General features: G+C 31.5%; 2 protein-coding genes across 2 annotated transcripts in view; both read right to left on the bottom strand.

Moving 5' to 3' along the window:
• The window catches only part of LOC143062716 (3-hydroxyisobutyrate dehydrogenase, mitochondrial-like), a 25,800-nt gene extending 24,311 nt beyond the window's left edge, over nt 1–1,489 (bottom strand). The window contains exon 1 of the mRNA XM_076234477.1: nt 1,359–1,489. Within this exon, the coding sequence (XP_076090592.1) occupies nt 1,359–1,428 (70 nt within the window). The 5' untranslated portion in view covers nt 1,429–1,489. The remainder of the gene's footprint in view (nt 1–1,358) is intronic.
• Nucleotides 1,490–17,785: 16,296 nt separating this feature from the next.
• Nucleotides 17,786–45,728, bottom strand: LOC143062715 (homeobox protein Hox-A1-like). The gene is made up of 2 exons (XM_076234475.1): nt 45,067–45,728; nt 17,786–18,378 (listed from the first exon to the last, which is right to left on the bottom strand). Exons 1-2 carry the CDS (start codon nt 45,635–45,637, stop codon nt 18,035–18,037), a joined length of 915 nt encoding a protein of 304 aa, XP_076090590.1. The 5' UTR covers nt 45,638–45,728; the 3' UTR covers nt 17,786–18,034.
• Nucleotides 45,729–72,089: the final 26,361 nt, after the last annotated feature.

Raw genomic sequence — 72,089 nt, 5'->3', positions numbered from 1 at the left:
GTCATGTGTACTATTGTTTGTCTGTTTGTCTTTTTTTCATTTTTAGTCATGGCGTTGTCAGTTTATTTTAGATTTCTGAGTTTGACTTTCCTTTGGTATCTTTCGTCCCTCTTTTATAAATCTGTTTCTACGAAAAGTGGAAAGACATAATATGGGAAGCGAACATTGTCTTCCTTTACTAGATAAACATGTGTAGCAAAATATTACAAAACGGACATTCATATAGTAACTCCCGATGTTTATCCCTTGATAGTTCAAAGTATTGGAATTTGTCGTCGATGTTAACGGTAAATTCGGAAGTATAATTACCAATTCTTCGTCAGTCGTCCATCTTTAGTTGTTTTCAATTTTTATGCATAACATGTAAGGAATTGACAAAAGCAGGCTCATTAATACTGAATAGCTTAGCGTCTGGCGTACTAAATAATAATCCTGGTACCTTTGATAACTATTTACACCACTGGGTCGATGCCACTGCTGGTGGACGTTTCGTCCCCGAGGGTATCACCAGCCCAGTAATCAACACTTCGGTGTTAACATGAATATCAATAATGTGGTAATTTTAATAGATTTCCTGTTACAAAACTTTGAATTTTTCGAAAAACAGAGGATTTTCTTATTCCAGGCATAGATTACCTTAGCCGTATTTGGCACAACTTTTTGGAATTTTGGATCCTCAATGCTCTTCAACTTTGTACTTGTTTGGCTTTATAAATATTTTGATACGAGCGTCACTGATGAGTCTTATGAAAACGAAACGCACGTCTGACGTACTTAAAGAGGGACGAAAGATACCAAAGGGACAGTCAAACTCATAAATCTAAAACAAACTGACAACGCCATGGCTAAAAATTAAAAAGACAAACAACAGCACACACGACACAACATAGAAAACTAAAGAATAAACAACACGAACCCCACCAAAAAACTAGGGGTGATCTCAGGTGCTCCGGAAGGGTAAGCAGATCCTGCTCCACATGCGGCACCCGTCGTGTTGCTTATGTGATAACAAATCCGGTAAATAGTCTAATTCGGTAGGTCACATTCAGGAAAGGGAAGGGGATTGTAGTTACGACATAAGGAACATATCCGATATCATTTGTGATACGGTTATTCCATAACGGTCAACCAACTCGTGATGGCGTCCGTAAAATTTACGAAGGGATGATTTCAACTTCACCATTTGGAACTCTTGGTTTAATAGCTTCCTTGTGAGTAGCAACCCTCTATCAAGAAAATCATGATAGGAAATGCAAGCACGGGAATATCGTATCAATAAATTATATTCCTGGTACCTTTGATAACTATTATCAATACCAGAGAGAATAACAAAAATACAACTATAAACTTGTACTTACTTGAACATCTATATCCATACATATGATTCATATTAATATAACCAGCTCTTGCACAAGAATAAAAATACATGTTTTCATATCAATTTCTCTCACAAAATATTATAAACTGTACTACAAAACACATATAAACCCATTATTTTCTCTTCAAAATACTATATCCTAATTTTTTTGTCAATTTAGAACCCATTTCAAGACATGTTATTTAATGCATAATAACAATATTGCACAAAGAAGTCTCGGAATCTACAAAGAGCGATACCATTATAAATCGTATACCGTTGACATAATAGTTTTATCAGATTGTACTTTGTTAGTACTGAACCAAATCGATATTGCTGATTATGCATAGTTAGTATATAAACCATTATAAATATACTAGTTCATTAAACTAAAGTAATAATCATTACGTCATAACTAAGTTATTATTTAACACCTATATAAACACACGTAATAAACTCCAAATACTAGTATTTAATAATACTCTTTCAATGATCACCATATATATATGAAAATAATTTATGAATTGAAAACTATTGAAAAGACTCATTTAATAAGTAATACAGATACAATGATATCTCATAGGGTGAATGAAATCTATTGAATTTTATTTTATTGATTTATTTTTTTAAGATTTTATTTAAACATTTATCTCCTCATCACAGCACTTTCGGAAGACAAAATATTGGACTTTGATGTCTCTATTTTCTTCTCGTTGCGTCCATCCTCACTTTTTTTCGGTACATGTTTCTCTCGAGAATAATAAAATAATATCTGTAGATCCGCCATCATTTCAATTGACTACTTATTGTTTGGTTCCTATGTTGCTTCTAGTGGAAATTATGAGGAATATGCCTTAAATATTAGAAAAGCTCTGACACATCACAACTTACCACTGCTTAGCTGCTGACTAACTATAAAGTCTTTCTGTTAAGAAGCATTTGAGAAAAATGTGACAACATTTTTAAAGTTCATTCAACATATTGAAAAATGCAAAAGAGAATGAATATAAAGTCACTCAGATCCGAAAAGTGCTCTCACTTAAAACTCATTACTGGTCAACTGCTAGCAAAAATAAAGTAATTGTGTTCAAAGTACCTTTGCAAAAAAAAAGATGACGATCAGACGGATTGATGAAAGTACGCAAACGTAAATGAAATAAAGTTCTACTCAGTTTTGTATTTATTCCGTTTGATATAGTTGCGTTAACACACCCCGTAATTATATGCTGCACACCATTAGTACCCAATTGAACAATGGCTGTTTGTTGATATATCAATCCACCAAACCCGAAAAAAAGGATAGCAGTTTAACTATAAGATTATGGTTGAAATCGATGTTGTTCATCGGGATGTAATAGTTTTGATCATTAATATCATGTTAATATTGATAAATTAACTGTTTACAAAACTTTTACTTCTCCGAAATACTACAGATTTTTTTTTATTTCAGGAAGAGATTAACTTATCTGTGTTTGGCAAATTCGTTAGAGCTTTTGGTCATCTTTTTATTTTAATTGGACTTTATCATAATTTCTATTATTCGAGTGTCACTGATAAATATTTGGTAAAAACAACATGCAACTATGACAGAGATTGAAAAGTGGAAGTTGCAACTTAAAAGTAAATTCTAACCTTACCTTATATTTATATACCAATCCCAAGTCAGAATCCTCAACCGTGATTGTCTTTTTCATATCTTTGCATTTTTGATAATTAGTCATGATTACAAATCATCGGGTTTGTACTAACATGACCAACACTAACGATGACACGTGTAAAGCAGGATCTGCTTACCCTTCCAGTGTCATCTGATGTCATCCAGTTTTTGGTGGGGTTTCTGTTGCTCAGGCTTTAGTTTTCCATGTTATGTTGGTGGGACTGTTGTTTGTCTTTTGATCGTTATTCGCTTTTTACATGTATGACTAAGTTCGTTTTTGACTCATGAGTTTGACAATCTTTGGTCGCTTTGATAATACTTGTTAAATTTAATCACAACTTTTTTATGTATGTACCTCTAAGACGTCTTTTGCTGTTTGTGTCTTTAGTTTGTGTACTCATTGAAGCATAACCCGCCTCCTCTTTTCAGATTAGTGTGTTGATGACGATTCAATCTTTTAAAGTAAGTACGAATATTCATCTGCTGAGGGAAACCTTTGCTGATCAATTACAATGGATGTCATGTAAGCTTTGATAACAGGACGTTTATATATTGTACATTGTCACACTTTAAAACCAGAATAAGACGACCACTTGGGATAACACCTCCTTCCCTCGGATCCATGAGCTCGTATCCAAGTTTTATTTCCTTTCTTCAACAGAACAACCGCACTTTGAGATGACGCTTTATGATCAGTAGAACTGTTAGCCTCGTCGTGAGTATAGGCTATGATATTGCCATCTACAACAAACTCGGTGTTGCACCAATTACCGGCTAGTGTTATTAATGTCCAAGAGAAACTATAAGTTCCATCTTGAGGACAGGTAAATACACCTGTGACGGGACTATAGGCTTGACCTTCGTTTGTCACTATGGTCTCAAACTTCACTGTGGCGAATGAAGCCAGATGTGTCTTATCTGTTGACATTCTGGCATGAAAAGCAATACGTCTTTCTGCGAAAAAAACAAACATTTCACTGAACTGATGAGAATCAATCAATAGTACAATGTGGTTGATGTGTATGATATGATATGGTAGATTTTATGAATTATCACAGCTGATCAAAATTAAGAAAAATAGATATCTATATACGTCAGGCATGGTTTTATTTACTTTTCGTGAAGTTGCATATCTCTTTTATCATATATATTAAGTAAGATGTAATAATAAATGCAATAGCACATTTGATGGTTTTGATAGGGGTCCTATATTTCTATATTCTTTGATTTTCAGGTAATTTGTTCTTTTTCTTTTCTTTATGATTTTTGCCAATTATTCTCTATTCTTCATACTTTATCTATTATCTTATTTATTAGTCAGTTCATTCAATTTGGTGCTTGCAATTGACAGTCAAAGAGGGGTATCATAACACTGCTTTCGTTTTGTATATAGTTTTATAGTTTTCTTAGTGGTTACATTCCATATGCCTTAAGATTGTATTGAAAAAATGCAAAATGGTCTCATTTTTAGACATATTTATGCATATAAACCAATGAGCACAAGAATTGGTTTCCCGAAGTAATTCCTAATTCATATGAATATTTATGTGTGATTGTTGTCGAAAGGCTATTTATTCAAAGTTCAATGGCTATGATATCAACATGGGCAATACAGTTCTTCATTAATTCATTCATTAAATGTAAAGATAGGCCGATATGCAGAAAATATCTCATACGTTCTTACAAAAATGTACTGATATCCAAAAGTTCAAATGGATGACGTACACTTCATGCGCGTCATCAAAGTATCGTGTAATGACTGTATTAACCATCAAACGATTCTAAAGTTAAATCCAGTTCGTACTACAACTTTCGACCAATCAATAGTGCCTTCTGTATGTTGTGATGAGTAAGTGGTTTTTTTTTCTTATAACATTCCTAGATTTCGATAGTTTGTGGCATGTCTTTGTTATCAGAACTTTGTATCCCAGAGACCTTTTTCTGCAGTGTTTTGTATATTATATCCCCTTTTATAAGCATAGTGATTTTGATTGGTTGATAACAAGTGTATTTTTTATGTTTTCTTTCTTTTCTTTTGTTTAACCTAATGAGTATAGTTTACATGTCTGCTGCTGCTTATGTGCACAAAGATATGTCGAACTTCGTTGAGTTTGAATGTCCCTGTGTTATCTTTCGCCCCTCTTTTTAAACTCTCTGTCGATGTATTTGCTCTTAAAGTGTATGACTTGTTTTGACCCTTAACGGCGACGTTTGATCATTTGTGGGCTTTGTTTTTAAAAGCTGTTTTGCATAAAACCGAAGAGAAGGCATAATAACACTAATTCGAATGATAAACTTCACCAATTCTATCGATTTTCTATGACATTTAAACAGATATAGCATGTTCATAAGGATTATTTGCAAAAACGCTTACCGAACATGAATTAACTTTTGATTTTGTTTGTAGGTCAGACTAAATGTTTGTGCTTGTCAATTTGGTGCAGTTCCCGATTTCTCTGTTTCATAAATACAATTTAAGTATGGAACTCCTACAAAATGGTGTCCTTACCTTCAAACTGTAGTGCAGTTACATTACTAGACAACTGCAGAATAAGTTTATCTTTCTGTGCATTCGTTTCTGTCAGTATATGTGTTATGTTTTGAAGAGCTAATACCTGTTTCAAAAATGAACTTAAAATGAAAACACTGTATGAACTCAAAGGATGCACTGATAAAACTTGAACATGTATATCGATAAAAGTTTTGAAGACGAAAGAAAACGAAACAATATAATCCCTAGTTTACAGTTTGCTGATCATAACTGCATGGAGCAGTACTACCATATATGTTTTGTGTGAATGCAGAGTATTATTTGTTTATATGAATTGCCCAATGCTTAATTTTGAAAGCATGCTTTATTCATTGGTTCAAATTGTGGCGTGAATAAGCTTCCATGAATTGCAAAAAATAGTTTTGTTATTTTATGTTGTGCTAAATACCAATCTTATTAGTCAATTTCAGCATATAACATTCTTTAACACAATATATCATGTACTGTGTTATACACTGTAGAGTAATGTAAACAGTCTAGGAGGTGTAGTAATATTGTCACATAATTCAACAAAAATTAAATACGTATGATTATATATATATATATATATATATATATATATATATATATATATATATATATATATATATATATATATATATATATATATATATATATATATATATATATATATATATATGTTATAAAATGTAAAGTTGGCAGCTGTAGTTACCTCTTTATCCTTTTCAGCCAGTCTGGTAGAAAGGCCATGTATAGTGTTTTCCATTTGTATCATCTGGTTATCATTTTGTGCTAGCTGGGATGCCAAACTTTGTATTTTCTGTTCCAACTGATTCAATCTCGTTTCAACATGATCTGGGTCATTTGTTAGGATTCGTTTATTATAGCAAACTACATTTTGGATAAAATTAATACATAGCAAAATGTTAATGAAACAATTCATAACCATGTCTTACGATATTCCAATCGCTTACTAGATTCACAACTGATAAAAGATCAAACAAATGCAAACTACACGAACTTTCCCGATGATAAGCCGCGTATAATTGTTTTCAAAATAGGTAATTCTAATTTCAAACCCACATATCATTTGATGATATATGAAGTACGCAATATTAAAAACAATCTACTTACTAATATGGTTCTTGCTTCCACTAAGGCAGTTGTGAATCTCCTTGGCATTAATTTGATTGAATTTTGTATTTTGATCTGTTGTATCCCTTTTTTACCAATTATGTTGCAACTCATAACTGAGAAAATTGGTCCAATGATTGTTGGACATGCATTTCAAGTTTTCCAAAATATATTCTTTTTAGGTTCAAATCGGCGACGTTGAGAGCCATGTACGTGAATGAATACATTGAGGTCTTCCTGAGTTAGGGAATTTAGTGTGTCGCTTTTTGTATTGGCCTTGGCATTCACCTGCTTAAACAACTCCCTCTGTTGGCAATTAACAATCCGCATATATGTGGCTGCAAAATATCGTTTCTCTAACGTTGGGATGTTATATTTCTCCGCGATTGTAGAATGTAGCCGCCCACATCAAAGCTGTCGTCGCTAAATCTTTTGGATTCCTGTGCGAAGACAAGGGGTAAATGTCCATTTCGACGCCTGTGTATATTAATAAACTCATCATAGATACACGTGTTCGTCCTTCAAATCTTTGAATATAACTAAACTGATTGATGAAGCAAATGCGACACCAGATCCTCAATATATGACAGCAACGAACACGTGCAAAACTAGTCCAATATAAGGGCAGCTTGTCCCTATTTCACTGGCGAAGCCTGTCCGGGATAAACTTGAGATACAAATAGCAGTGGCTGTAGTGGTGATAATAAAAGAGGGACAGTCAAACTCATAAATCGAAAATAAACTGACAACGCCATGGCCAAAAACGAAAAAGACAGACAAACAACAGCACACACGACACAACATAGAAACCTGAAAAAAAGGCAATACGAATCCCACCAAAAATTAGGGGTGATCTCATGTGGTCCGGAACGTATACGATAACGTACATGGAACACTAGTTTAAGTTGATCTCGAGTTGGAGTACTGATTTGTACTCTCCCACTTTTAGTGTGACGATAAGCTGACCCGCTTTTACCTGATATCACCAAAGGCGTTGTACTAGGCTCTGGTGATCGGTGTATTATTGATAATAATGTAGTTTGAGAGTTTCTAGATGGCTTTGTTACGTATAGTAGAATCTACTCGTGTCATGGGAGTATTTTAATTGAAGATATAACTATTGTCTGTTTTACATAAGAGTTTTAACGACAGTATTTTCAAGGCAGAAAATTCTTAAGGAATACCAAAACAGTGTATTTGAACGGTAGTTTAAACATTCATTTTTCAGGTCATAGAAAATATACTTGACTGGTTGCAATATATTCGTCTCTCTCTTCGACAGTCATTTTAGTATATTTAGACAAATACTCAAAACAAATAGAAACATAAATATCAGTAAGCTAGGTGTGTGAAAAGCTAGATCATTTACCATTATCAATAAAAAAAAGTGTACTTTTAGGTTAAACAAAAGTATCTGAAAGAGGGACGAAAGATTCCAGAGGGACAGTCAAACTCATAAATCGACAATAAACTGACAACGCCATGGCTAAAAATGAAAAGGGCAATCAGACAAACAATCTTACACATAACACAACATAGAAAACTAAAGAATAAACAACACGAACCCCACCAAAAAACTAGTGATCTCAGGTGCTCCGGAAGGGTAAGCATATCCTGCTCCACATGTGACACCCGTCGTGTTGCTTATGAGATAACAAATCCGGTAAAAAGTCTTATTCGGTAGGTCACATTTATGAAAGGGAAGGGGACTGTAGTTACGACGTAAGGAATATATCCGATATCATTTGTGAAACGGTTATTCCATAAAGTCAATCAACTCGTGATGGCGTCAGTAAAATTTTCGAAGAGATGAGTTGAACTTCACCATTTGGAACTCTTGATTTAATAGCTTCCTTGTGAGCAACAGCCCTCTATCAAGAAAATCATGATAGGAAATGCAAGAACGGGAATATCGTATCAACTGGGAGATATATACACCGTATGCAGGTGCTGCTGGAATGTTGCTACTTGATATGCACATATCCACTGAAGTTTGGATTTCAATGAAGGTAAACAATGTATTACTGGAAAATGATTGAAACTTGGGATTTCGTAACCACAAATGACTTTATAAGATTTCAAAGTAACCCATTTTAATACTTTTCATATTCTTAAAATTATTCCTAAAAAATGTCAAACTTTCTTATTTATGAATATACATTCGAATCGGCTATACAGGGTAAATGCAACAACAACAACAAAAAACACTACCCGCGTGCAAAAACTAAATCCTAGAACATGTCATCTAAAGGCTGCATGACATTGCTTCATGTGTTTATTAATTACTTTTAATCATCTGTAAACAAATTCAACACTTTATAAACAGTTGACCATAATTTTAAGACAAAGATTGAAATAATTGTTTCAGAATATATTGATAAGCTAGGTGTGCCACCATCAGAATCATAAAATTGAACAATGACAAGAAAACGAGTTACCTTAAGGAAATACTAAACTGTTAGTAAAGGGAATACAAACAGAAAAAAACTGTAGTAACAAGGAAAGTCAATACATTTACTTAGACAATTTTCGACATAAACTTGATAATATGTAGTCAAAATATGAACAAGACAAAACGGACGATATTTCGTTCCCTATTGTTAATTTCATTCTCTCTGTTTTGATCATGTTCCTTGTCCCAATCCTTCGCTGTTTATATATTTCAACTCGTAATATCCGTGTCTAGTGCCGTTTTTGGATTTGTTTGAACATAATCTATGTATAACTGGTAAATAATTGTAGTCTATAATTCTATACCACACATTGCTTTACCAGGGTGTCATCAGCTCAGTAATCAATACTCCGGTACTAACATGATTTCTGAAATTGTTCGTTGATAATTTTTCAAATAATAAGAAACTGCGATTTCAACTCCCTCAAAACAGACTGACCTTCGATAGATTTGGCCAAGTTTAGGTACTTTTTTTGTCATATAGCTCTTCGACTGTCTTGATTATTATGCATTCTTGGCTTTTAAATATTGGGCTTTCAGTGTTCCTGGTGGTAAATCCAGAATAGCGATCCGGACACATGACATTTATAACGTGTTGTTTTCATTTCTGCTTAATTCCTTCAAAGCTACTAATGTTTTGTTTGGAATTATGGTTGTATACCTGCATACCTCTCTTAATATTACAGCGATGTTTATCAAGCCCGTAAATTTGGATACGATTTTGGTAAATTTGTCCATCATTTAAATAAACTTATTCTGTGGTTTCTAAACGAATAACATCAATAAAAGCGCTGTTTTTTTTTACTTTATGTGTGTGTTGCTATGGATATACTGATTTTGTGTCATGGATGTATACTCTATATCCTTTTTGTTTTATTATTCTAAAGGATCACAAATTTAACACTACAATAATATCTTTGCATATTTAATGTCTACTGATTGAAATTTTGTTTTTCGATATTTACTAAGTATAAGATTATTTGTTAATTGTTACTGGTTTTGTTATATTTTACTTTAATTACGTAAAAATATAGTACACGATACAAGAGGGTAAAATACAATATTTTTTTGCGATTTTCAGTAGTCGATATATCCAGTTTTTCATAAAGTAGTCAAACCTAGGCTGTAAAAAAGTTCTCGCCCGTGTTGTTTATACATCAGGTATCTAGCTAGTAATTTTTTGTTCTCCATCATTTCGAATTAAAATTGCAACCTTCATGTTCGCTTATATATGAGAATTTGTATGTACCAATGCTTTCGAAAATGTAATGTCTCGAGTGTATAAAAGAGACTTCACCAATCCAGTATCGTGCCACACGTAACACATTTACGACTTTTGACTTGCGAGGAACATAACAGATGTCATTTACAAACTGCAAGACAAATACAGACAGACAACACTATAGCCAAAAGAATGACTAGATGTCTAAGCAAAGAACAGAAAACCACATAGAAAAGAATAAAAATATCTTAACAAACATAAGAAAACTACACAGGAAACCAAAAGTTGTGTAACGCAAACCCAAGCTATAAATATGGGCTGGAATTTTTAGTTTATATCTAATTGTTCATTATCCAGTCTCCTTCAAAGATGTAACAAAAATGGTAGAAGAAGGGGCGGATTTGGTCATGGGGATATTAAAAACTAACCAGTCTAAGTTATTTGATTAAATCAGAAGAGAAAACAAAAGGCGACAAAAAGAAAAACAAGTTCAAAAACATAACATAGAAAGTTTATGACTGAAAAACACGAAGAAAGGAGGATAAGACTTTCTGTAAGCAAAATATACACGTGGTCATCTGTGACAAAGATACGTTATTATAGTCGACAACACATTGTGGTTTATACTATTGGCTTCAACGTACCAATTAAGCACCCTTGAGGCAATAGCTACACCACATCTTTTTCAACAATATTATGATAGGAAAAACATCATTTAACTCTGAAATATACGTTATTTTGCAGTTGCTCTTGGAATGATACAATTTCACAGTAGGAACATTTTAAAGTTCTCAATTTTCTTTTGTCGCTAAGGGCACTGTTTATTTTTAGATTGACATCAACCTATTTTTGGTGTCCACTTGTCTCTAAAAATAAATTATCATCATATGTGTTATATTGAGGTTGATATATATGATGTCAGAGAAAATTGCCTATAGTGGTATCTTATATTTCGAGTTCAATGAGAGCAGATACGATCAACAAAGTCACCAACGCATTGATTATTTTGGTAGAGAACATCATCTTGATGAACGAACGTTAAGTCACCGGAAAGTGCTAAATATTTTTTATTTATTTATTAAAGTCTTTGTGTTGCTCATGCATCTTTGTCAATTGTATGACGTCTGATTGCCATACAAGTGCGAGGTCGAGCTAGCCTTAAAACCAGGTTTAATCCACCATTTTCTACATGAGGAAATGCCTGTACCGTACAGGAATATTACAGGTTTTCTATTCATTTGATGTGTTTGAGCTTTACATGTTACCATTTGGTAAAACACTTATCGTTTGGACCTTTTTTGACATTCTGTATTTTTACCAATTTACTTTTTACAGCAAGTCCGGATGACAATTGTTTTCAATCAGTGGTCGTTACAGACAAACGTTCAGATAATCTGTCCCAGTCAATGGGATAATTTAGGTCGTCAATCAATGGCCACAGCCACACTGTTTTGAATATGATTCTATAACATTAAAATGACAACATTACATGACAGGACTACAATACAAATAAATTGGAGAAAATAAAGGACAGATAAACAAACGAATAATAGCCAACAAAACATGCTTCGTTCGAAACTACTTTAGATTTAATATCAAACAATTGTCTCTCTTTGAACATAAGAATGAAATCGTGACATTGTACTTATTGGTGTGATTTAGTATATATGTAACAATAAGAGAGAAAATCTGCTTACAGGTCAAAAAAAAAAATGCCAAATACGAAATCTGCATGAAAGGACTTAAAGCGAGAAAAAAAATATTTCGGCACTGACAAACCTATTACGCGTAAAATGCACAGAGTCTAAACCACAAATAATAAGACAACACAATATCTAACCGAACCTACAACATAAACATCTTAACTAGATACATGAATATTGGATGTATTAATACCAAGACTGAATTACAAAGCGAAGCATCAGTATTTAGTTATGTTCTATGCCACAACCGTGTAAAATATTTTATAAACAAAAATGGCTATTACGTAATGAACATACGGCTAGCGTAAACAGCATAAGAGGTTCAAAATAACAACATTTTGAATTTTAAAAAATCGATGTATCTCGTCTTGCAAAAAGTGGTTTTCTTATAATGAGGGTGTTTGTTTTTTCAATGTCTATGAGGGAAAGGCTGAAGATACCATGGGACATTCATAAGTCATAAATCTAAGTATAATGGCAAAACAAAAAACCCGAAAGACGGCTTAAGGACACACAAGTTCACAAAATAGAAAATAGAAAATTAAAGACGCGATGAAAGGAGGACAAGATTGTTATTAAAAGTGAAACATATACGTGGTCATCTATGACACAGATAAGATATGATGATCGACCATATCATAATGGTTTATAAGAGATGACTTCATTTTAATCGTTCAACACCGTTGATTCGATAGCTTATTTGTAAACACCAACAACCTTTAAGAACATCATTATAGAAAAAAGTACAATCACAAAAACACTGAACTCAGAGGAAAATCAAATCGGAAAGTCTCTAATCATGGCAAAATTCAATTAACAAAACACATAAAAAACGAATGGACAACATCTGTCATATTCCTGACTTGGTACAAGCATTTTCGAATGTAGAAAATGGTGGATTAAACCTGGTTTTATAGCGCTAAACCTCTCACTTTGTATGACAGTCTCATCAAATTCCGTTATATTTACATTGATGCGTGAACTAAACGAGATAATAAATAAAATAGTCAAAATAGGGGTACAGCAGTCATCATCGTGTAACAATTTTAAAAAGAAAACACATTTGATGTATCAATTATTTTGCAATTGCTGTTGGAATGATGCAAATTCACAATAGGACCTTTATAATTAAAAATAATTGTTGCAAAGTGCAACCGTATGTGTTTTTCGTCGTCATTTATTTTCAAACTGTCATCAGGATATGGAGTAGACCTATTTTTGGTATCCACAGGCACTTGTCTGAAAAAGATCACCTATATATTTTTTAATATGTGCTATATCAAAGTAGATAGAATATTTTTTTGAGAAACAGTCTGTAGTGGTATTTTATATATCAATAACAAAGTAACCAAAGCATGAATCATTCAGTGATAGAAGATCTTCTAAAATGAATGAATGCAAGCTAACTGAAAGTGTTAATTTTTATGTATTCTTGAGAAGCCCTACTTTTCTCTCACATTGGTGTCAATGTAATGGAATTATATGTGACTGTCATACATAAAGGCAACAGTAGTATACCTCTGATCAAAAGTTATAAATTCATTAAGAGTAAGCAAATCCGGGTTACAATTTATAACCGAATGAAACACATCAAATACAAGATGACAAAAATGGAAGTACAAAAACACTGAAGTACAACAAATACAAACGCCAATGGAATATATCTAGATTTTTTATAACAACTTCCATATTCCTGACTTGGTACATGACATTTTACGAGTGAGAGTTAAACGTCACTGATCAGTCTTTTGTAGACGAAACGCGCGTCTGGCGCAAATATAAAATTGCAATCCTAGAATATATGATGAATTTAGTTAGCTAGCTGTAAAATTAGGTTTTATCTTGTACGGTGACCGTACAGTGACCTATAGATGTTAATTTCTGTGTCATTTTGGTCTGTTGTGGAGAGATGTCTCATTGGCAATCATACCACATCTTCTTTTTTTTATAATTGATCCTACTTATTCTACACAAGGAAAAATAATGCCTGTAACAAATCAGGAATATACGGTTGTTTTCCAGTCGTTTAATGTGTTTGTTCTTTGATTTTGCCCTTGGATAAAGGACTTTCCGGTTTCAATTTTCCTTGGAGGTTGTAATTTTGTATTTTACCTCTTGCAGAATGTCTGGATGACAATTGTATGCATGTGAATGCCGTCTGTCTGTTGAAACTTACATCCATCAAACGTATTACAAGTACTTTGTCAATCAAACTAATTGTATGAATGAGGTCAGTTTCAGAAAACGTTTTGTTTTGATAAAGATGTTTAAATAAGGTTTGATGTGTCATTTACTGAATCAAGAATGAAGACGAGAATGTTGTGGGTTTTTGTAAAACACTGAACTTGTACATGTATTAATTGGGGTTGATCGATTGATTCAGTCATTTTGGCATTCAGTTAATGTTAAACTACGCTAAAATTGGTAAATAATCATTATCAATGGGTAAATTCTCAGAAGAGAAGTCCTCTGATGATTTAGATTTAAAAATGAAAGTGTAAATGTTTGCATCTTGAAATTCCAGACATGTTTTTTCACTGCCAGATTAACGCTGTCTTTTACACTTAATAAAATATTAGACAATAATTTCTCTTTCTCAACAAGTTCAATTTTTAATCATGATATTCATTTTTATTGTCTTTCGAAGACAAAACGTAATCTTTTCACCCTAAGGATGATGCAGTGGCATTTTATAAATGTTAATAGAAGCGCTATTTATAAATGCGTTGGTGGCTGATAAATCTAGATCCGACTGTCTGACCCAAATCGTATTTGGATATCGAAACAAAATTTCATATAAGGGAGCTACCATTTGTTTTTTTATGGGGGAGCTAGGAGGAAAAATTTTGTCCTGCATTTTTTTTTAGCTGTAATCTCTGTCCTCCCTTTTTATTTTTCACTCTGTTCGGTCCTGCCTTTTTTTTTTTAGTTTAACCTGCCTTTTTTTTACTTTAATTGTCGTCCTGACTTTTTTTTTTGCAACTGTCTCATCCTGCCTTTTTTTTTTACTCAAAACTCCTGTCCTGCCTATTTTTTTCAAATTTCATCCTAGCCCCCCCCCCCATAAAAATTAAATGGTAGCTCCCTAACTGAAAAACGTTTACAACTGGAATACAGACATTTTCTTAAGTTTATGATTACTATTGTTTTGCTGAATGGTCGTATTATTTCCACTGATGATAGCATATTACATATTTTATATTACTGTAATTGTGAATTTCGGAAGGTTCCTTTATACTTATTATGTAATCGAGTTTAATATATCATTTATCTTCATAATAATCTAAACGACTTAAACCTCACGATTGAGTAAAAGTATAATAACAAAAATACTGAACTCCAAGGAAAATTCACAATTGAAGTCTTTTATCAAATGGAAAATTCAAGAGCCCAAACACCAAACGAATGGAAAACAACTGTTATATTTCTGACTTGGTGCAGGCATTTCCTTATGTAGAAATGACAGATTAAACCTGGGAGTAAATAATGAAATGTTATCCCTTTCCTTATAACTAATATACACAAATCATTTGTATAAGATTGTCCAGTAAACATGAAAGACCTAATGTGAACTTTTCTTCAAGTCAGTGTCACATTATCGCAGCAAACTTGCTATAAAAAAATCATTTATTTGTACTTTTTTTACTGATGAATTTTGATACTGCAGCTGGACATATTATATATATATACAGATATTGAATTTTAAAACCCTGTAGCGTAATTCTGTTTCCAAAATTTGTAAAAGTAAAAAATACTGTATTATAATTATATAAATTCAGATAGTGTTTGCTTCATGAACGAAGACTAATGGTCACAGCAACAGGCATTATAATGTAACATGAACTGCTGGTCATTCCGAAGCAACATAGTATATTCCCGCTTTTTGTTCTGTCCGTGTTTTCTGTATTTTGTCAGTCTTTCGTCGACTGATAGTTTTGGTTATAATTTCTTCCAGTTGTTACTTGTTCACATAACTAGTGATGCATGCTCAGCAATATACGGTTTCCTCGGAGACGCACCTGGTATTGACCCTTTTTGAGTTGAGTGTAATTCCCTCGATTTATATTGTGAATCTTCCTTGATTTTTTGCGACTAGATCATAGGTAAACTAGTGTTGCGTCTAGTTAAATCTGGAGGGCTTTGTACTGTACGAGTAATCTACCGAATTAGACTATTTATCGGCTTTGTTAACAAGTATCAACACGACGGGTGCCACATGTGGATCAGGATCTGCTTACCCTTCCGGAGCACCTGAGATCACCCCTAGTTTTTGGTGGGGTTAGTGTTGCTTATTCTTTAGTTTTCTATGTTGTGTCATGTGTACTATTGTTTGTCTGTTTGTCTTTTCTTTTTTAGCCATGGCGTTGTCAGTTTATTTTCGATTTATGGGTTTGACTGTCCCTCTGGTATCTTTCGTCCCTCTTTTATATGAAGACATATGTTTCAATGCATATTTCATTCCACATAAGATTTAGATGTAATGCCTTTTTAAATAGATGTTTCATTTGTGTACGACTCAGTGCTTTAAATGTCGGATCGGGAACTGCATTGGTATTCCTAAATTATATATTCATGTAACAGTACTTTGTATATTATTGTTAAACCTTTGTTAGAAAGTTGTTCAGTATTGATATGGTACTTTTTTTTGTCTGTGTTTGTCAGTCTTTTGTCGATTTGTCGATTTGTCCTTTTTACTTTTTGTAATTATCAAATATTGCTACGGTACTCTAATTGTTTTTCTTGTACATCACATATACGTCAGTCTTTTGTCGATTTGTCGATTTGTCATTTTTGCTTTTTGTAATTATCAAATATTGCTACGGTACGCTAATCGTTTTACTTGTACATCACATATACAATGCGAAGTACATTTAGAAACTTGCCACATTTATATTATAATGTTTGTAAGCTTTGTATGTACCATAAGATTAATAAAAGTATTTGTTGGTTCGTTGTTTCGCTCCTTCGACTTGTAAATCTTAAAATGTCCTGAACCAAGTCAAGAATATGACAGTTGTTATCAAATTGACCGTTTCTATATACATTTGTAGTTGCTAAATTCAGTGTTTCTTTTGTTTCAGGCTTTGTTTTCCTCTTATAGTTGATGTGGTTTCTCTCGGTTTTAATGCCTTTATTTAAATATATACCAAAAAAAAACATAATTGCTTTTAATGTCTGCTGTTTTTCGGAATGTATGTATTTTACAACTGGTATTTAGTTGAAGATCAAAAGATATTTCTGTAATAAGATTTGCCAAATTCTTAATAAATTTAAAGTAAAACATACAAATACATATTGCACCATAATATTTAATATTTTATAACGCCAAATATGACGTGACACATTTTATCATACACAATGACATTTCATGTTCAACTGTTTTATAAATTTTCAATGTTATAAATAACTATTTAAAGATTGAGCATCATTTGTACAGTACGAACACAATCACGAGCATACAAACATTTAACATAGTAATAGAAAACAAAACAAAATCGCAAAGTCACACTGAAACGAGCACCAACTTGCCAAGTAATTATTACGCCGTACGAAATAGTTCACGAAAATGGATTCCTTCATTTATGGAATGTTGACAATAGTATAACTACTGCCATTTAATCATTTACGTTTATGAGACAAAAATAAATATGGTTGCTTGAAGACTTAAATATAAAACGAATTATCTCCCTTTGACAATAAAAAGCACTAATTGTTACCGTCCAGATGGTCGTTATTTGCTAGGTTATTTGTAGGCATTGTCGCTATGCAGATACGAAAAAGAAAACAATCCACGCAATTTATTCTTTTGGAAATATTTTCGATTTGAACTCTTTATCCTGGAACGCCTTTTTCATTGTACTTTTGCTGAAACAACGTGTACATCCGATAGTGACTTAGTCACGAACCAATCCGATTTGAAATAAACTGGGTGAATAAACCCGCCATTAAGACAGATATCAGGAAAAAAGTAAAGTTTTTACCATGCAATTAATCACTTTATCGACTGTCCTGACATAAACCCATCGCTGTCATTGAAAGTCCATCTAAACTAATTTGACAGCCATCTTTAATAGAACTTTCGAATGCTGCCTCTTTCATGCGTTTCTTTTGTTTCATCCTCCTGTTTTGAAACCAAATTTTCACTTGTGTTTCATTTAGTCCTAACGAAGCCGCAATCTCTATCCGTCTTGCTCTAGTAAGATATTTGTTAAAGTGGAATTCTTTTTCTAATTCTGTTAATTGTTTGTTTGTAAAGTTTGTCCTTCCCATGTTTGGTTGCGAGGCTGCTGATGACGTAGTTGTAGGGGAATATCCAAAATCAGTTGCTGCTTTTGTTGTACCTGAAAAGAGACAAAATAAAACTTTAGAAAACACTCTTAAGTATTGATGCAATTAAACAACATTTTCAGTTCCTGGTGTATCTAAAAGAGGGACGAAGGATACCAAAGGGACAGTCAAACTCATAAATCGAAAACAAACTGACAACGCCATGGCTAAAAATGAAAAAGACAAACAGACAAACAATAGTACACATGACACAACATAGAAAACTAAAGAATAAACCACACGAACCCCACCAAAAACTAGGGGTGATCTCATTTGCTCCAAAAGGGTAAGCAGATGCTGCTCCACGTGTATGTTTTCCTTTAAAGTATAGATAATGAAAAAGAGGAAAAAGATCCCAAATGGATATTTAAACGAAAAATTCTGAAAACAAACAGGCAATGTCATGACAAAATTGAAAACCGACGACAAGACATACAACGGTACACAAAACACAATATAGAAAACTAAAAAATATATAGATAATGGGTGCTGAACGCAATTCGTATATTTTGAAGAAAGAAAATACGTTATGATTATAGGTACTTTCTTTATGGATGGTTTGTCCCGTTTTTGTTTTTTCAATTAACTTAACATTTTTTCTTTATCAGTAATGTTAAAAAAATAGCTGTATCTTTCGGAATAGAATCAGGACTCTTTGTAAAATAAATGGTTATAAAATAAATGAATAGTCTGCTGACCTGTTATCGATTTAGTTTTGTAAACTTATAACAGTTATTGAGGTAAAATGTTTAAAGTGTCATACTTTAAATTCATGTAAAAGAGAGGAAAGATACCTAAGGAATCTTAAAACTCATAAGTCGAAACAAACTTACAATGACATGACAAAAGAAAAAAAAAACGCAAAAAAAAAATATGTATATTAATATTTAAATTAACCAAACTCACTTGTTTTTATGTTCAAATCTGTAAGATTTAAACAGTGTTTAAAACATTAAAAAGGAGAAAATAATGATTTAAATGAAAGTAAAATAAAAAGGTTTATATCAGGAAAAGAAACAAGATTTGAAAAAAGGATGGATTTGGGGGGAAAAAACATGTCTTCTTTTAATTTGCGAAATTGATATTTAAAGTTAACTTTCTAAATAATTAATTAAACGTTTAACAGTTTAAATGAAACTGCATGTACATATTTTAAATTTTAAAAAGTGTTTTAAATTTCCTAATGATATCCATCTTCCTTTAATTTCAAATATTAAGAAAAGCGATCATGCTAACCAATTTTTCACGATTTGTTTTTAAAAATTTACCTACAGGTACGAAATAGTTTGAGAAATGATCCCCGTATATTTATCATGTGAATAAACAATAAAAATTGTAATGTTTAGACTCATACTCGGAGCTGGACGCGACTGATTTCACACCGGACTGAGACGGCCAGTTTTTATGATTAATGTTCTGTCTCTATAAACCGATAATTTTTTGTAATTACAAGGAAAAAGAGATGTCATTTACGACTATTATAACACCTAGAAAGGCCATTTTTCATTTTTGAAAACAACACTGATATTTTTTCAACCGTTTGTTTGAGAACATACAATTGTAAACGTTTGAATCAAAATACAAGTTGATTTCAGATGAACACTAAATTTTTGCTTTATTTTATCAAAAAATGTAATTAATTAATTTCTGTAAAATTGTAATATTTTCACTTAAATAAAGAAAGTACGATGACTTTATCTAGGAGTCTAATCCAATTCTAACTAACTGTTTGTAACAATAGATACCTTTCTGAATTGTTCATCAACATTCTAAAATAAATAAAAAATGAAAAACAAAAGCGACCTCACCAGAGGAAATTTAAACCTACGCATGTCAAAGCACTGTAAAAGTGACAGTTTTTGAGTAAAAGAAAACATTGATTTTGACTGTTTCTCGCAGCAACTTTCACCAATATGACATCTTTGGCAACTGTTCCGTTTTTTATGCAACCCAAACCTCTCGATAGACCATAATGCACATGTCAAATGTCGCGTTATACCGGAATTGGATTTATTTTCCCTGAATCACAAATTCCTCCAAGACTGAAGATGTCAAAACATCTCGATAACTTTCAGTAGAATTCTCAAACGAAACTAATTTTACAAAAAGACATGGTATGTGAAAATCGGTAAGAGATATTTTTCTTTGTTCGAACAATGTTAATCAGTTGTCATTCTTGTAAAAAACACAACAATTCTTCCTGACATTCGGATATTAAATTACTTATCGAAAAGAGAAGAGATAATCCCGAACAGGTGATGTGCATTTTTGGGTGCAGCTGTTAAATGAGTCTTCCCCTTTAATTATTTTTATAATTATTTGTCTGTTAGTAGGTTAAATGATACCAATTAATATTTTAGTTAATTAGAAAAAAAATATTGTTCGTCGTATTTTACAGTTTTTACATGTAATCTATCCTAAAAGTCTCGCGTATTTATTATGCAATAAAGTTCATAATAAATAGGTACGAAGACGGGACCAGATCCGTCAGTAATTTTATCTTTCTACAATTCAATACAACTTCAAAGCAGTTATTGACAAATATTAGTATTTAATGTTCATTTAGACAGTATGGTAATTTATGTGGAAACAGATTTTTTAATTAAACAATCATCCTAAAACACTGACTTGCCTTACAAACAGTATATCACAAATTTGTCTTTTTCTTTTACATTTCTAATAAATATGTACTATTGACAATGTGCTACATATAAACAGGAACACATATATTCCGTGTTCCCAGATATAAATAATTATAAAACTATATAACCGTAATAAATATAAACATAAGGAGATATGGTATGATTGCCGGTGAGACAACTTTTCAAAAATTACGTGGATGAAAGTTACACTAGAATAAAGTCCACAACAAAGTCAGTGTTGGAAAAAAAACAAATCCAATTTATTTCTATTGGAAATCAGTTTTCCTGGAAATGGCTACCCATCAATCATAACAGGACAGGTCCGCAGTTAACTATGGTGTTCCCACAAACTCCAATATTTCTAAAACATCATGCATTATTAAAACCCTTTCACCCTTAATACTGAAACTATTTTTGTGTTTATTCTGGTCATTAATTATATTAGAATGATAACCGAAAGAGTTAAACTTCTCTCATTATGTGGAAATGACTTCAAATTATATGCTTTTAAAATAAATTCTCAACTTTGCTTATTTGGGTAAAAGAAAAAGTAAATATCAAATTCAATAAATTATAAATTTGTTGTTAATTACAAAATAGTGTAGTTCTTTTCACATTTTGTTTGGCTCAAATTCATCATACTTGTATTATATTTTAAGGAAAGTATTACACAATTTCATATTTTGTCTCAAATGAGGGAAGGCTTTTTTTATAATTACTTTTGAGTCGAACTTTGTCAGTGTTGAAATTGCATATCATAAGCATTTTGTGTACATCGTTATTTTGTTCAAAACATACCAAGAAAGTTGCGCACTATATAAACGTTGTTGCCAAAGTTTGAACAAAATAATACAAAATAAATGTCTATAAGTAAATGTTTTTCTACATTTTTCTAAATGATGCAGTCTATCAGGAATTTATATTTTGAACTGCACTGATCAATTAGTATCTTTGTTAAGACCATTTGTATATATTTAGAAAGCATTGACATTTGTTTCTGTAATGGTTAAGACGACCTTTTACGTAAAAATATTTTAATTATTCTTTTCCAATATGGTTTATTTTCTCCGATAAATAAAACTTCTTTTGAATTGTACTTTTTTACTAGAATGTTTATACGTTTTCCTTTCATTTTTAATATTTATAATTTTTCCTTCTTGAGAGATAAGACTTGAATAAATATTGAATTGGGTTTTGTCGCGAAACATTTTTAGCACTCAATTTTACGCTAATCATTTTTGAAATATACAAACAGCATAAGAATAAAAACGACGGCTTTTATAAGGTGAAATCAAAAATATTTTTCTTTTCATCTGATATGACATAAAAGCACTAAAATATCAGTTAAATTACTTCCTTAAATAAAAACTTTTGAGTTCCTTAGATCTCCTTTGACTGGTACCTATTTCACTTTTTTGTTATCTTTGTGGTTTTTAAATATCTTAATAATCTAATCTTAATAAAGGGCAAACCGTACTTGATGTATAAATTAATTAAACTCGAATTTAGTTATATATGCTTTTATCAGTGTGTTATATAAAACCTCAATTTTGACAGCATAGAACTTTTTCTTAAATATATAAAGATTATTTTTGACATGTATCAAATTTACCAAAAAAATCTGTCTGTACCCTTAGTAGACTGAAGTCCTCTAGTATTCCTGAATATTTATACTAAAAATAGACGTCTAAATCAATTCTTAATATTTCGTTTCAATTTTTAGCTCCTGTGAGACTAAGTAATTTATTTTTCTCATCATTTAAGCATATTCTTTCCACCTTTACCACACCGTCTATTTATCTTGTCAACGACAAATCGCTCGGGAATTCGTTTCTAACAATAGGGGTCGCTCCGAGACAAGACTGCTGTCACGAGTTCGATTTTACTGCTTTTTTGATTTTTTTACACAGGGATATTTGAAGCACAAAAAAATACTTTTACAATGCGTTATTGTGCCCATGGCGGGAAAGTAAGAGTGCATTATTATTTTTTATGATTTTTATCAGAAGCAAACATCTTTATTTAGACCATATTGTAGATCATGTTTCTAATGTTTCTGAACAATCGCATACATATGAAAAATTACGGTAAAACGAAGCATTGTTGTGCATTTACAATGCAAGAAAATAATTGAATCTGTCACGAAAAGTTCAGGCTTAAAGTATCACGTGACAACTTTGAAAGAATTATAAAGTTCAAGCTTAAAAGTATATCCTTTTGTGTGAATTATAAAAGGATTAAGACAAATATTTATCATATATATATATATAAACTGATTTATGGTATTTGGTATTGTTTGAATGAAATTAAAACTCCATTACGTAATAAACGTGATGATATGACAAAAAAGGAAAAATAAATGTCAACTGCAGCTACAAACAAATGAACCTATTAATGAGATATTCCAGAAAATATATAATTATAAAGAGAAAGGTCTTTTCTGAACAAAATTTCTTTCAGCGTATGGTAACAATTGTGAATTTGAAATCATCTTTTATTTTCCCCTCCCCTAAATAAAAGTCAGAAACAAATCGATTTCACACTTCATTTCTCTAAATAAAAGTCGGAAACAACCCCCAAACGATCACAGAAATTATAGTTTATTACTATAATTTGATTATCAACTATAAAAAAAAAGTTATCAGCAAATTAAGTCAGATAGACAGATGAGACGGAACACCTCCATAAACTGTCATTTTTGGAATCTGCCTGCAGCGCCAACCGCCTAGATTTCACATAACCAAACACATTTTCTATTGATTTCATTGTATTAAAATGATCTAATCAAACTCCTCTTCAAAAAATGAAATATAACCTTTTAAGTAAAAAATGGGCAATTTTTAACATAATATTTTGACAGCGACAGGTCAGAATTAAACCTATAGTTGATATTCATCTATCGCCCAATTAATTTGAAATTTACACCTTTTAAGTAATATTACACTTAAAACTGTCAATTTCCATGTTTCACCGCTTTCACGGAGAAGATTATTCTCTTGTACCGACCGGATCAAAACTTGACATCACCCAATTAAAGTTTCTGTTTAAAAATGAACTTCACAGACATGCTAACAATTGGTCCTTTATTCTTATATGTTTCTTTTTATACCGATCTTCAAATATTTTCTGAAGTTTTCGTTTCCCGAGCAATTCTTCCTGAGATATAATATCTCTTTCACTATCTCATAAACAGTTTGAATGAAAATTAATTTTCCCATCGTTATATCTTTGCTCTGTTACAGACTTTGATAAACTTTGATGTCTTAAAATAAAAAATCATGAATTAATTTTCAATTAATATCAAATCTATAGACATCAAAGACAATGGATGTCTTAATATTTAAAAAAATATTTTCAAACCCACTTAATCAATATTCGATTCAAGTAAATAACTCATAATTAAATTCAAGAAATATACATTTATGAAATTGTAAAAGACACACTAAATCCTGGAAAGAAAATATTCCCATAGTTTTCAAAACGAGGCAAAATATATCAAAGCGATATTCAAACTCATATGTTCAAAATAAACTGACAGTCAGTGCCTTGAAAAACACGAAAAACGACGAAAAGACAAACAACAGTAAACAAAAAACAACATAACAAAACTAAACACTTAAACTAATGGGAAATCTTTACGTTTTGAAATAAAATATATCGAACAAAACAAGAGGCGTAATAGAACAACAAGCAGGAATTCACACACTCAGGTGCATATCATCAATTTAGCTAAAAAGTAAAAAGCCCTTCCATTACTGCATCCGACAACTCAAATTAAGAAAAAGTTTCCCACTTTATATACCAGCAAATAAAAACAAATTGATTTCCTAGGGTAGGGCTAAGTCCACATCATTGTTTTTGGAAATTTGAAACAGTGAAATATATACAAATTTGCTAAGTTTGAAGATGTTTGCAAGACCATTCTTGAATAAGCCTATACAGAAAGACCGAAACAATCTTATAGGCCAACATCGCCTGGAAAAAAGCAATGGCTTTAACTCGCAAAATTAATAAACTACCAATCTTACAAAATTAGCACCACAGAAGTCTATACAAACTTCAAATTAGACAATTGATTCAACAAAAATACAAAATATAATTACACTGGCATGAAAGGGGAAAAGTCTGACGACGAACAGTACATAGAAAAGTAGACTGAGCAACAGAACCCAGCAACAAAACGAGACTTTCCCTAGTGAGATTATGCTAACATTTAATCAGGGTTTTCAAAGAATCAACCATTTGTAATCATATTTTTTTTTAAGTTTTAGACCATTATGAAGTACTCTTGATTATAACAATTTTCTAATTTGTAAATCATATTAACCGATACTTTGTTTCTTTTATTTCGTATATTTGTATCATATATGAGATACGGATATAAGCTCTGTTCATTGATTGGTCGGCGCAATATTTACATCATTATTCAGTGCTACAATGTTTATTCTAATCTAATTTGAATATAAATGTTCAATTGCGGTGATTAGAATTCAACAACCGAATTTGTTCCTATAAATTTTAATAAATTACTACATGAAACATATATTACTCCACCCATTTGAAAGGAAACATTTTTTATGTGACAAAATAAAACAGGAAGATATATTGTGTGCAACTTCCGTTTGTCACGTGACTTTGTCGCCTACATTGAATACAAAATACTGATCTATTTTGAAAAAAAAATTCTGTACTTTTTTGTAACTTGGCCGTTCAAATGAGTCCAAATTAGCAAATCTTTTCAGCGCAAGTGAACGACTTTCCTTAAATCCATTGCTTGGTAAAAAAAAGTTTGAAGCAGACTGAGGAACAATAATAAAAATGAAGATATCTTTAATATAGAACAACCAGTAAAATTTGAAATTAATTACTTGTGCTTATTTATATTAACTTGCGAAGTCAAATTGTCATTATCTTTGTCATTTATAATTCTTTGATCTTAACAACATCATTATTGGCTCACAACCAGTGCCATCTTTGACAAGGGTTAAAATATCTTTATATTCCGCTTCAAAACAGAGAAAAATGAACTTCATTGAAATAATCGCAGAAATCTGGCTTTGTAGTAATTGGGCCAAGACAAAAAAACTAACGTACTATCAGATTAGGGAATTCGCTAAAGAATAAGAATTTCACAGGCAAGACTCATCCGTCTTAGTTAACTGTCAACAAGACTGTCTTCCCAGGCAGCCAAGTTGTATTGGGTCGGAATCGAATCGAAGCAATGCTGATGTAATAAGAATGAAGTGCAGTCGAGAAAACAATACGAAACTTATTTGATATTCACAAAGCATGTTGTTTTTGCCACGTAATTTTCTGTAGTTAGTGATATTAATTAAATCATAATCAAATAATCCACGCTAGTGTATTTAAGATGGCAGCCTATGATTTATAGCTCTGTTGTATTGGTTTTATTAAATATGCTTTGTTTAACTTGTTGGAAAAGCATAGGAAATGTTTATTTTGGATACAGATGGGACAATTATACAACATATATGACTTTCAAGTTTCGGTGACAGTTTTATCAAAAGAATGAGAGAGGTTAACCACAAGAGTTCCAAAGCAATTACCCCCCCCCCCCCCCAAAAATGTTGACAATTCTTTATTTCTTTTAGTCTGGTACACTGGTACATGAAAATTTATGCTAGAGTTTAATACTGTTTTTTCTTTTTTTTTTCCAACGTTCAACTAATTAATAGAACTTCGAAATTCAAATATCCTTTCCCCTTATGTAACAAATTCTGTTACAATCTTATGTGCCCTTAAAGAGTTTTCTTTCATATAAAATGATTTAGAAAGTTACATATAAATCAACGTCGCAAAAGTAACAAAATTCGAATAAATACATAAAAATCAACGTCTCAAAAGTAACAAAATTCTAATAAAGATATGAAAAATCAACGTCTGATTTACATTTCTGTTGTTATTTCCGGGACCAGTTAGTTGATTAACCCCAATAATTCAGTCGTTATATTCCGCTGATCTACGACGGCTACATTAACCTCGTGTGGGAGAAAATCGGACACAGAAAGGGCTTGAATTATTCCAGTTATTAGTTGATAAGGGTTACGCAGAACAAAGAGATCACAACCTTTAGAATAATTGCACAAACTTAACAATAGAAATTATTATCAATATGATTTCTAGAACGACTTTCTTTTAAATCTAAATAAAATATTGCAATATTTTAAGTGCTTTATTTTGCTTGACCATGCACTATTACCAAAAGGCGGATTTAGAGGGAACACCTTTAGGGAACTACATGTATTGGACTTTAGTTGTCCCACCCCTTACGTTATCTAGTCTCCCCTTTTGATGGAGCTACATATGTTTTTTAAGCATTGACTCTTTGGCTTGTTCCAGTCATTGCATTGCAACAAACTTTTAGTAACGGATAATGCATATTGCTGCAAATAATGGTTCAGAGTACAACCTCTCATTTTATATTGTTCACTGAGGAAGTCCCAAATATCCATTTCTTAAACTTTTAATGTTAATTATCAATGATTTTATTTTATTGTTTTATTTTCTACAGCTTACATCTAAAAAAAAACAGGTTTTGTGTTTTAATTTATAAAAACGGCAATAATTGAGGTTTGCCAAAATATTGTCGTCTGCTAATATAAACCAACAGAGAAAAAAAATACCCAATCGTCTCCATTGTTGAATAAAACGTATAAAATTTGTCAAACATATTTCAATAAAATCGTTCACAGGACAATAAAAGTCGATTAAAACGACAAATTCTAGATATTTGAATATTTCTCACAATCATTTCCTGAAATTTGTAGAACAAAAGAAGGGAAAATAAAAGATTTTCTTCTCATCAAAGTGACGTTCCTCTTTGATGACCAACCACACGTCACAATTGCCATGAAAATGTCAAAATTGGCTGTGAGTCGATACCTGAGGATATGAATTATAATTATGTAATGTCAATGAGAAAATATAATATCTTTGGTATAATAAATATGTTTTCTTGTTGCTTCTAGACAATAAACGAAGTTCTTGTATCGGTTGGGCCTAAACGGCTTCTATGGTTTTGGCATATTTATCACCAGAGCTTCCTAGTGAAGCTAAACGAACCAAATCTAAATCTGCCTCACAAACTTAGTTTATGTGGTATGTTTTAATATGATTTACTTCTACCGGATTGAAACACCTGGTCCCCAATTGAAATAAAAATAAGGGTATGTGGTATGATAGATTTTCAATGTGTAATTTGTCTAGAAACTTAGAAGCAAATGGTCAAAGTTTGACCTTTCCCTATTTTGCTTATTCTAACACTTGCCCTCATGGTATAATTAAGTTTGACATTTTTGGCAATGAATTGCCATTATATCAAGAAAAAAATATAGAAACATCCCAAGAGATATAAAGGTAATACTGCAACGAATATTATGAAATCAGTGAATTCAAAAATGTATAGAATTTCTTGTTACCCCTATTTCTTAGATCATGAGGCCAACAAAAATTATAATAAAGTAAGTTATATTTGTTGCTGTAAAGACGTCATGGTTTGCTGCAGTGGATATTGAAGAATTAGCAATCTTGTTTAATTTCACTGAATATTTTGATTTATACACTGAAGAATTAAAAAAATTATGGTCATCATTTCTAAATTAAAGCTGTGAAAGTTTGCTTCTTGAAACATTCCTACGTTTTGTATACTTATTTTTATTGTTGCTTTGCGGAAAAACTGTGAAAATTTAAATAAAACAGAATAAGAACAAAAAAGGACATCGATTTATGTTTTCTTTAGATTATTTCAATTTAAAATATAAATATAATCCATGTTAGTGTAAATATATGGAAGTCATATTCATGAAACTCTTATCCATTGTATATATACAAGGCTCTGCATGATTCATGTTAATCAAAATACCCCTACCCCTGAGCAACCCAATCTGTATCAAATTATAATGTAGAAAGAGGAAAACGAATATTAAGATTTTTTTTCTAAAATGTAAGAAGTTCTTCGTTAACACTAACTGCATTAAACTTAAGTTAGTTAATTATTTCACGAGCGCATCAATGAAAAGTGTTTGTGGTTCTTATAGCTTGTAAAGCACTACTTGCACAATGAACAAATTATCAGATATGAAACAAACCCATCTTTAATTAACATGTCCATCACCGCTACCGCAGAATCCGCGACATGCAACTAGGCGTTTTTTCTTGTTGCCTTTTCTACGTAAATGACAGACGTCTTAGACGAAAGAAATCTAAAATAATTACGGCTTGTTAAATGGCATCTCTCAGATTTGATCTGCGATAAGCCATCCATCATTCTTTGTCCAACACAAGCAATATCAGCACGTTCTGTAGCGAGACCGGAATAAGAACTACATTCCCACTTTGATGATATTTTAACGGAAGCGGTAAAGAGGCGGATGTCGTAAAGTTTTGTTCAATTTTTCATATTTGTCAACCTACCTTCCATTAACAATTCTAACATACATACAATAAAATCAATTTATTACAGAGCTTGATATTTATCATCAGCGGTTTTCTTGAAGCATAAATGAAATTGCGGTTTTCTTGAAGCATAAATGAAATTAACATTTTGATACTGACTATCAGTATTAGAGAAAATCTAACTTTTGTCAGGCTTTTACGTAATGAAAATAACACTTTATGGTGGTACGTCCGAACTTTCAAATTTTAAGTAAAAAAAACTGAATACAATCTTAGAATGCAATCATAAAAACTCAAAAAATCAACTGCAGATATCTGAATTGGTTAAGGTATTTCCTTTACAAAGTGTTTGAACATGGCTTATGGTGTCAAACACTCACTTCAATTACACTTCGAGTTAGGATTTGTCAACATTTCTAATGATAATTACAATAACTTGGATTCTATTCTCAAACAGTAAAACAGCAAGAGTGCCAATTTCTCCATCAATTCGCACGAAATTAAACTAAATATAGTAAAGTTCTTCTGTTTAGTTTTTATTCAAACCAAAACAAATTTGATAGATAGCTTTTGAAAAAATGCATTGAATAGTTATATCTCCGAAAGTACTCTTAAAAAAACAGCACAGTTCATCAGATATAGAATAAAGGAAATGGCAACACAATGAATCAGAGACAAGCGCCGGATCTTTAGAGGAACACAGTTTTGAGCAGATATGACCAAGATATCACAAATATTTTTTCTTCTAATAATTTTTGATCGGTACTTTTTTTTCAATTACCTTTTTGTTAAACAATTGATAAAGTAGACCTGAAAATAGGTACTATAAAATGTTATTGCGCTATTTTCCGATTTAAAACTTTCTAAATAAATACGAAAAAGCAACTTTATATATGTTTCTGAAATACAATGTTATTTTTTTAATCTTTACTAAAATAGAAAAATTTGCATCTTATAATTTTTAATTAAACTACTTATTTCAGCTATTTTAACAAAAGTTCAATTGAATTCAACGAATAGAATGAATTTATGTTCTAAAGAAAAAAAGGTTTCCGTAAAATTTTCAAATACTGTTTAACCCAATACCTTCATAAAAAATGACTTGAGCATGCCTACCCAAACTATAGAATTGCATTTATTTTAGAATTTCTTGACTGTTTGACTTCAGAAGAAAAATTTTACTTTCGCCTTCTTTGCAGTGATAACATAGTTACACAGAGAAATTACAATATAATAACTCCTTCATGATGCAAATTTAATTAAGTTCAACAAAAGCAGGCTGTCGATTTATTGCTTTTTAAGTGATTTCAAAACTTAGCTTTACTCTACTGTAAGAACAGAAACAATAGATTGCAGGTAAAGAAAAGAGCTGGAAAGACGATGATCAAATATCAAGGGAAAAAAATATACAATGACTTGAGATTTAATTATATTTACTTTCTTAAATCATGGAACATTAGATTTTCATTTGTGCAAGCGCCACGTGTTGGGTATGGTAATATTTGTTTTCATTGTCGGTGTCATACCGCCAAGACCAAATCATCTTCACAAACGTGCTTGTTTCAACAATTGAAACATGGTATAGTATTAAACGCTATGATCACATTTTTAAAGTGATTGACGATCTTATTCCGTTTTTATATCAAGGAATTAATTTTTCATTTCAATGTATTTCAATGAAAGCTCAGGCGATTAGGTAAACTCATAAACAGGAATATTGTCAGAGTTAACGTGTTTTGAAGTTCACAACAAGTATTCATTTCAAGAAGCAAGACAAAGGTACAGTTTTCTGCCGTTATCACGCAAGGAGCATACTTCTTTTGTAAGAGAATAATTTTATACATTTTGATACATTTAAAGAACTGTCAGGGAACAGGAATTCATTCTAAGTTTCCGTAACTGATACTGAAAGAAACGAATTTCAGCTTCTGTAAATTGCATGACGACGTACGCAATCAAGTCAGTGTTAAACATCACACTGTGTGTTTCCGTTATGTTTTAGCAATTGCTTGTCTAAAACAATTTTTATTACTATGTCAGTTTTGACAGAAAAACAGTAGGAAATATCAAAAATGAAAAACTGTTACTTCAGAGTAAAAAAATAAGCAAATTCAAAATGCTAAAATTAGTGCTATAAATGTGGGAAAACGATTTTAGTGCTCACTTATCCACTTTATCTGTTTTGCCGTTGTAATATTTTTTGCCTCTTGTTAATCAATTAAATTTTGAATATTGAAAGATCTTTCTTTAGGAACTCTTTGTATCAAAGTTTCCGGAAAAAAAACCCACGCATAAACATTTGTTAACATCAAATCATTCTATTCAGAACAGACAGAAACTCCATATGTCAACTGTTTCAGAAGGTGGTGCAACAGTATTTTTTATGCAATAAAGATAAAATAATAGAAAAGAAATCAGAAAAGAAAATAATACGATCTTGTATTCCAACGAGATGAACTTAACATTTTTTCAAAAGTTCAACGGTAGAAATTCTATTGAACTTCTCACACAAGAAAACATTACCCAATAGAGAAGTCTATAAAGTCTTGGAATATTTCAAGCCTTTACAAAGGAATTGTTAAAATGTTATAAGCATTATCTTGGCTTTTCTCTTTTTGAAGGGTTCCTCTGAAGAGCCTTATAATTCCTAACATTCTTACGTCATGATGACAGACAGTACATGTATGTCTTTAAACGGACTTGATGTCCATGGTCTATCGCTTTTGATGGAATACATATTATTTTTTCTATTTATGATATAAATATTTAACATATTCGTGTTTCATCTCAATGCTTTGTGCCAAGTAGATTTGTTTGCAGTAAGATAGACTAAGCTTGATGAATTCATTTTGTCAAATAATTTCCTCTTAATAAAAGTCGAAGTATTTGAATTTTATACAAAACTGATAAAAATGAATTACTCTATAGTAACAATGACTTTGTATCATTATGTTTTTTTTTTAATTTTTTTCATATCAGTCAATAGTAATGGAGGCTTGCATAGCAGTAGTCACAGTAGTCTCAGTATTATAAGTTGTTAGGTAGGTTAAAATTGCAGTAGAAGTTGTTGTTGTTCAGCTTTTTATTATTGATTTATATATAAAAAAAAAACATGTATTTTTGTCAATAGCATATACTTCAAAAAATAAAATTGAGAATGGAAAGGGGAATGTGTCAAAGAGACAACAACCCGACCAAAAATCAGATAACAGCCGAAGGCCACCAATGGATAAACCCATTCCAACCTCGTTTCGATATTACTTTTATATTTATTGTGTATTTGTTCTCTCTCAGATGCGTGTAGTATTTGCCACTGGGGGATAAGCTTTCAATCTCAATTTACAATCAATCATTCTTTTTTAAATTTTATAAAAGTATTAAATAAGCACTGAGCAGTCATCTTTTGGTATCTTAAAATTGTTTTATTCTAAATTTCTTTTTAAAGGAATTTTGTTACAAAAGGATAATGAAAAAAGAAATGTGTTACTATTGAAATAAAAGGCAGGGAAAAATACATACGCAATTGGGTTTAAAAAAATGTGTTCTTCATCCTGCATCCTTGATGTCAGAAAACAAAAATGTGTTTTATTTGAAAGTCTAGTGTACTGTAGCGTATGATCCCGTTTAATTTTTTTTATATATGTATGTATAACTTAGAGCAAGTATAATTGGCAAGATACCATAAATTTGTACAATATTAAGCATTGTGTCCTTAATTTCATTATACATTGACTAGTTTAATACTTAGCTTGAGAAAAAAAACCTAACAATCACAATATGAACTTTTTCCCCTTTAAGTGTGTCTATTTTTGTACTTTCTATCCTTGAAACCTTATAAACACACATCAAAACACCTCCATATTTAGGATTTATTAGAAAAACGCACCAATGTACCTTTTCTATAATTTATTTACAAAAACTGATCGGAATATTAATATGGTAATAGCATTCAAATTTTGTCAGATATTGTTTTATGGGTGATTTTAATTGTTATTGCAGGTCAATCGAATATACCTGTACTGGATCAAAAATTGACAACTTTTATTGTAAATTATTCAATGTGAAAAGGTGCACCAATATTTGTATATGTACAAATACAAAAAATACTAGCATTATTTATTCCATATGTGTAAGAGTTGCCATTCTTGTGCAACATGTATGGTTCTTAGATAGGTAAACGTGAGGACACACATTCATAACTTTTTTTATGTTGGATGGATGAAAGAGCTGAGGGAAAAGTGCACATCTTTGTCTGACCGCAATTAACATGCAGAGTGTGATTGTTAGTATGAAATTGAAATAACATCGGAAATACAGATATAGATGTGAGAACATGTTTATATGATGTTAAATGTCTTAATTTTAACAGACATGTTTAATAAAAACATCCACGCTTACCTCGACAATTACCAACAACTCATAGTTAAAGTAAAAGTGATTTTGGACATTTATTGGTTATGAACAAATGTATATCGGATAAACATCGTATTGTATTGGCACAGATATCACTGATTTTGATCGGAAACACCTGTGCATGGAAAGGTATATTTAGAAGTGTGTCAAAAACGATAGTATAGCCTTATAGAAAATATATTTTTAGATTTTATATCTTTTTACAGATAGTTAGCAATCATTACAATTAATTGAAATACTTTTACTTTCATTTCTTATAAAGGAACACTAAAATAGGAACGGATTAGTTTAAAAATAGCATCCAATCACTTTAGATCAACAAAACAACATTCGCCTTTACGTTATTTTACTGTCCGAATTTTACTACTGATCTGTTCAGTTCTGTTTTGGTATTAGGATTTGGTCGTCTCTGCGTTTTTGTCAACTCATAACATTGGTATGGATTAGCAATCCTTTTACGAAAATGTACGTAACAAACAAATAAAAACTTATTATATGATTCGACATATCAATCTGACACCTATAATAATCATCAAATTACAACTTCAAAAGAACTATAAAATATGTATATCATCTCAACACCTCAAACATTCAAACTATGACATACACTTTACAACAGAGACACACATTAAAGAACATAGAGTCGTTGAGTCATCCTAGCACCTTGTAGTAGACCATGGGAGAAAATGAACATGTCAATAAACAAAAAGGCTATGAGAAAGTGGGTGGTATTAATGTTAACTGTTTGAAATATTGTCTTAAAATTATATGTACATAAAATCAGGGTTATGATTTTTGCATGTAGTCGTCGTAAACTATGTATTTTGTCTAATCATTTAATATTAGGTCAATAACGTTGTGGTTTTTAAAATCGAAAAATGTCATTTCAAAGACAAAAGTTGACATTATTATAATGCAAAAATTGAGATTTACTATTTTGAAACCTTTGTAATTTATGTAATTTAAAAAAAAACTTCAATGTTGGTCTTATAAAACCTTTCCAGGAAATGCTAATTTTAATCCATATTACACAAGTTTTATATATGTACAATGTAGGTTATTACTATAAAAATTAATGGGATTTGACAAGAAGTTAAGTATGAAGAATTAACATGTAAATTTTCATTGCACGTTGGTTAGTTGTCGACACAGTGGCATAATGAAAGAATGACTGTGTGTTTTTCAAACAATTGGTTTATGACTCGCAAATAGTATGAAACAAACAAAAAACAAAACAAATAAAGTTTTTGGAATTAATATTCAAAAATGTCAAAATTAAATTGAATATCCATGTTGTTAGAATCATAACATACTTGTAGTCTGGATGCAAAGACAACACCAAAACTGAAAAACTCGAAAATGATATAATTTCTGAAGTTTTGTTCTGTAGTACATGCATGTAAATAAGCGTATCGTATACTATAGGTTGATAAATAAATGAAAAAAATCTGCACAGAGAATTATTTAATTTAGTTCTATATTTATAAAAACAATCCTATTGATTTGATTTTTTAAGTGTTTTGATTTTGAACCAATAAATAACCCAGTTTGACTTGAAAAATGAGATAAATTTTCATTTTAAAGAGTTATTGCAGCTGGTTTATTGATAGAAATGGTACGATTTAAGGTCACGAAAGTGAAATTATGTCAGATTACTAAATCCGCAGTAATATCTTCTGACTAAATTCGTTTACAAATCACCGGCTTAGCTGATGGCGATTTAACTGACAAACTTGTCAAAACATATGATTGATTCGGGAAGTTTGTACCAATGACAGTAAAAATGTGTCCCAAAACACGTTATAGACAAGTGTGTAACATATGAATCGATGTCGGTGCAGAGAGAAATCCGAATTTCTATATTACAGTTCATCAGTCATTTTTGAAGTGGCCTGCCTACATTCATCAAACGATGAAAATATAATTTGTAATATATGATGACTTTATAAGTTAATAATTGTGTCACTTTATTACCACATTTATTAACCCCTATTAACATTGGTAATATTTACATTTGTGGACAACATTTTTCATTTCTTTTAGATTATATATAATTTGACTGCATACCCTTAGCCAGTCGATATTTTGTGATAAAAGGGTCAACTTTAATGAGAACACATTACATTGAACATGAAAAAAAACGACACATTCTTCAATAATGGAAACATGTTCAGATATATAAACCACTTTAATTCAATGCTGTCTTTCATAAAACAATTTTCAAAATACTGAAAGAGGAGTTTCGACTCAAAACATTACAATATAAAATAAGAAGATATGTTATGATTGCCAATGAGACAACTATCCACCAGAAACCAAATGACGTAGAATTTAGCAACTTAATTTCACCATACGGCCTTCAACAATGAACAAACCTCATACCGCATTGCGATTTATAAAAGGCTCAAATATAACAAAATGTATTTTTGGATACAGGACCTGATTTATGTAGAAACGATATACAAATATAATGAACGGTAACAAACGTAAACACTGAATAACAGGCTCCTGACTTTGGACAGGCACATTCAAAATATGGCAGACTTTTAAGCGTCTTGGTTTCCTGAATCGTTCGATTTATCAGTGTCTGAATGTCGTATACAGTTAAAGTCTTTAAATTTATCAAATAAGAAATTTGTATCATAACAATGCATTGTTTAAGTCAGCAATAGTCTCAAAGCTACTTTTAAAATGCTACCTTAAAACTTAAAAAAAAAAGACTGCTTATAACTTGAAGAAGACAAATATCCACCTAACAAGAATGTAAATAACAGATCAATGTACAGTTTCAACCATGAGCAAAACCCAAACCGTACTCTTACGTATTTCGATAAACTATATTTATTTTTATCTCATTCCCATATAAATATATGAAGATGAGGTATGAGTCAACAATTTTAGGGTTAAAGAAGAAGAAAGTATACGTTCAGGACAGAACTTTTAACTTCTCGGTAATTAGAGGAGGTAAGAACGACAAGTGACACAAAGCCTTACAATGGTCTATCATTGCTTTATACCACTTCATTTTAAGTCTGGTAGATAAACTCATCATAGATACCAGGACTAAATTTAGTATATACGCCAGACGCGCGTTTCGTCTACAAAAGACTCATCAGTGACGCTCGAATCCAAAAAAGTTAAAAAGGCCAAATAAAGTACGAAGTTGAAGAGCATTGATGACCAAAATTCCTTAAAGTTTTGCCAAATACAACTAAGGTAATCTATGCCTGAGGTAGAAAAGCCTTAGTTTTTTTCAAAAAATTCAAAAATTTGTAAACAGTAAATTTATAAATGTAAGTTAATAACCATATCAATGACAATTCATGTCAGCACAAAAAGTGCTGACTACTGGGCTTGTCTTATTGACAATCATGCCACATCATTGTAAGTCTGGTAGATAGTTGTCTTATTGGCAATCATGCCACATCATTTTAAGTCTTGTAGATAGTTGTCTTATTGACAATCATGCCACATCATTTTAAGTCTTGTAGATAGTTGTCTTATTGGCAATCATGCCACATCTTTTCAGTTGTGTCTTATACTTCCTCCAACATCTCATATATACTAATAGGTCACAATTGAAGAAGTAGGTTTCATGTACTGTTACAGGGCAGTGAATTTGCAAATTTTAATAAATGTCATATTTGAAAATATATCAATTATGGTATATTTACAAATGCAAATTTACATTTGACATTTGCCAATTTACAGGGATTGTATTATTTGAGTGTATCATGTAAACTATTTTGAGAACAGCATTATGAAAAAAATATTGAAGATTTAGATCATACTTTTTTGTTTAAATGCTTTCAAAATATAAACATCTGTTCAAAGTTTTTTTTTCAATATCTTTATAAGTGAAATATGAGGTCTGTATACTTAAAAACTAGAAGAGAAAATAACTTTATAGAAACCTCATAATATCCCCATAAATAGAGTTGATATCATAATATTCTGTTGAACCATATCATTATTTTAATATGAAAATGTGTCATTTAAGACTTTATTCTGACTTGAGGCAAAGGATTCTAATTTTCTAAACAAACTATTTCATGTGATCGACCTGATAAGACCGGTATCATAGTTAATCTACAAAATGAGTTTATAAATTGTTAAAAGGAGGAGCTTTTTAAGTGTGTATTTATAAAGTAATAAAATCTCTTTGTTATATCAATATTTGCACGTAAAACAGATTAGATAAAGCAATTTAGTTATTATTGATTGACTGAAAATCAATAAACGAATTTCTCTCAATGAAATCGGTTTTGAGAAAATATAAATATAACCCGAATAGTTCAGTCCCTCTCCGTAATTGACTCTCAAACTCGCAAACTCGTCTTGATATGGTCATCGTAGATCAGTAGAATATACCAACTGAATTATTCGGGATGTGTGAAATTTTGATTTTGCTGACCATCACCAACATGTTAAAAATTATCGGATTTTTTTTTTCATTTTCCTAAACACTGAATTAATAGTCTATATTTTACTATTCAATTACTTTTCCATACAAGTATAAGTTTATTACTAACATGATGTTAAAAAGTGACTTTTACTGTTCTAAATTTTCGGTGGAAAATGAATATAATTTTGAATTAAAACAAAATTTAATAAATTGTTATTTCATTGCTTTATCTATATTCGGTAAAGTTCCATACATTTTACTAATGCGTATGTTCATGTTTACCAATAATTCACTTCTTCAAATAATTATAGAGTTTTCAATTCAGATGCATCAAGGACCATATGACGATATTGATTGATTTTTGGTTGTCTAACGTCCAGTGGAAAATATTTCAAGCATTTTCAGGACGACAATAGGACTAGAAGGCGAGTATCTACTGATAAGACCGAAATGTTTTGGTCGGGAGTGCCAACCATTTTTTCAAGTGGCCACCAGACGCTAAATCACTATAGTTAAGTTACATACCAGCTTTGATTTCTTGGGTATACGTCAACAAGACAGAAACCAGACAACAAAACAATCGATCATCTAGAATAAGAGCAACATGCGTCTTAAACAACAGACGGTTGTCTCATGATAAAATATGAAAAGTTCTAAATCGTCCATAATCAAACAATCTGACTAGATGTACCAGCATCGTATGGACTACAGGCAGTCTGGGATAGTGAAAGTCTAACTAAATATTCGCAGATCGCTTTCTTGGGAGTCTTTAGTGGATGAAATGCGTGTATGGCGTATAAAATTTGAAGCCTGGTATCCATGAGGAGTTTATTTGTATCATACTTCGCAAAATGTAACCGAAATATTTGCAGATAAAGACCTAATAGATTTTCCAATGCGATTGGTTTTTACGTGACTATTGGAGAAATCAAAAGCACGTGTAACCTAATATACTAACATCGCATAAGAAAGCATTTACTAGTAATCTCAATCATTTTCAAAAGACAATAAAGGCAGACGTTTCTGTCCATAATGATCGAATTCTGTTTCCGTCGTTTGCTGTTTAACTGGACATTTCTGAGCAGCGCAATTACCATTGTCTTCAGCGGAAAGAGCTGTGATTTTAGGTAGACAGTTAAGAAATATCGTAATTAACGTGATCTTCCACGAGACTTCTACGTAATTAAAGAGCGTTTGTTGTCTTGTAAGTGTTAAGAAGAACGGACATTTTGATGATAGGTGTGAAGAAAGGGAAGCAAATACTAAATGAGAATTATAATTAAGTCTGAAAGATTGTGACGTCAAATATTTGTCTTCCAGTAACTATTATATTTCGCGTTGGTTACTGTTTCATTGCTAACATGCACTCAGTTTTTGGATAGTTCAGGTTTGTTTTACCAAAGAGGCTTTAAACCGATAGAACATTGAAGTTATTTTTCAGCTAATTCAATAAAAAGAAAAAAATCCGTGACAAAAAAACTGATTTCCGAGAAAAACTCAAAACGGAAAGTCCAAAATCAACTGAATAACAAAATCGAAACCTCAAACACATCAAACGAATGGACATTTTCAATAAATATGATTTTCTTTACGTTACTTTCGGAAGTTAAAAGTGCAAGTCACTATAGCTTTCATCATAAATTAATATTTCATAATAAAATTATAAATTTAAGAACTTAAAATAGTTTAATGAATTATAAATATATCTGAGACATTTCTGTGGGATTAAGTTTCAAACCACGTGAAGCTGGCACTAACATATTCGAAACCATTAAGCATGAAAAAGGAAGCATCAAAGTTTATTCCATGTCGACTGTTAAATGGGGAGAAAATCGATCACTAAAATCATTTCTAAAAAGGACATGATTTTAATTTGATGTCTCTTGTCAAAAGCAGATTTAGCCTCTTGTATCTGCTTAACCTGTCGATATTCCGAAAGTGATCTCTGATGCAGGACCGCAGTTAATGTCTCAGGATCGCAGCTAATGTCTTAATTCATCGATTCTTGGATGATTATTATGTTAAATTTTACAGTTCATACAATGGATGAAAGATGATCGTTTTCACGTTGATTTAAATAGAGAAAGAAGAACAGCATCTGTTGAAATCGGACACATAAGGTGTTTGCAATATTAATTTTTCGTCGGGCATTTATATTGGGGCCAATGGGGACTATAAGTAAAAATTGGTTAGTGAAAGGCTTTACTTTTATAAAGCAGGAAAATATAATGGTTCTTTTATGAGTTCATTTTGTATATCAAACCATGAATAAAAGCGAAATAGTCCTTTCTTGGATGTTGAGAGGGATATTAAATGTTTTGCAGTCATGACCCCTGAATAAGGCCTCGATTACGCCATTTATTTTTACGTCCCACTGGGTTAAGACGTGTGCCCTTTTATGAAAAAGGTAAAAGGTATGAAAATATTTGAATTACTAATATCGATTAGGCACAGGTTTCAAATAAAAAGCTTCATAACATTCTATCAATTTTGTATATACACAACCTTACAGTGATTTTAAATTTCAAATATTGGTTTAGTGAATGGATGCAGTTTTCTGTTTTGAAATATTTGTAACATATGGTATACAAAGATATATATTAAAAGAATTATACATATTAAAACGAATTCCGTTCCAAAGCTTCTACACAGAGTGCAACAAACGTATCTATCCCTTACAAAACCTACTTATCAGTGTGGAACCAGAGTACCCATCCCGAACTATAAACCCACTTACCAAGCAGGGTGTAACTAAATTTTCCCATCCCTAACTAAACCCACGTATAAGGGTGCAACTAGAGTATCCATATCGAACTATACACTTACCAGGGAGCAAACAACGTTCCCATTCCTACCTAAACCATCTTAATTGTTACAATATAAAACACTTTTTGGTTTGGAAAATACATTTTACTTGCGTTCAAGTAACATGTTTTCAATCTGCAGTTAAACATGTATTAAAATTCTAAATTTTCACCTCAAATATGAGTCAAACGTAATTCCATATGCACTGATCCACTATTTCTTATTTCTGAACATTCCTTCTTCCCGAGGAGTCACTTCTAGAATGTTTGGCACCGGTTGAACGTGATAAAACTTCAATGTGTATTTTATTAATTTACATGTCGACGAAGATCCGAATAATTTAATAGAAAAGCAAATTTACTAATAAAAGACAATATTTACTTTTTACTTGTAAAGTGGATTAGTACATGCAAGATATTGAATGGGTAGACTATACCACTCAACTTTGACTAGTTATGCAAACACTGGAAAGATTCAGAATAGAATACTGAAGAGCCAATTCTGGCATATGCGTGTGGCTTAAGCAGACGACAGCCTCGACTACAACCGGACTGAAACACTGCTTTCTAATATAACTGAAGAAGAATTTGTATTTTAATCTATTTTGAACCAAATAACCTTTTCTTACATCAAAATAAAATTGCTGGGTTTGAAGGGTGAGGAATTTGAGTTTCATACGATTTCAAACTTCCAACAAATATATTATATTAAAAAGCAGGTATCTCTGGGTTTTTGTTTTTGTTTAGATCTATTTTCGTGAGAGTTTTGATCGTTTTATAAACTGGAAAATAGAAAATATAAACTATTAAAAAAACGTTTAATTTCCCAATATATCCCAACATTATCTATTATACCGAATAAAGGAGTTAATACAATTATTTAAGTTGTGTCCTTTTAAAAGTAAGTATCGTTTATTTTTTAAAAAACACAGTCCCAATATCCAAATCAACGAAAATGAATTTACCGCCCATCCAAATATTTGCAAGCCTTCTAAGGATATATTGTCCCCAGTCGTCAATTTCATGAGAATAATCCCCAAAACTGGCCCATATAATATATACGAACATTTACTTTAACGAAAATAACATGCAATTCATTTCTTCTTGTCCAAATTCTGGTACAAAATAAACTCTGAAATGCCTTATTTATTTATCTCGCTAGACAATATAGGCATAAGGGATTACAAGGTTAGTAGAGTTCAAGTCCGGTTCATCAATATACCATATATTTTTGGTGATTCCCAAAACATGATGAAATTCTATAAATATCAACAGGTGTAAATAACAACAACATCAGTGAATCAACGCCATGGACAAAGATAAATGGTCTTCATAATGGACATTATATATTTTACAAGTAGGGGGTGTAATTACAAGGAAACGTTGTCAAACAACTTGTAAAGGTATTCTGAAACATTTTTCATAAGATGTGACAAAAAAATGACAGACTTATCATTACCCTTAAAACATATAATCTGCCATCTTGTGACAGGAACTTGTCGTTCTTATGTCTTTACTTTTATGAAATTGGTATTTTCTCAACCATTTGGGGGCAGTACATATGCGTATTCAATATTCTCTATCCACGTGACATTTTTTTGTAAATAAAGAAAAAAAAGGGGTACTATATTTTGGTAAAGATGTTAAATAACTACACTGTCCAAATTTCAAAAAAATAAATTCCACTTGGCAAAGTGAAATTGGTTTGAAATAAAACAGATTTTGATCTGTAATAATCTGGGTTTAGGATGCAAGAATGATTTGTAATCTGTTTATGGTTTCGTGTGTTTAAGAAGTCATTTTTCCATACAAATATGTCTAACTGTTCTTCTTGAAATCCAAGCAAGAAAAAATGGGCAAAAGAACAAGGACATAGCTACATTTGACGGCGCGGTCTATCATAGTCAGTCAATAGCAAACAACTACACTTATTCCAGGAATTTTGCTCATAACAATAAAACGACTTTTCCGTTATTTAGAAATTAGTACGATTGCAAAATTAACAACAGAAATGTCTAAATAAAAATCCCGTTTACTTGTTTTGTATAGTCAAGCGATAAATAACAATTATCTATATTTACTTGTATAATCATATATTTTAATGTTTTAACCTCAATACTCCGCATTTTCATTATTTATCTAATTTTACCATATTTTTAAATTAGTCAAATTTAACCACTTCAGTCACAGGATAAATCAAGGCTAAACATGTTACGTTAAGATCGAATATAAGTTATAAGTTTTCTCAATCAACTTCCTAATTAATTAGACAATAAATTTCAATTTGATATTAAATATGTGAATCATCTGTGCATAGTCTCCCATAAAAGACACCACAAATATTTTTTTAATTTAACCGCAGAAGTCAAGATACAGATCAAATCTATTAGTTGTTTTTCTCTAAGGCGTAATTAATTAGCTTTGCTTTCGAATTAAAAAAAAAAACGATTATACATAGAAAACTGCATGCGATTTTTCATGTGCAATTATGTATATTTGTAATAAGCATAGATACATCTTTTCATCTATTCTTATTTTGTTTTTTAAATATTTAAAAAGACAACAAATAAATTATTTTGTTTTTTAAATATTTAAAAAGACAACAAATAAACAAACTCTCAAAGTTTTTTTTTTTTAAAAGGTTTTACAACCCCCTATAAGGATAACTTATAAAGCAATCAACATGTCAAATATTATGATTTAATTCTTTAATTCTTTTTACATATTTTTATACTTATGTAATTTATTGTCAATATTTGTTCTGATCAAAAGATTGAAATGCCTCCCAGAAACAAACCAAAATGTGGTTTACAGTTCTGTAAAATATATGTTTTCTTTTGTTAAGCTTTGATTATAACCGTTCTCATTGGGGCTTAGTTCAAGATTCTACATCTAGATAAAAACAACTGACCGTTAGAAAAATAATTGTTAAAATGAAATTAATTTTCCTATTTTCATATACAAATAATTCAAAATTCTAACGAGTATCGATGAAAAAAATAGATTTTCAAGTATATAACATGATATGTTAATAGTATATTCGCTTCTTTTTTCTGCATTATGCTATTTTAAGACCTTTAAATACAAGTTTATTCATTGTATTATCAAAGTTTATAAGAATTGTAATTATAGAATTAAATAAATAAATATGTGGCTTGATGAGTTTGAAACCGGTCGCAAATTTCCAGTTTACTTTTCATTTCTGAAATACATGCAGCGAATGTGGTGTCCTATCATATATATATTATAAATGATAAACTTTATATTTAAACCTGAAATTTAAGTAAAATTGAAATATCTTTGGTGTGGTTATTACTAAAAACAGTCCTTAAAAAATGTTAAAATTTGATAGTGTTGATCGTTAATTGAAGTATTGAATTTAATATCCTTCTTTTTTTTAATTTGTGGCTCGCCAAATCTTATACTTTTAACCAATACTATTTAATCTTAATTTTGTTGAAATTGGAAAGCGACAAAAATAGAAAAAAGAAATGCCAAAAATAAACATATAGAAGAATGTGAATTGTGAATTTTCAAAATCATATGTTTTTATAATCATATCACATGAAAAATGATATTTCCGATAAAATGCATGCTGCGTATCTTTCAAGATTATACCGAGTATATTATTTTAGATAAGACTGCATTATTTTGAGAATGCATTTCAACACAATAATTTGTTAACTATTTTTTTTTCTGCACGAGATCTGTTATCTATTAGCATCTACCAATAAACCATTTGAAAACAAGAGGAATAACATTTCTCTCGGTAATTTACAAGATTCCGATGCAATGAAAGCATTAAAACAAGACAAGTAACTATTAGACAAAATTATTAACCAGATACCACGAGATTTTCTTCCTGTGGTTTATGTGTATTCCTATTGCGTCAAAAGGAAAACTCACTGGGGAGAAACATACGTATACAAACAAAAATGTCATTATACCGATCATAAACTGTCAAAAAATAGAACGTTACAATGTAACACAGTAATAAACAAAACATGGACTTTTTTACACTACCTGTTTTCGGGGTGTTCCGTTTTATTTGCATCCACCGGAACGGCTTTGTTTGCAGTTCTTGTCCAGAAATAGGCTCCTGTTTTATTTGTGTTGCATGTGACGGTTGCTGAAGTGAAGAACCATACGGGTTTGACAACGAACAGGATCCGTAATTTTCTAAACAAGCGTTAGGATAGTTTGTCCGTCCCGGAGATAGACTCATCTGAGCCCCTCCGAGATGAATGTCACCGTTTATTGTCAACCCATTATGATTATGCCCATTTAAGTAATTGTCCACCAAATGGCTTTGGTTTTCAGGTAGATCATATCCGGAATTTCTCGAATGTCTTGGAATGATAGTGGAATTAACTGGATATGAAAGACACTGTCCGTTTCCAAGTGAAAGGTCTACTCCGGACAAATTGTGTGGAATGACATTTTCTGATCCGTAATAATTTTGTCCCGTATCTAACGAACGATTATTAACAGCATTATATCCATAAATATTATTTGGGATTTCTGAATTAGAATAACCGTTTCCATAATGTTGCGAATCTAAGTTACAAAGTGTGTAATCACTCTCCGTATTCATAATTTAGAACGTTAAATTGTCAATAGGGGTGCCTAAATTAGCCCGTCGATCTAAAGATAAATCTAAAATAAATGAAGCTAAATTACAACTTGAAAATGACAAGATTAGAGAGACTTATACCAGCCACGTGACAATATCTATCCAATCACGATCAATTTAACTACATCAGTTGGTAGTCAACGTTTGATTGATGGATTATTTCACAAACTTACTCAGCCGTAACGGAGACGTCGACGTCCTTAAAAACAATCATCAATGCTTTATGAACTCGTTTTTTCTGTTTATTTTATGCAAAACTCATACAACATGATTGGTTCTGATTCTTATATCAATATTTATTTTTCTAACGGTATTGTTGATTTTTGTATTGGATGGTATCATAACTCGATTATATCATCAAAGAACAAAATCGTTTTTTTTTGATTTACCTATACAGGTAAAATATGATATTATTTTCATATGATTTGTATATGATCTGCCAAAGTCAATAGACCGTAACAAGATACACATGGGTTAAATTTTTGTTTGGAAAATACATAATTTATCGCAATATTCATTTTTCGTCAAGTGGTTTTATTTTAGATAGCTCGGTATGAAGTATAATATATCTGTCATCGTTGTAAAGCAAAACCACCACGAATGCATTTGCCATATTTCCCAATCAGCGGGGATACCCAAAGAAAAAATAACTTTCAGCATCTAAAATTCTTATTGTAGCCAGCCAAATCTCTGACAAAGAAAAATCTATTCAAGATGAGAAAATGTTTTCGTAACACCATGATTCCAAAATAACTATTTTACATTCAACAAAGGGTTTAACGCTGAGAATATTTTATTACCAAATATTATGAAAATAATTTTGATGTTTCCAAGGAGAATTTTATTTACTTTTTAAAAGAGTTGTTGGGAAATTGAACTATTGAACGGTCAGTAATTTTCATTTTAAACTCGGGTCTCTTAACATGCAATTACTCCGGTTTCAAGAAACTATTTTCCCACGGACTTACTTATAGTTCGTCATGTTGCAATATTTGTGCTCTTACTACAGTTTTATCCTTTTTCACGAAAATGATTTGCGTTCAATTGCAGAATTTTGATAAATACAGTTGTACTGCGAAACAAATCAATCTATATTGAAAATATCAGTTTCAAGTATTTTTAAAATAAGTATATAAAATCTCGAATTCATTCATTAATCTTGAATTTGATGCGACTGCAAAACAGGTTAGAGGTTAAGCTAGTTTGATTCACCATTTTCGACATAATTAAATGGCTGTACCAAGTCAGGAATATGATAGTTGATGTCCATTCGTTTGATGTGTTTGAGCTTTTGATTTTGCCGTTTTGAATTTTCCTCTGAGTTCAGAATTTTTGTAATTTTACTTTGTACTGTGAAACAAAATTGTCATATTGAAAATATAAGATACAAGTATTTAAAACTAAGTATATAAAATCTCGAAATCATTCATTTGCACAGAATTTGAATAAAAAATATCATTAAAACCAAGTATCCGCTCAACAATCTGTAGGTATACTCCCGAGATTATGGTCTTATAACGTTCCAGGTACTTAAATGATACTTTATCTTGATAGATTTTTATCTATTAATTTACAACTGAAAGTGATACCTTAAGTTCATTTAAATCATTTACAATAATAAAATAATTATGGTATCTGCAAAATGCTTGTATGTTTTCATGCTTTAGGCAAATATTTGTGTGATGATACTTTTGCATGTTGAAAAAAAAAGAATAAAATTGAAAATACAAAATTAGTTAAAAAATGTTTTTTTTTTTAAATTAAAAAATATATATACCTTATTTACCGGTAAACATGATAAATAACACACATATACACATTAAATTAAATAGTCAATTATTTCATTCACAATTTGCCTGAATGGGGCCAGCTTTACATGTTATTGGAGTGAACAGAACAACTCTAAACTTATTTACAATTTGCATACACCTACTAAGTTCCAAATTTCGACTCTTCAGGATGACTTGACATAATCATTAACTATACTAATTTTTTCGTACTAATATACAGTTATACCAAGAGCCAACAGTGGCGTAGCCAGGGGTAAATGGATTTGGATGCCAAACTGTCGCAAAAAAAGTCGCCGAGCGGATCGATGCGGAAAAAGAATTGGGACCATTTTATGCAGAAATATATATTTTCTGCCTTTTTCTTTGAATGCATTTGTTAGTACTTTCCCCTGGATTCCGACATTGGTTAGATTTTTGTTTCAAATCCATTTATAAAAGCCTTGAAAATATTGAATAGGGTTCCAATGATAACTTTATTATTTACGAAATTAACAATCAGAATATTTACAACAACAAGTTCAGCTTTCTTCCCTTAAGAGATGCATATTTTGTAATAACATTTTGTCTATCCATTTCAACATCTCTATAGATATGCAGCATAGCAAGCGCCGATAGACGGTTTGTTCTCATCGTGGTTCGCAATTATGTTTTGATTTTGTTCGTTGCACTAAAAGATCTCTCTGCTGTGGCTGTTGAAGCTGGTATTGTTAGAAGGACAGGTATTATAGCAAAAATGTTCGGATAGAGATTTTTGTTTGTTTTGACAAGTGTTTCATGGAGTGTCTTTGGTTTCGTTTCCAACGTGGTCATGCTCCATCTGGATTTCCAACGAAAAACTTCTTCTTTGAGTTGTTCAAGAGTGTCAATATCGTCTTTGTAAGCATTGTAACCTTTTCAATGTGATCTGATGTCTATTTCTTTAGTTTAACTGGAACCAAATATTCTGCAAGAAGCCTATCTTCTGATTGAATTAAACTTGATTCCAATTCCTGAACGAGATGGTCAAGAAAAACATAGAACAGAGAAACCATCCAGTATTCTTGTGGGTCTTATACAGGGTGGTTTGCTTTGTTTATTTGGCGCCCGTCGCGACGCGGTGTACACAAATTTAGTTCAAAATCTGTATAAAGTATAGCGGCTAAGAAACCACCGGCTTTTTCATCTCGATTATCACGGAAATATGGCATGAACAACTACGAGGAAGGCCGACTTAAAGGTGAACAAAGAATCCGCTCGAGCTGACCATCTAGTTTCACATTACGTTGTTAGCTTGGATCGTTTTTCCATGGCTTCCTTGACGTTTTCATCACAAGTACGAAGTTCAGTTGCGAAGGCATTGAGTGTATTTGCTGAATAGTCAAACGCAAATGCAATATCCTGAACAGTTCCCGTCAAATTGCCAAAACACGGTTTTTTTGAAGAATGTATGAGAGCCAGTTTAAGTTGGTGGACCTTGCAATGCACGCATGTTGCTGTAATGTACCTTATAAACATCTAGTGATTGTTTCGCCCTTTGTGTTATCAGGTTCCACAAAAAAAAAAGAAAATATTCCCTACATCTTTGGTCCCTGGATCTATAAATCTTAAACAAATAGACATTTGTTCCTTAGTTGACTTATCCATACATTCATCGCCAAGCACAGAATAGAAACAAGCTTCAATACAATCTTCGACTATTTTATCAAAAATCAGTTTCCTGCACATTATCAAAATATCATTCTGAACCTCGGGGGAAGTATAATATTTGTACCTTGCAGTAGTACTCTGAATGTGTTCTTTTAACAATGGATCATCTTCCGCGAATTCACGTAGGATTATCATGAAATTACTTCTTTCTTTGGTATGATCCCTAATAGCAATGTTCTGTTTACAACACAGTAGTAATGCTCGAATAATTTTATCAAGGATATGACGGTTTCTTAGAACTTGCTCTTTTTCGACGAAGAAAACGTACTTATGACCGATTCTTTTTTTCCCGATTCCACTCTTAAAATGTTCGGCCGCAACTTCCGACAATGCATGACACGATCCTTATTTTTCGTGACGAGTACCAAACTCTGGAAACTTTAACCCAACCAGTAACCGGATTAATGAACAGTTTGTCTTTGGCACCTTTATCCGCGAAGACAGTACAACTTCCGTAATTAAGTGCGAACGTAGATATTGAATATCTTAGCCATGGATGCTCTTTAAACCAGGATGCATTCAGTTTTTTCTCCCGACCATAGCTTACCCTACAATTTAACCAAAACTTTAAATCAAAGATCGTTCCATTATTTTAATTTTAAATACAAACACAAAGAAGACAGGATATTAAAACAAAGCAAGGCCCAATGCATGATTCCCGGATTCCCCTAACTAAGCTTAGGCCCCTAAGTAAGCATGGGGGTCACTTCTATATTATATTTGGTTTTCTCGAAACTACCATCATTCAATTCATAAATATTCAATGCAAAAGTTTAACACACAAACTCATATTTGAAAGCTCGAAAACGGACCAATACAGTGGCACTTCTGTTTATGGAACTTTGAAAAAATATAATAAAAAAGGGACGAAAGATACCAGAGGGACGAAAGATACCAGAGGAACATTTAAACGAAAGAAACCGTGTAGTAACTGAGGAAAACAAACGAATTATCAAAGAAGTATAAATGCTCGATTTCTCTTCTGTTTCATCCATAAGGTAAATAAAATAACAGAAAGTGGTAAAGCCTTCTTGATTTGTTTTATTAAAGGAGTATGAACGACATACCTCGATCATTTGAAATCAATATAACAATATTTCAAATACACTACATTTGTCTTCACGACAGAGTCCCTGAATAAGATTTAAGCAACGCATAAGACTGATCAGCGCGTAAGAACTCTCAAAAGCAACACAACGAGTGCCATATGTGGTGCTGGAGCTGCTCAACATTACAGAGCATATGATAACATCCGGGACCCCGGGTTTCAGTTGGTTTTGTCTTGCTCAGTCTTGAGTTTTTCTTTGTTTTGTTTTGTGAACCGTTGTATGTCTTTTTGTGTTTTTTCGTTTTTTTGCCATGACATTATCATATATAAAAAAGAAGATGTGGTATCAGTTTGTTTTCAATCTATGTCTTTGTTATCTTTGCCTTTCTTTTATTAACTCTATATATTGATGTTGATGGCAGTTCAGATATGATATAGCTATAATTTAGTTTGCGTCGAATGATATACCTAATCAAAATAATAAGTTTAAATCTGAAATCTTTATTTTATATATACATTATCTTTTAGATACAAAGAATGTCTTCTTATACGTTTTTTTAGATAGATAAATACTTAAAGTGTGCCAAATTTGATCAAAAGTTCCAGTTTTGAACTATTTCCAGGTGCTTCAAATGCATTCAGTCATACGAATCTGTGATCTGGTAAATTTTTCAAAGGCTGAAAGACTTTTTTAAATAGCTATTCATGATGGGAAGTGAATATTCAGAAAAAAGTCTTTACCTCTACTATCCTCCATTAAAATTATACAAGACCATGGCAAATAAAATCAGTACACGAACGATACAGTAACAGCATATTTAAAAGATAGTTGAAAACCAAAAGATAATGGAAACTTTAGTTTAAACTACTAGTATATGAACGTTTTTGTTTGTTATCAGACTTCTCAGTGCATGGGTATCGTTGGCTTCTATCATCGTTTTGTTTTTGTTTTCGTTGTATGTTTTTTTACATATCAGATATAAAAAATTGTGGTATGAGTACCAATGAGCCAACTCTCTCATCCAAGTCACATTTTGTAAAAGTAAACCATTATCGGCCAAAGTAAGGTCTTCAACACGGAGCATTGGCTCTCACCGAAAAGCAAGCTATCAATGGCCCCAAAAATGTGCATATCAGTTGCAGAAAAAACATGCCACCCTATAAAACTTGTTGTTACACGAGACATGGATTTAACGTCCCCATTCAAACAGGACGTGGCTGCGTATTTATACATCTCGTACACAAAACACGTACACCCCGTTTGGTCAAGGTTTTACACTGTAAAAATAGTGCTTAGAATTTAAACGTGTTGCAAGACTTATGTGCTTATGAAAGTGTTTAATTTCTAAGCATTAAAAACTAAACATGTTTTGGCTCTCAGCACTTCGCACTAAACATGTTTTGGCTCTCAGCACTTTGCAATAAACATGTTGTTGTGCTAAACATGTTTAGCTACATCGTCAAGTATATGAAGCTCAACGTGTTTAAATTCTAAGCACTTTCAATATTTAGACACTTTCCTAAACACGTTTAGAATTACAACACATTTAGGCCGAAGACGGCATGCATACCACGTGCTAATTTTTGAGCGGGAAGAAGAAACAAAGAACCCGAAGTCAAAGGCCACGCTGTTTACTTCTGACCATAACTGACCGTAACTTAACTGTTTCAGAAAGGTAAGGAGTTATAACTATACTGATTTTTATTTTGTACTGCCAATTTTAAATGATTATTGACAGTTATAAGTATTATGTACAAGTACACTACCTTATAGTCAATGCAGGAGAAGAAAAAGGGGGAACCATCCCACGAAACAAGTGCTTGTAAGAGCTATTAGTGTTCAAACTATTTTGTGTAAAAATAAGAGTTATTTAATGTTATATCATGCAAGTTAGCACTTATTATATATATATATGTTCTTGGAAAGGAGTCCGTGAGGACAATTTTCATTTGGTACTCCTCGGCAGATTATAATGGAACATGAAGGGAAGCGGAATCTGCCGAGTGCATCATTCGCAAAACCAGTGTCATATCGAGTTCATTGTTTTAGTAAGCACTTCCTAAATGCACAATCAACATTTGCTCAAAATAAATAAAAAGATGCTTGTTTTTCTTCAATAGTTATAAGCCGTTGTGCTTTCTTATATTTTTATTGATATGTATTGTTTTATTCTAGATGAGAGAAGTGCAGAGGAAATCATTTGTCTTGACATGCTAAAAGAGGAGATAATGCACAGTAGCAACTTTATTGCTAGGTAAGAATCCGAAGTGTATTTGATTTTAAAAATGTCAATATATATTTGATCAAATGAATGATATTAAGCATGAAAAGAAGTTTTATATTAAAAATATCAATTTACTCATCAGTACATTTATGCTTTTATACCAGTGTTCTAATGTTGTTATCTTGATCTTAAATCATGCATTTACTTTTTGGTGTTGTAGTTCGTATACTTATATTTTTAGATTCATTCTACATAGTTGCTTATTAATATTTTTCTATCTTTCAGGCCAGTGACCAGCAGTTGGGTATTAAGAAAGGAGAAGCTCTTATTGACTTGTAAAATGAAAACAGGACATTTTCAAATTGTTTTGATTGGTCAATATTATGTATATGTACGTTGCTATGAATTTATGATTTTATGAGTTTATATTTGATTGTGTTCAATGATTAACTGGAAATAAACAATTACATAAATTCCTTTGTTTCATATCTTGTAATTTTGTTTTTAATCCTAGAATTAGTATAATAATAATTTCATTTCAAAAGTTCTAGACTGTTTAATGAATATTTGAAATGAAGAAAAATGCAATAGTCGAATGTTGACAATTGAATTAAAGAAAATACTCATTCAGATTGAAAAGGTATTAGTCACAATCAATTTGAATTGGAAATTCCAGTTTCGTAGTTTGATGCATTTGGCCCCCTTTTGTGATGGTATGAACACATGTAGTATTGAAAGCTATCATACGTTTTACAGTCTAGCCTTCCGGAATATTAGTTTATTTGGGGTCTAATGAAGTAACGGCTTATCGCACTAAAACGATACACATGTTTCTTCACGACCCTTTATGGTCTAAACATGTTTACATTCAAAACACTTCACAGCTAAACGTGTTTCCTGACAAAACACTTCAGAACTAAACATGTTTCCAGATACAACACTTTACAACTAAACATGTTTACAGTCTAAGCACAATTTAGCAAAACATGTTTCTAGTCTAAACACTTTACATCTAAACATGTTTACAGTCTAAGCACTTTATAGCTTGACACGTTTAGGCTGTTAGCACATTAAATATTAAACATGTTTAGATTTAAAACATGTCAAAAATCGGTTTCACAAATGTGTTTAGGAAAGTGTTTAGGCTCTAAACACCATTTTTAGAGTGTACCGACGGATCGGATGAAATTTCCAATGACCATATAATATTCATATACACCACCGCTAATCCTTTTGGGAATTCACATTTAAAAATATAGATTTATATTTTCTGGTAAGACTAATTTACAGCTAGAAAATGCATCAATAATTTTGTTGTGTATAGGCTAGTTTTATTAAGTTAGGGTTAAATTTTAATAAAGTTTTTTTTTTATTTGGTACAAATATTTCATTTCAAAGACTTATGTGCAATGATAGTGTGATCATTACCGAATTTTAGTTATTAATGATATTAAGAACATTTAGTAGGCTTATATTCTAAACAAGGATTTGTATGGTAACTATACAAATCCATGTTCTAACTAAGAACCACTTTAAAAAAAAACAATGACCCGTTAAATCGTACGACAATATTTTTTATATCGTGACAGGACAGAATTTAATAAAAAAAAAATTGTCTGGCTTAAGGATGGTTATATCAGTACATTAATATCTAAACCACAACTTGTATTTCCTGATTAAGCTTACATGTACTGTTAGATGCAAATTAATCTTAGATTGGACTATTGTAAAGCATTTCTGCGTACGCTTTCAAGTTGCTAATTTTACAGTGCTATAGTTTATTTTGTAAATATAAACAAAAAGATGTGGTATGATTGCCAATGAGACAACTCTCCACAAGAGACAAAAAAGACACAGAAATTAACAACTATAGGTCACCGTAGGGCCTTCAACAATGAACAAAGCCAATACAGCATAGTCAGCTATCAAAGGCCCCGAAATGACAATGTAAAACAATTCAAACGAGAAAACTAACGGTCTTATTTATTAAAAAAAAAAGAACGAAAAACAAATATGTAACACATAAACAAACGACAACCATGCCTGCACTGAATTATAGGCGCCACATACATTCACAATGTGGCAGGGTTAAACATGTTAGCGGGATCCCGACCCTCCCCTAACTAGGAAGTTTGTATATACATTAAAACAGTTATAAACTTATAATGAAATGATCAGAAATTGATAATTACTCATTTTACTGGTTCATTTCAAAGTTTTAATGGCTTTAGTTATCGACACGAACTATACTTCTGTTTTGGCAACATATCTTGGTGGAGTACCTCGCTCTCTATATGCTAAAGAATCTTTACAACTCTAAGATGGGGTTAGCCCTCATATCAAACACATCATCTTAATTCTTAGTTTATAGTCTTGTGTTTACTTGGTAACAGTATTTGTTCTTTCTTGATTTTTCCTTTGTTATATTTGATACTATAGTATATATAAGATATATTTTTCCTGAATAGTAACAAACAGGATTCGTACGCACATGGGAGTGCACCATATGCACTCTTTCGCTATTCATTCTGGAATAAGTATAAACAAAACAAAAAATAACGGTCTTCTATGGAACGCCATGACTGCCTTATGTTAATGATCAGCATTATATGCAGTGTGCATACCATAATATGCAGTGCTCACAACATTATATATCAATCTCATCATACATCAAACATCATCATCACCAACATCGATCATCACCTTCATCAACAAAAAAAAACGTATAATGTTGTGACCACTTCATATAATCTTGTGACCAGTGCATATAATGCTTGGACCACTGCATGCATATAATGTTGTGAGCACTTCATATAATGTTGTGAGCACTGCATATAATGATGTGAGCACTGTATATAATATTGTGAGCACTGCATATAATGTTGTGAGCACTGTATATAATGGTGTGAGCACAGCATATAATGGGGTGAGCACTGCATATAATCAGTGGTGTGAACACTGCATATAATGCTGATCATCAACATAAGGCAGGCATGGCTTTCCATAGTCTTCTATACATATCAAAGTCGTACATGTACGTATATTAACGGCATAACCGCTTTAATACGTATATTTTAAACAATTATCAGTCCCATGTTTCTATTTTAACATGACAGTGTAAATATGAACAAATCCGTTATTATGTAAACCTATAAACATGTTAATCATTAACACTTATTTTGACAGTGTGGTTGTATTTGGAAATATTTAGATTTAAAAAACGACTAAGATAAATTGACTAACGATTTGTTTCGAGATTTGGAGCAACAGTTAAAAATATTTCATTCATGGCAAAAGCAGAAAAAGAAATATAAATTGATGTATAGTTTTCATAAAGTATCAAATACTTTATGCATAACCGGGACATCAGCAATTGATGAGCACACATGCTTTTATGGTAATCATTTATGAAAACCCCTACTCAATATTACTATCATGAGTCATACTTTGTGCATGTACCAATATAGTACGATTTGCTACTTTCTAATATAAATACGTTTGATGCGGCCGTGCTAGCACCGTAGTTTTGATTTACTTCGCTACATGTACACTCAAGAACTACCAAACATCGGAACTAATTGTATGGTTCAGTGTTCATTTTTCGAAAATGGGTTGGCTCCAGCAGTAATGCTAAATGCAAAAGGCATTTTGAATTTGTTTTATAAAAGTTAATAGAGGGCTGAACCTAACTGAGCTAAGGAACGTTACTTATGATTTTGAGTACAAAGTAATATAGAAGAAGAATAAAGAAGAAGATATTTTAATTCCAATTATGGGTCCTAAAACATTACAACATCAATAATTTTCATAAGTAGATACTTGTGCAAAAAGAGGAAAATAATCTTTTGTCACATAAATTTTCAAATGAATAAGTATACTCAAGCCCAAAATTTTGCATGACACTGCATATTTTCATTCATGGCCAATCCATTCCAGTAACCCCAGAAAAATTCCAATCAACCGGTACAATTCAGAAAGAATTCACGCATCGTCAATACCGATTAGTATATTAATGTCAGTTTCTTCATCAACATACATGAGCCGAAAACAGTGGCCAATCCAGAAATTTTCATTAGGAGGGGGCATTGACTGCCTGAGAGGGGATCCTCTCCAGTTATGCTTTTGTGATTCCCTATATAATCTAAAACATTTTCCCCATTAAAAAGTACCGGGCACCCTGTCCACCTATAAACCCGCCTCTGATGTCAAACCTTCTCTATAAATTCCGTAAATAAAAACGAACAGACTATAACAAAGTAGTATAACGATCTAAACAGAATCAATCCTTATGACTTTGGTTGTGTTGAGTTTCGATAAAGAGTATTCCTATGATTGTGATAAAGAACATCATCTAGCAGGTGGACCATAACACCAAACTCTAAACTGTTCACCCACTGATTGATACTTTTCCACACGTTTGTAGAGCGAACCAACATCAGGGGTCTAGTTTAGCCAAACGCTTAGTCAGATTATTTGGCAATGTAAAAATATATCGCTAAATGACAACACTACAAAGGATATTTAAACTCAGAAGTCGACAACAAACTGACAATGCCATGGTAATAAAAAATGACCAACCGACAACAACAGCAAAAAAACACCCAACAATACAGAAACAACAACATAGAAAACTAAAGACTGAGCAACAAAAAAAGCACAAAACAACCAGGGTGATCGCAAGTGTCCCGGTTTAGTAAGCAGATCCTTCAAAACTATTTGACAAATAAAATAAGAAGAATTATAAAGCATGAGTCGTATGGTAATATATTCGGCTCTTTATTACAGCAATGCGATATGCTCAAAAGTTCTAGCTTATCGACAACATACATTTGGGAAACAAAGTTCGTATTTCATACAAGATATTTATGTTTGAATGCATTGTGTTATATAGAAGAAAATAAATATAACTTTTTAAATAGGTGTGCACACCAATGTTGTACTTTAAATCCACTTTAAAAGCCAACCGGAAGTTATATCTGTATAATGATGATATCCTATTGCTTAGATATCGCGAGATGTGATATGAGCTAATGAGACAACTCTCCATCCAAGTCACAATTTATAAAAGTAAACCATTATAGGTCAAGATACGGTCTTCAACACGAAGCCTTGACTCATACCGAACAGCAAGCTATACAGCCTTACAAGGCCCCAAAAATACTAGTGTAAAACCATTCAAACGGGACAGGTGCATACGATTTCCACGGGATTAAACATTTTTATGATATCAAACCTTCTCCCTTATCTGAAACAATAGTGTAACATCACAACATAGAAAGACACACTATAAAATAGCAATTGGAATGGTTTAACACAATAAAAAAAATCATTTACATAGTATAATAGTTTTTGGCAACATAGTCATATACTTATTTTTCCCATTTTTTAAATAAGTTTTTAAAATTAATGGCTACATTTTAATGACTTTATCATGACAAAATGAGCTGGTTTCATTTCACTGTCTCGTCAGTCGTGGAAAAGACAGGCAACTAGTCCAAATACGAAACCAACTTGCTTAAACATTGAAATTGACGAAATAAAAAAATCGTACTTTCAATCAAAACATAGATTTAGTCCACCCTCACGGCAATGCTGAATAACAAGTTGTGTCCCCATTTACAAGCAGTACATTCATTGTACTCATTAGAAAAGTACCGTGTACATGTCTGCAGGGTTCACATGCATATCATAAATACGATTTCTTATTATTGTAAATATGTCAACATATTAGTTTTTGAAAAACTATAAAGAAATTCTAGAATCAACTTATTGTTTACATTTTTATAAAAGACTGCAGGGACTATCATCGTACAGGAAGTTTTCATTTAGAATCTTTAACTAGAAAAAACATATTTTTTTATGAATTAAGTACTATTTGCTGATAACTCAATTAACAGTTAACAAATTTATTCAATTTTAATTAACTGTTTTTTTAGATTTACTTTTTTGTTTGTTTGTTTGTTTTGTTTGTTTCTAAATTATGCAGTCGAATGATAGAAAGACACTATTTAGAAAATGTTGATACATAGAAATAATAAAAAAAATCTAGAAAGAAGGACATTGAAGGAAAATAGTAAAAAATACACGGATTTGAAAATATCAGGAATTGATAGACATAGTTAACCAAAATATCAGTTTTTACAATTATACGCGAATATCGAATAATATGAGTTATAAAATAAGCGTGCATAAAAATGCAACATGACAAGGAGATTTCGTTATAACTGCGGTATTCATTTTGAATTTTAGAAGATTCAATTTCTTTGTTAATTTTAACCATTCAGAGATAACAAAAAATATCGAAAATTTTCAATAAAAGAATAAGAATTAGAAATGGTAAAGGCACCAATCGTTTTTCTGTAATAGGAAGAGACATTCTTATTTTCATTTTGATAAATTGGTTGATTATGAAATAATTACTTGAGAAAACAAAAAAGTCATTTGGTTCGGTTTCGAAAGACACGATTTATTCAATTTTATGTATCTATATTTTGTTGAAACAAAAAGTTCATTTTTTATAAAGTGGAGAAAAAAGTTTGTCCCAAAAGAAAAAGAAAAAGACAGGCAGAAAAAAATAATTACTCTGTGCTTTAAGCATACGGGTTTCTACATTATTGCAATGTTTGATTGTTGCTAAAAATATTTTAAATTTAAAGTACATTAATGCGCTATTTATGAAACTTGTTAATTATATAAAAATCGGCGTTGAAGTTCGCGTTTCTCCTTAGCTTCAGGTACGACTTCTTGTCTTTTTGAATATTTAATGTTAGGGTTGTAACATGTTGTCAAATTTATTTTTTATGTAAAAAATGTTTCTATCTCTTTCATCAACATTAGTTTCTATTTGACAGCTTTTAACTTTGTGCTTACTTAAAACATTTCACAGTCCAACAACTTCAAAATTTTTATGAAGATTTTGATCGATCGAAAAATTCGGAAAGTTATTTTTATTTTTTTTTTAAGTACAAACAAAATGGGAAAAAAATAATGCATTATCATTGTTTTTTTCTTGGTTTTATTCCGTGTTCTCCGTGTTAGGATCATATTACATATAAAGAAAAAAATCGGTCTTTTTCAAAGATCACATTTAAAATCTGCAACTCAAAATTGGTAACTTTCGATATCATGTAATTTTGGATTTAACTCGAAATTTGTAACTATCAAACTCTTGAAATTTTTAATTTAACTCGAGATTTCAACTTTTATTTTATCCATACAGAGGCGGATTTAGAGTATGTTCCAGGGGGCCCAGGTCCTGTTTTGAGGAAAACAGTTTTTTTAACGAATCACTGAAGCATGACTCGAGATGTACTCCTCTTGGACAATCAATGCCTCCCCCTTTTTATGAAAACTTCAATGGTATTATGACTGAAATTCGTTTGTGATTTATGAAAATGAATAAAAGAATACAATTACATGTAGCAACTTAAAACACGAGTACTGCACATGTTATAGCTTTTAAGTCTACCGATTCTAATGTGTATGTTCCTGTTGTATCTATTAAGATAATTTATTGTTTCTGAACTTCAAAAATCAGTGATATTCATTCACCAGACAGTCCAATTGTTAATCTGTTTATAGCAAATGTAAGTGACTATCCATAGAAGTAACTGTATATAATCATGCGTTGAACCTTTCGGCAACATTTGTTTAGTAATTTATGGTAACATCTTTGCAGAAAATACCTTTTTTGGAAGTAGAAACTTTTATTTTCTTTTATTTTCCTGTAATTTGTTGGTCTAATGTTATGGTTACTCTTGATATAAAAAGGGAATAAAATAAAAAACTCTACCAATAATTATTAAAAAGATACATTTACCCAAGCTATACGTATACGTACGGTGATCTATAGTTGTTTTAATGTCTGTGTCATTTTGGTCTCTTGTGGACAGTTGTCTCATTGACAATCATACCACATCTTCTTTTTTTATATATATATAGCATGAATTCTTATTCAGTATTTTTTAAACTTAATATTTCTGTTTTTTTTCAATTATTAGACTTATTTTGGAATCAGTATTATTATTTACATAATGTGTTAGTGACCTAATACGGTATATATGGGGTCAGTAAATTCCATATGGGGTGAGAGCAAAGTGTGCTAGTGACCTAATAAGGTATATATGGGGTCATTAAATTCCATATGGGGTGAGAGCGAAGGTATATATGGGGTCATTAAATTCCATATGGGGTGAGAGCGAAGGTATATATGGGGTCAGTAAATTCCATATGGGGTGAGAGCGAAGCTCGAATCCCCATATGGAATTTAATGACCCCACATATATCGTATTAGGTCACTAGCACACTATGTAACGAATTTATCTTACCGACTATCTTAACGTGTAAAATTTAGATTAGTGACCTATCAAAATGAGCAAGTCTTCAATACAGTTAGCATTAACATGATTAAGAAACTACTTCCTTTGAACCTACAATTAAAAGCAGATGGCAACAATGACAACTTGTTAGATTTAAATCTGTTTCATGAATTTATTTCACTTTATCATCACTTTCTTTGTCTGTTGAAACCTTTAAGATTTTTTTCTCAGTACTGTTTTGTTTTTCTAAAGGGACGTAACACCACTACTAACCGTGTATGAAATAAGCCCCGCATCCCAACTAACCTAATATTAAATATACACGGTTTCCACGAGGACGCTTTTAACCAATCATATTCCTAGAAATGTTTAGGAGGTAAGATAAATGTGTATATTCTATAATCCCAATCCATTGTTTTCCTATACATATTATATTCGATCTTACATAAAATGCAATTTTTCTTTTTTGACCCGATTTTTTTTTTCGAAATCACACTCAGTTTGAATATTTCCGATCTAAGAAAATCGCTTTGAAGCCGAGCAAACAACAATGTTTTGATTTTCTCTGGTCGTTACCTTTGTATAGGTTTTCACTATAGGAATCTAAAGTAAAACGATTCGACACAGCAGCAAGTTCATCATCATTATTCTTTCTGTTAGCAATCGATACATTCAAGGATATATCGATGCTTACGTACAAAAGTACAAATTGATATATATAGAGTATTTAAAAGTACAGATGTCCGTGTTTGAATAAAATTCTCAAAATTTTGTAGTCCATTACAACAGTTAATTTTGCATTTATCTTTTTAAGGTGGTAATTTTCAAAAAATGTGGAGTTATTAAATTGCAAAATTAATTTAAAGTTGCTAATTCAACCAAACATCGTCATAAGAAAATCACAACGAACAGTACCTGTGGAACAACATATATAAAAGAAGCAATTTCGATAATGTCATATTAATTTTATTTTATTCGTTCAGTGTATGTTCAATTGTGTTAAAAAGTCTTTTAATTGAGTTAAGCCATTTCAATTGAACGTGTCTTTCTATGGTGTGATTTACACTATTGTTTCAGATAAGGGTGAAGGTTGGTACCATTAAAACGTTTTAACCCATTTGTTTGCCCCTGTTCTAAGCCAGGAACCTGATGTGATATCATAAACTCGCAATTCTTACATGACATGCATATCAGGAATCTGATGTTCAGTATAGTTGTCGTTTGTTGATCTGGTTCATAAGTGTTTCTTGTTTCTCGTTTTTTTTTTTTTATATACATGTAGATTAGACCATTAATTTTTCTTGTTTGAATGGTTTTACACTAGTCATTTTTGAGTCCCCTTTATAGCTTGCTGTTCGCTGTGAGCAAATGCTCCGTGTTAAGACCGTACTTTGACCGGTAATGTTTTACTTTAACAAATTGTAACTTGGATGGAGAGTTGTCTTATTGGCACTCATACCAAATCTTCTTATATCTATATACAAGAATATATTGAAACATGTTTTGATAGGTTGTACAGTATTGGGTTCTCCTGTTATCGTATTGAAACGAAATTTGAGGTTATTTAGAAAAGTTTTCGATAAAATTTAAGCTTGTTTGTCATAGTCAATAAGATGGTTTTCAAGAGTACAAACTTTTTATTATTTTCGTTTAGTGAAATGAAAGATTATTTGTCAATTTTCCATGGTGTTCTGAAAAATGCCTCTAAAAAGTTGTTTTCAAAGGTAATAAAATAACCACCAGTATACAAGTCATTTATGTTCTGATTCATAAATTCTTCAAACTTTCATTTAAACATTTTAAACTGTATTACCATAAGAAATGAAAGTTTTAATATAGATGTTGACATTTTTGAAAATGACTCATATAATTTGTGTCAATCCAATATACCCTCATTTTTCTAGTTCCTGTTCAAATTTCCCCGACAATCTGATAACCGACCTCTATTACAAAATCTACGGCACTTCTGTACATTTTTTGTTGATTCATTCTCGTTTTAGGCGAGTCCAAATAATTATGATAATTATTTGGACTAGTTTTAGGCATGCATGAAATATTTGCAACTGGACATTACGCAACCAAATATCAATCAATCTATATATAATAAACATATTTTGTGTAAGGATAAATGAAATTTGTTATTTGTGACAATTGTTTTACAAACAATCAGGATCAAAGGTAATAGGTTAGTCTAATTTACAAACTGATTTACAAAATTTACAAAATGTGTTACCGGTAACTTATACAATGCAGTATATTGGTTTTGCACATTGTAGAAGTCAGTATGACATCATTCGGTTTGGTGAAGAGTTTCTTATTGGTAATAATATCACAATTCGTTATTTATATATTGAATAAAAGCAATTTCATTTCACAAGCATACACTTAATTTATGAGTCTTTATATACCAAAGAAGTAACAACCTGATTGGGCATTCATATTTCAACGGTCGATGTTGGATTCTATCTGGAAAATACAAGATCTCGACGAAAACAATAACTGACTTAACAGTACTTGTTTTGCTCATTGTTGAAGGCCGTAGCTTTATTGATTACGCGTACTTCTACTTCATTTTGCTTCGTGGATAGTTGTCTTATTGCATGGCAGCGAAACTACATCTCATTTTTTCTTCCTTTTCCAGTATTATAAATACGAAAACTTTGTAAGTCTTGTGATATCATCAACTTGATCACCTATTCTGTTACATATTTTATTTTATGTCTCGAATTGAAATTCATATGTTCAACCATAACATTATTTAACAAAATTCACAGATAATACATACCAGGTCTAGTCTATAAAACCATGATACACATAGTAATTGTATTTTGTGCTCAGTAAAAAGCTGTCGAATACAGCTCTGTTCAACTGACAATTACAATGTATTCTAATTCATAACCATATACATCATTTGTTATTTCCCGTCATTATCTCCACAAATTGGTCCAACATAAACTAATATATATATAGATATAAGCCAAGAAGAAAGTCTTATGACAGTCAGCGGGGTTTAAGAACATCAGTTGTTCGTCCTTTTAGTCAAATGCGTTTTGTTAAAATAATATACTTTTTTACTCTTTTGGTCTTTTGTAAGATTGTTTGTGCTGCATTGAGACCCCTCTACAACGACATTTGTTTTACATTCACACGTATAAAAATTGCCGTTTTATCCAACGCAAGCATATGTATGAACGTTGTTTTCAATTTAGACTTGTAGATATAAGAAGATATATACATACACATAATTCTTCACTAGGTCTCTGTATAACTGCACGCTAGATCGAAAAATACGGTTATTTTATACCTCATTATTGTTTGCTAGCTATTGTTCGCTTTAACTGTTTGCAAACTAAGGCAGCAACCATTTGGGGGGGGGGGGGGGGGGGGGCTATGGTTTTTTTTTCTGGACAAATTTTTTTTTCGCCTGCGGCGAAAAACAATCTATTTTTTTCGCGACAAGTCGAAAACAATTTTTTTTCTTTCAATTTTAGCATTACATATAGTGGCAGCTGAGGGTGAAACAAACAATTTTTTTTCTCAGAATCAAAAACAAATTATTTTTTTCTCCAAAAACTGGAAACAAACTTTTTTTTCCAAAAAAAAACATAGCCCCCCCCCCCCCCCCCCCGAAAATCAAATGGTTGCTGCCTAAGGGGATGAGGATAGTGATTACAAACAATTTTAACCCTGCCCCGTTGTTTCTATTTCTTTTTGTTTCTGTCTTTCATAGTTTGTTTTTTCGTTTTAAGATTAAATCTACATGACCGTTGCTTTTCTTTTTAGAATATTAAAACAAGGCCTGTAGTTGTTCACATCAGTTTTATTTTGTCTTTGGTGAATTATTAGTTCATTTGCAAATATATTAAATTAAGTAGATATTCCTGAGCAGCCACTATTCAAAATTAATTTCTCTGTATTATGCATAAAAATCGTTCGTGCTTATAGCACAAAAAAAATGAAACTGATGAAATAAGGACTCAAAAAGTACTGCAATGGAACAGATTTGATCATGTTAAAGGGGAATAAAACCAACAGAGTATAAAGCCCGAATAATGCTACATTTAAGACGGAACTATTGGATTTCTTTTCGTTTTGAGATTTCTTTCTATTTCTATTACTTGAGTATTTCGGTTTTCGGACTTTATGTAATGTTTTACGCGCCCTTTTCATTTCATCGAGATTTCACACACCAAACCTGTTCGACAATTTTATTACATTTAGATTGTAATAGTATGCTTTGTATAAATCCTAATTCTTTGTATTTTCTTTTTGTAGATATTAGTATGAACAGTTGAGATGATTATATTGATTATATAATGACGCATGATGTATTGACTTTAATATTCAATTGCACGGTATACCGATGTATTTGAAGAGAGAAAAAAAAAAGAAAAAATGTTATATTAAAACTGTTAGGTATGTATCTCCTGCCATACAAGTCTTTGTTGTTTCTTTATATAGAATGAGAAATAATTTATGTTCGGACGAGCATAGCGAGGTAGAACATAATAGTAATTCTCTTATGGTTGGGGCCTGTTATCTAACTCCCACGTGAATAGATATTTTTCGTATCACACCGTACGGAGTGTGATATGAAAAAGTGATATCAAAATTACGTTAATTTGATTGGCTTATCTCGTAAATTTCCAATATTTTGATTAGCCGTTGATCAGGTCATTATTCACTGGAAAAGGTCATGCCGGGACTACTTTTTTTCTTGACAACTGATTGTTTACTTCCGTTTTTCGCGATTTTCGTCTGCTTTATCGTCTGCATTATCTAATATAAATCTTATCATGGACGAAGAAATAAAGAAAGGAACCCGTGCACTCGTTGTGAAACCTATAAAAATATATATAAAAAAAGATATATCTGGGAGTCAATGGAACAGTATTCTGTTCACACAAGAACATACAACACAATAAAATAAAACTATATTAGTTCAAAAAGTATACAGATCAGTACGCGTTGCAAAGAAAAACGGCCGTAGCAACACAACTCGCAACAAATAGGCCACACACAAACAACTGTTTGCCATAAGAGAAATAGGTTTAACAACTTGTGAGAATTAGATATCGCTTGATATCAACTCTCGTTATTTAATTTCAATAATAATAAACTCGCCATAGGCTGTCTCTTGATTTCAACTCTCGTTATTTAATTTCAATAATAATAAACTCGGCATAGGCTCGTTTATTATTATTGAAATTAAATAACTCGAGTTGATATCAATCGATATCTAATTCTCACTCGTTATGAAACCTATAAATATCATCATTGATTTTATAACGGTTTTGTCTACATGATAATTCTTGTAAAACACTCATTCCAGCAGCAAAAGTCAAGACAAGTCAAAAATAAATAGGCAACATAGAAACAGCATCTACCTGCTACGCACAAATTGTTCTAGATATCGGCTAGCCAAAATCACTCCCTCTCCTAAAAATAACCCATATAGATTTAGAATGGAATAATAAAATTCGGCGACACTTTCATTCAAACGCTTATTCAAATTATTAAAACTCCTTAGTTGAAAATAAAGGAAAATAAGGAATATAAAGTAGACATTTATTGTAACATATGTGTAATTCATCGCAAAACACATAAACTATAACTCGTCTCTCATCAATATATTGTACTTTGTACCATTGAACCGCATTTTTGAACTTGTCCTTTTTCAAACAAAATATCCATTTGAACGGTTTCATGTCAATTTGCCCGAAATGAACTATATAGGGGAATTTTTATTTAAAAACCTAGAAAACAGAGGTGGATTTTGGGGAAAAGTGGCCCGGACACACATATTGAGCTATATATATGACAAATGCATAGCATTTTTACAAGTATTAATCCTCATGTTGGCTTACTAAGCCCAATTTATCAAAATCCTGGGTCCGCACATGGAAAAAAATCACAGTCCCATACACAGACGATAGCAATTCTATTTTTTATTTCATGTGCCTGTATATTTGAAGAGTTCGAATGGAATATACATGTATGAGATATTGTAAGACCAATTTCCACTATATTTATTTCACTCAGATGCAGTCAAAATAAAAAAAAAAATGTTAAAACGTTCTAGATATACTTGATAAAGCTTCTAACATATTTATTTCGAATTTTATAAATGAAATTAATAAGGATTGAGCTAAAATGATTGAAGTCACTATTAACATTGAACATTTAAGAATATTGAGTGTATGTTCATAGTATTCAACGTATACCTAGTAAAAAGACAATGACTGCATTTAATTGCACAATTAATCGAACATAAAACTGTTAATGTTCTGCGGGCATTGTTCTAGTTACAATAAAAGAGTTCATTCCGATATATATTTATTTGTGAACAATTAAAATGTCTGGTGGTTTCAGTATATTGTTTATCTCTTCCGCAATGCAGAAGTCTAGTCACCCTATATTGAGTTATGTTAATAAAAAATGGGAAAAGATAGAAAGTTTACCGAAATAGAAAGAACTTCAATGTTGTTTTTCTTTTTTAATTTTTGAATCAAACGACCAAAGTATGATTGTAAATAATGTCTTTCTAATTTTTATAATCGAGAACTGAATGTTTCCCCTCATGTTCTTTTTTTTTTATTTTTATTCATTTGGTTTTTCTTCATTAAATGATTTGATTCAAGACATGATAATTCGGCGGAAAATGAGACAGTAAATATGATATTTTGTATTAAAACGTCTATTGAAATTAATAATATAATACTTAAAACTAAATGAATATCCGTTGAATGGTGCAAAAAAAACAGCAATTTCTTTACTGGTATCTAACAAATTAGGTTATCTAGTCTTAACATTACGCTTGATCTCGAAGTTCGTTCGGAATTGGTTTTACACATCTTTACACTGTAATTACTATTGTCTAATTTCACATATACATGTAATTGTTTCAAGGTTATGTCCGCTTTCAACAACAAAAAAGTAAATAAATGATGCTGTTTAAGAGACAATTAATCTGCAGCAGATTTAGACAAACATCCTGGTTCACTAGTAACAGCTTGAAAGTCACTACTAAATCAATGCCATTACTGCACCGAGATAACTGCAGACATTTTCCCAGTTTTAAAAAGAATTTTTAATAAGTTTTTTTTTTGTCACTGTGGTAAATTATGATTTCACAGGATTTATATGACACTTTTTACATTAGAATTTAAGTGTGAAAGATGTAAAATTATACATTTTGCATAACTATTTTACAAACTGTATGGTGGTACAGACAGGGTTTTATACTACTCTGTCTAACACTTTTTCTATCAACCGAGTGATCTAATGTACCGAAAAAGTTGCTAAAATGAGGATTTGGACACTTGCTATAGACCATGTCTCCTTTTATTCATATAAAAATAAATGGGAACAAGATGTAGTATGATTGCTGATGAGACAACCCCTTACCAGAGACTAGATGACGAAGAAGTTAGCAACTAAAGGTCTCCAAGAAAAAACGACGTGCTGCATAGCAAGCTATAGAAGTCCCCGAAACGACAAATGTAAAACAAATTAAAAAAAAAACAATAATAATAAACGGTCCGATCTATTTACATAAACAGAAACGAAAACAAACACGTTTCCTTCCTGTGTGCAACAAAATAAAACATGTCGATTGTCAATACCCGTCAAAAAGCTATTCGTTGCAAAACAAGGAAACTTGAATGGAACGACATCTCACAAACTAACATACATATTACGTATGTGCATTTCAAAAGCAACAAAACTACATAGTTTTTTTTTTAAAAACTACTTGCAAAAAGCTTGGTATGAATGATACACATAAAATATTATCAATATTTTTTTTTTTGAAATTGCATAACATTTTGACTCCACCACCAGTTATTCACGTTTGCTACTTTTTAACTGAAATAAACTTTAATGGAATGGTGATTCTTCCATTCAATAAAAATTGGTAAACGTACACATATCCTGCTTTCTGATGTGACAAACAATATGACAAAAAAAATATGTTCCATTTACCCGATTGCAATCCCGTAAACTTAATGACAGAGTTATTTCATCTTCTTTTTTTCTCTTAGCAAAGATGGTTTCTGTCTTTAATCTGCATTTTTTAGTTTTCATTGACACTTTGATATCTTCCTACATTTTTCTTTTCCTTGAATGTGAGCTACCGAATTAGACTAATCACCAGTTGTGTTCTTACATCAGCAACACGACGTGTGCAACATGTGGAGCAGGATCTCCTCACCCTACCGGATCATCTGATATCACCCGAATGTTAGTATGGTTTGGTCAATGGAAAAATAGGAAAACCCAGCGTTTGCTTTCAATGGACCTGTCGATAAACATATGTGCATAACATAGAGAGCTTGTCATGTTTTGGTTTACAAGAAAATTCGAAAGATATTATTAGTTGAAAACAAACAGACAACATGACAAAAAAAAAACCCATAAAAACTGTCAAAAGATAAACAAAAGTAAATAAAACACATCATAAAAAAAATAAAGACAAAGCAACACGACTACCCCCCCCCCCCCAAAAAAAAATAAATAAATAAAAATCAAATCAAACTTGAAATCAAATCAAACAAACAAACACAGAAATCAAAAAACAAAACAAGGTGATATCAGACGCTATGGAAGAGTAAGCAGCTAATGCTCCACACATGCAATGAGCACACTGACGTAATTGTCGGACATAAACAATCTGCTAAACTTCCTTCCTCGAAAGTTTGGGTTTTTTGGGGTTGTTTTTTAACAATGTGACATTTGTAAGTTTTTTGTTTCAAAAGTGCAGAAATAAAATCGGAATTGATCAGATCGTCTGTTCTTAGAGAGAGCAGATTGTGGTTTTTAACATCAAAGAAAACTAATGTCTTTTAAGTTAAACCCACTAATGATTAATTCCTGGCACGTAGAGTATGATTTAAAAGGGTCTATCATCGATCATAGTCACACGACAGAGTGTTAAAAAACAGGAGGATCAATTCTACAAAATTTGACAGAAAATGTAAAATTCGTACAAAAATTGTGTGTTTTGAATACGTATCATCACTTAATACGATATGAACTTATTTTATTTTATTAGTATATTTTCAAAATGCTATTAAATAGTATTATAGAGTTTTAATGTATTTTTTAGTGAATTAAACTAGCATAAATATACTTGTTTTGTTAAATGATACAGTAACTTATTATAAAACGGAGTAGGTTTTTCTATTCTTATCATTAGGTTTTAGTTCCGTAACCCGGGCTTTGAGATGATGAATTAAAATATCTGTTTCATAATGCAAAAGTGTTTAATTATAGCCAAAAAGATTTTAAATACATTGTTTTAAACTAAACTTTATATAGAATCAATTAGTAATAATTTTTAGCATACTAATGATGACAATAATGATAATAGATAAATTAATTATGATATTGATTTATAAATATGCATTTGGTTTTACTTACAGTTGATTCATTTCACTTTTTTCGTCTGTATATCAGTAAGTTACATACTTCAAAATTCGGATGGTTCATGTAAAGTTGGTTCTTATTAATGATGAAATATCCATATGCTATGATAACGAGAACCACTTGTTAAGTTTAGTAAATATAAAAAAATTTCTACAGGCTATACTGCTAAATAAATATATAGGTTCTTTTCGTCATAATTCGACGAATACAGTTCCTATTTACTTTAACATATAAGGTACATCTCACTAAATACGATATCTACTGCCTCCCTCAATAGGTCAACTATTCCAGTGGTCATACATAAAAACTCATAAATATATTAATTTAAATCAGTAAAAAGCATGGACATTTTGTTGTTAAAGTGAAATAGCTACATATTTAGTAATATTAAAAGTGGTTCCAACACATCCAAGTCATATAAATAGTGAGAACTAAAAACCATATGTCCCCATACAAAATCATTATTTATCAATCAAAAAAGGGGTATCCAGCCCATAAACTGGTCCGCTGTTACATCTATATAACTTCGCACCGTAGTCAGTGTGGCGATAAGTGAACACAACAGGGGTCCAGTTTATCCAGCGCACAGAACGCCCCCTGGATCTGCAAAAAATAACTGATTAATTGCATAGTAAGGCATCTATGGAGAGAGACAATGGTTAACTTTTCTCTGCCGGAAATAGTCCGGAGTTTACAAGTATATATTTTTGGTGTAACATGTTTTGTTAGCAGATAATTTTATTTTACATTTGGGTTCTTTGCAATTCTTAATTCATTATTTTATGTTTACCTCTGATGCAATATCAAACTAACTGTGGTCTGAGGTCATGAACGACACGAGTCCAGGCCCCACGGTCATAAAACTTTCGAGCATGATTTTTGTACTCAGACTCGAAAATCAACCAATCAAAATGCTGGATTTCATGTTTCGAGCATGATTTTGTGCTCCGAGCACTGAGCAAAGTTTTATGACTTCAACCCCTGATTGCCTGCTCAGTTTATGGACACCACCAGTACTATGTTATGCGATGTGGTTTTTGCCTCATTGACATATGACTCATATTTACCAGTAGACCTGCTACATGTATGTGGAAATAGTTTATTGCAATATTCTATGATTGTTGAAATGGAAGTACTTAATAAGTAATCTTCAAACAAAAGAAACCAGCAATACAATAAGTAATCGTTTTACGCAATGTTTGGCATTACTGGGGGAGAACATACCAAAGGAACACCAAATAACCATAAGTGAAGTCGGTGAAACAATTAAAGCTATGACCGAAAAACAATTATCTACAAAAATAAAGTCTACAGAAAGCTATTGAAGACAATACGCACTTCTGGCATTAAGAAAAAGCTATGATGGTAAATTTAAAACGATTACACGCCACGAATCCTAAAACACCCGAATACGAACGCATGTGCTCTAGAGGGTACTCAATATCTGCTCCACCAGCTGATAACTACCAGAACAAGAACCATTTCAGATTATATCAGAAAACAAAATCCGATTGATGCACAAAACAAACTATTTGACAAAGGTCGCTTAACCTATGCATGGTGTCCTTAACATTTCACATAATTTACATCTTTTAGTCACCAAATTCTTTTCATATACCATCGAGGGCCTCAAAACATATCATCATTGACATCAAGAAGTAGTAGGCCATTAGTTTTTCTGTATTGAATTGATTCATATTTTTCATGTCGGGACCTTTGGCAGCTGACTATACGGTGTGGGTTTTTCTCATTGTTGAAGGCAGTACGGTTGTACGTAATGCGGCTTACTGTGGTCCATTTCAATTGAAATTGGATAGTTGCTTCATTTGTAATTATACCACATCTCCTTATTTTTATGTAGTATGAACAACGCCAAACAAATGTCTTTATACATGGGAAAATATTCAAAGTAACAAGTAT

Source organism: Mytilus galloprovincialis, chromosome 2, assembly GCF_965363235.1.
Source record: "Mytilus galloprovincialis chromosome 2, xbMytGall1.hap1.1, whole genome shotgun sequence".
NCBI classification, from domain to species: Eukaryota; Metazoa; Mollusca; class Bivalvia; order Mytilida; family Mytilidae; genus Mytilus; species Mytilus galloprovincialis.
This window is presented reverse-complemented; position numbering and strand designations above follow the sequence as displayed.

What these genes read in the sequence shown, in the direction of transcription:
- LOC143062715 (XM_076234475.1), bottom strand. Translation starts at nt 45,637, where the DNA reads ATGAATACGGAGAGTGATTACACACTTTGTAACTTAGATTCGCAACAT. An exon ending in ACGGAACACCCCGAAAACAG is followed by an intron (nt 18,379 to 45,066) that starts GTAGTGTAAAAA and finishes GTCTCTTTTCAG; the next exon opens with GTACAACAAAAGCAGCAACT.